We start from the raw sequence: 72,089 nt of genomic DNA, 5'->3' as shown, positions 1-72,089 counted from the left end.
GGCATGGCGAGAATATTTCTAGAACTTTCTGGCATCCATTTTCTCTTTACGTTATGACACATTTGGTTTTTCTTTTGTCTTGCAAACCGTCACAGTGGTTTTCTTTTCTGCAGCCTTTGCTCATTTTTCCTATGGCTGGACACGTCTTCATGGGGATATGAAAACCCATATTGAAAACACATCTTTTTTTCTTTAAAGACATTAACTTGCAGGCTTCTGCTTGCTCTTGTACTTGCTCCTCATGACCAGTGCTAATTCATTTATCGCTGTTCCAGCTTCCATATCAGCAGATTTTAATTCTGCTCTTTCATCAGCTCTTGCAGCTATGAGTATTTTGTCTAGGCTAAGCATCTCTCTCAACATACATCTTCTGAAAGAGTCTGACAGACAGTAATCAATGACTCTCAGGCGTATGTTGAGTCTTTCAACAAACTCATCCATTGTTTCTCTATTTTTTCCCATGGACCACTGCCTGCTCTGAAAAAAATGAAAAGAAACCTTTTATTTTTTATTTTTAGATGCATCCCGTTTTCCTGTGAGGAAAATGGGCTGCATTTGAAAAATATATAAAAACACTTCTTTATTTAAAAAGCAGTCACAGAAATGGCGGTCTGCTGTACCAATGGGATCGCAAATTGTGACCTACCTCATGAATATTTATGAGGTAGGTCATTTGCGACCCAATTTGGAATTGTAAACAGTGTCAATGACTGTCTGAAAAACTTTTTTGCTAATCGCAAAACCTGATATTTGTACATGTAGCCCTAAATGAAACATTCATTATTTCCACTCCAATCTAAACCAATTTGGAGGAAAGTGTTGGCCAATAAAGTGTTGATATTTACTATTCCCAAAGCAATCTAACCATACTGGAGGAAGGTATCGGACACTAAATAGATGAAATTTACAAGATTGACATCAAAATAATAATTTTTGCATGACATATTACAAAATACAAAATATTACATACACAATCAATACTCAATATTCTCATTTAATTTGTTTTATACAAAATTGACTAAAATGTTATTTAAAAACACAATGATCTACCAATAAATAATTATCTACATATTTATATTGTGAATTATTAAATTATTGTTTTAAATGCTATTAAAATTAATATATTGTTCAGAATACCTGCAACCATTCATACACCCTAATCACTACAATAAAAATAAATTCAGAATATAAAATCAACAAACTTAAATTAGAAAAACATAGTTTTTATACATTTATTAGTTTAAAAGATGAAAACATTTAACTAAAAATAAAAAATAAAATTATAACAGAATAACATTTTCATACAATTGTAAATATTTTTCAAAAATAATACAGAATTGTTACATTTTAAATTTACCATTACAATGTTTTTAAACATTCTAATTTATTAAAATGTTTTATATAGTTGTAATATTTTATATTTATTTTGCCTATTACACTATTGATTACCTTTAATATATATCTTAACTAACATCAAAGAAAAACATTTTAGCATACTAATACGATAAAATGCATTAAAAAAACTAAAATTGTTAATTTGCATATCTTTGAAGTTTATTACCTATCAATTTAAATTTAAAATATATATTTTTTAATCTCCCCTAAAACCCAATTTCCCATTATATAAAAATGATCAATTAATACAACTAAAATACCACTTCCTAAAATGTATTCATAAAGAAAACCTATTAAAAACACAAATAAAGAAATGAACACACAATCAAACACACTACAATACATTACATATCAATTAACACTTATAAACAGTATTAAATGTAACAATATTTTCTATATCGATATTTTTACAACAATATTGAAAACAATACTAAAAAAAAAAAAATCTTTGATATTCCTATCAACGATATTTTTGATGTCCTGATGTTCTTGACACAATACTTATGTATCACAATATTTTTTTCAAAACCCTAATTTATAGTTTTTGGTGCAAAACTGTATTAAAGCAGTTTTGCACCAAAACGTTTAGCACCGGCTTGCACCATTTCTGTGCACCAGCCGGGCACCATATTTATGGAATGGTGCAAGCCGGTGCAAAGGATAGGCTAGAGTAAAAAAAAATTACTTTAGTCGGTGGGGCTGGCGGTATAGAAGAAGGGGGTTTAGCACCAAAAATTGACTTTAGGCAGGATAGAGTAAAAAAATATGACTCTAACCAGATTACCGTCATTTTATGGTGCTAAACCTACCATGCCACATGACTCCTGCCTTAGAAAAGGCAGGAGTCATGCCCACCACCCCAGTATCCCCCATCCTCCACAGTTCCTCTGGTGTGGGTGGGGTGCCCCTGGGGTCTGGGGAGGGCACCTGAGGGCTTATTCCATGGTGTTCCACCATGGAAATAGGCCCACAGGTCCCCTAATGCCTGCCCTGACCCAGGTGTTAAAAAAACAGTGCAAAGCAAGCTTTGCACCATTTTGTGACCCCTCCTCCCTGCCCATGCACCATTTTTGCACTGGTGTATAAATATGGCGTTAAGGCCGTAGAGTGATTTTTTGCACGGGAACACCTACCTTGCATCTCTTTAAAGCAAGGTAGGTTTCCAGTTACAAAAAATGACTTTAACGCCATAATTTTGGTGGTAGAGGGGTCTAGCACCAAAGTATAAATATGGAGATAGTTTTGCACCGAATTAGAGTAAAAAGAAATGACTGTAATTTGGTGCAAACAGAGTATAAATATGCCCCCAAATGTTTTCCTTCATCAGCCTCTAGCTAAGGTTGCTAGGTAAAGGGCACTGCTGTAAGGAGGGAGGGGATTTATGGGTAAATCCCCATTCTAGGAAGGTGGTGAGCAGTAAGTAGCGCATGGGGACATTCACTTTTTAAGGAAGTAATGGGAAGAGTAGGGAGTAATCATAGTAATCAAGATTATCATTAAGTGATCTGAGCAATATGTACAGTGTATCACTTTCTGCCTTCTTCAACACTTCATCTCTTTATTGCTTTATATATATATATTTACATGAGGCTTAGGCTGCAATAGCAGACAAGCCTAGTTCCTGACAAACTTTTCTTTGGGAAGGCGGAACATACAATGCTCTCCCTTGCCAAAACTATTCTTCCCTTTCTCTCTAGCCTCCCATTTGCCCCTCCCTTCAGTCCAGGCAGACAGGAAAGCCACTGTTCCAACTAAAAGCATGTGGTAAACGGGGAGCGTTAAATCCCTTGGAATAGGGAATGGTGTATTCCGCATTTCTGCCCACCTAGGATTTTCCATTGCAGGTGTCCAAATTGAAACAGCAGAATGTACTTAACAATCGGTAACAGTAATTCTGGCTCTTGGGAATTTCTGCTTGGAATTCTGTCGAATTTGTAATCGGGGGCAAGTCTGTCTCAAATGCAGGATTTCTTGAAAAGTTGTTTTCCTTTTTTGTAAATTTGCGCAAAGCTGTTCCTCTATGACGCATAATAACGGGAAAAAATCTCGCATGTCCATGAAAATAGTTTAATATAGAAAAAGTGTAAAAGTTATATGATAAATAAATCAGCATCCCAAGTGCACGAACCTCCGTTTATCCGAATGGTTTGTGCTTCAACAAGGGTGACTTTATTAGAATAGAATGTGTGTTGAAGTTTCTAACGTGATAGCTCATTTTGTGCCAGTTAGTTGTTCAATGTCATCAATTGAAATCTGAGATGTTTGCTACGGCAATTTAATTAGTATTTTCTTAGACACCGATAAGATTTTAATATCTTCGCTGATTGAGGCTCATAATTACTTTAACTAGTAATTATGTAAAATCCATATCGCAGTCTTCTAAGAATATCTATCTGTCAGGGATCGTGTAGCCAACATAGTAAAAGTTAATTAAATGAGGTGTTTATCTTCGTTGTGTACTGTTGATAGGTTATTGTATAACATTAATGTTCACCGTAGCAGTGAGCTGTAATTATGGAATGGTATTCTTATGTTTGTTATATGCCTGGCCTCCCTTGAGCCTGTGTTAAATGAGCGTTTTAAAAAGGTTTCTGATGTGTTTTTGTGCAAAATAAAAGGTACTACAACTACTGATGGATACTTCGGACCATGTGTGTGGAAACGTTACATAAATTAGTACAATTAACACTAAAAATAATTGCTTTGTTTCATAAACATACCTTGCATGAATGAGTAGGTGATATATCTGGGAAAGGGATAGATTATTTTTTTCAATTAAGCTTCCACGTAACACAAAGTGTGACACATTAAATCACAATAACAGAAGTAAAATCACCAGCCCTCCCCCGTACATGTGCGCCCAGCGTATAAGGAATAGTAAAATCGCATTCGAGCCCCCACAACAAACTCACATTTGTCACAATAAATATACAGTCTCAGCACCTCAACATTAGCTTCAGCTCTTAGGATTCGTCAGGTGCCAAATGGAGGTTTGCCACTAAATGGCCCCATATGTCTTTGGGCCTAGTAGGTCCTGGCAGTACCTCCGCATAAAGTTCCAGTTGGGATCTGCAGTGCGCCATGTCCAATAGCCTGTTCTTTTTGGTGGGTTTAACCCCACTACCCCAGTAGCGAGCTAACCTTCTTTTTGCCAACAACAGGGCCGCTAACACACATCTCTGAATTAGAAGGCTGAAGATCTTTGACCAACCCCAGTAAGCAGGCTTCTCTACCATATCTGTTAAAGATGCAGTGACTTGAGACCAATATTGCAAAACGCAGGGACATTTCTAAGCCAGGTGTAAAAACTCCATCTGTGGAAAACCCGCTACATACACAGTTTGCATCATCCAGTACCTCAAATTTGCAGAGTTTGATAGAAGTGTAATTTGTTTAGTGAATGAGGGTGTGTAGTTGTGCACAGCAGAACTTCCACTTTGTTTTCTCTATAGGCTGAGGAGGTATTACATTCCAGCTTTCTAGGGCCTTACCTGTGGTTGCCTGCCTATCCTCTAGCAATGTGTCATGCAGCTTAGTGATCAAGAGTTGCCATGTGGGGCTTGTGAGGAGAACCTGTAATGCAGTTAGAGTAGGGGGGTGCCTCTGGGAACTGAGGGTAGAGCTGTGCAAAGCTGATAATAGATGAGCGTCAACAGTGAAGTGTGGACCTGTTCACACATGAGTGCCTCAATGGTGACAAAGGTGTCCCCCATAGTGTGCAGGCCCACAAGAGTAAGTATTAGAAGTGTTGTTTCTTCTTGTTTGACCGAATTAGCAGGGTGGTTTCACAGTGAAAAAGTGGAGAGTATAATGGAAATGTCCCAGTTAGTTCTCCCAGTCGCTGCCAAGCCATAGATGTGGCTTGTATTGTGTTAATCTCCATGCGTGGAATCCCCTTATGTGTATCTGTTATGAAAGCAGTGAGCGGCATGGGGTAAACATCATCAGGTTCTACTGCAATGTGTGGTGTGTAGTTGTGCTACGTACTAATAAAGAGCCAAAGTTGCTTGCAAGCAGGGATAAAAGAAATAAAAATCAGGGGCATTGACCCGCCCACTCCCACATCGTATGGTAGGGTGAGTATATCATAACTAATCTTGGTTGCTTGCCAGTCCATTGTGACCATCGTAAGCAAGTGTGTCCTTAATTTCTGGAAAAAATATGCAAGCAGAACAATGGATATGTTTAAAAATAGTACAGAAAGATAGGTAATATCACCATTTTAAGGATGGCTATCCTATCTGCCAGTGACAACACGAGCTTTGTCCATCTAGCAACTTGACCTTCCAGTTTAGAGATAGGTCTACCATATTTAGAATGGACTACCTGTTCGGGATCTCCATGCATCCACACTCCTAAGTATTTAACAGGATCAGTCATATTAGTGGTAAGTCAAGGGAGCACTGGTTAGTGTCAGGTGTGAGTGGTAATATAACGTAATTTGACCAGTTAATACATAGGCCAGAATAATAATCAAAATATGTTCGCGGATCACAGGAGATAAGAGCACATAGGGATGCCAGACATAATCACCATGTCATCCTCATAGAGTGAGATATTTAGACGGCACAACCAAAACTGCAAGGCAGACGTTGCATGTTGTTGCCTTATGACACATGCCAGAGTTTCCAATGTTATTGCAAGAAAATAATGGTGACAGAGGCAACTATGCCTTGTGCCTCTGCATATAGAAAATCCATCAGACGTCACCAGATATCTATATAGAAGGCGTATCCAGCAGAGTAATGACCCAGGCCTCCCCATGTGGGACGTAAAGGCAAACATGTATTCCCATACTATCAAATCGAAAGCCTTGGTGGCATCTAATATGACTACCACTGCTTGTAGAGGAGGGTCCAGCTGATGGAATAAAGCAAATATAGGAGGTCATTATGAACATGGCGGAAAAGACCGCCGACTGCCGTATAATGATTTAAAAACTCAACCCTGGCAAAAATTCCCAGACCACCACTCCCCGCCAGGACCCTGTCGGCGGGAATCCCGGCCCACTCCACCCTGCCACCGCCAAGCACACCCACATACCGCCCTCCAAATAATGATGCACAAATCACCTCGGCAGACAGTGGAGGCCGGACGACCATTGGCGGCTGCGACCGCCACGGGCGGCAAGTGGACACAACAGCAACAAGTGCACACATTGGTTAGGCTTATCACCCACACACCTGACACATAAAACACCCCCAGACATACCCCATAATCCCTTGCAATGAAATCAGGACCAGAAGACGGAGAGCACCAGAGCCAGCCAGCGAACGCCAGCATACAGGACACGCATATCGACCCACACAGGAGCACCCATACCCTGTCCCAAGTACCGACGCTATCCACCACACTCACCATGTTCCCCCCATAAATCCACACTTCACCGAAAGGGAGCTAAGGACCATAGTGGATGAGACCCTGAAGGTGGAGCCACAAATATTCGGGTCTGAGGTGCAGCACACACCCATTGTGTGGAAATTGGAGCTGTGGCAGACCACGGTGAACAGGGTGAATGCAGTGGGACACCATCCACACACCAGGGATGACATCCGGAAGAGTTGGAACGACCTGCAGGGGAAGGTCAGAGCCATGGCATCTAGGCACCACATTGCAGTGCAGGAGACTGGGGGAGGACCACCACCAACACCACCCGACTACACTGACTGGGAGGAGAAGGTCCTCGCCATCCTGCACCCAGAGGGACTCACTGGACTCACTGGAGGAATGGACTTGGGTAAGTCATCTACAATTACCCCACATACAACACATCTTTAAGGCATGCACCACCCCATCCACAACCACCTCGACCTACTCCCCACCCAGCCATTACCCACCACATCCACCACCGCCATCACCTACAACCCAGTAACAGGCCCACATCACTCCCGCTGTGCACAGCCACCCAACCCTGCACGTACCCACAATGGAATAATACCCCGCACCACAATGCAACCCCACCACTGCCACTAAATGCAATGTCCGCCTCACAAAGGCACCCTGGAAGGCCACTGAGTGTAACAATAGCACAAAATAGCCCAGTTCTGTACACCTCAAACCTTCAGGCATATGTAACAGACATGTCTATATCCCCCAACAGGCACCACCACCCATGCAACCCTAATGGAGGGGACAAGGAGTGCCACAGAACTCCAGGGAGACAGAGGCACATCACAAGACCGTGGCGAGGGATCCCTGGACACCGATGAGCAGGCAGGCCCCTCACACAGTCCTGGATTCACACCATGCAGCAACGCCACCCAGGAAATCTGTCACCCCTAACACCCAGTCAAGACAAGCAGGCCAGGTGAGGCGTCCCCACACCAGTGTACCAAGGGCACAGACTGGTGGAACACAGCTACAGAGGCCACAGTCTTCCACTCCCAACATGCAAGAAGGCGAGGGCCCCAGTACAAGTGGCACGTCAAGACCTGCACAGGGGACACAGTCACAGGGGGCTAGGACAAGGTCAAGTGTCCCAGTGGGTCAGGGGGTAGGGCACTGGATGGATGCAGCAGCCCAGGATGTTATTGCAGAGGTATTGGGGGCCTACCAACATACCCAAAACAGGTTGGCACAGATTGTGTCCACCCTGGAGCAATGTCAGAGGATGCAGCTGGAACAACACCAACAGGCCATGGAGCAGTGGAAAGAGCACAATGCCACAATGGCCACCATTGCTGGAGCACTGCTGCAGTTGGTAAACAAACAGTCTGACACAGGACAAGAAGCCCCCACAACAGCCTTGGAAAATCAGCAACAGATGAGCCAAGCAGCAGAAAAAGCACAGGAAATTTCCTCCCAGGAATCACAAGGGCCAACCATGCCACCCCAAGAAGCTCCACAGCAGGCGCCCAAACGTAGTCTTAGGCCAAGGTATGGCACTGGAAACCCAGCTAAGAACAAGCCCCCCTCCAACAATTGACGCTGCTACTAATGCAAAGCAACCATCCTACCCATTCACCAACACTTAGCTGAGGGCAAATTGAAGTACAGTTCTACAAAATGGACCCATCTAAGACAACCAACATGGCTGCCACCAAGTAGGTTTTGAGGACACCCAACCTACCTGGCCTTTATTGGCAACTTATACACCACATAAGCAGTAGCTGAGGTTCGTCGCTTATACATTGAATCAATAGCAACATACAGACGATTAGTACAATTCGTGATGCAAACATTAAATACAAACCCAGCACGTGCTGCTCCAACACACCCACATGCAGTAACACCAGGTATAAATCCGGCGACTGTGCATTCGATCATGGGTAAAGTACCTGCCAAACGAGAGAAGACTCCGTTTTGGCTAGCACAAAAAATAAATACGCTGGAGGCAGTATTTCCCCATACGGGACCTCAGGATAAACATAGAATACTAACGATGTGCTTGCCCTTTGGGATGGTCCCTACAGTAGAAAACTGTAAGACATGGGGCACGGTATTCGCTGCACTCTATACAACCGCACACGGTACACCAACACTTGCCAACTTACCGGTGCTGAAACAAATTCAAGATGAATATGGGGCTGCCCCGGCCCTAGATTTGGGGATGCAACTGATGGGCCACTTTGCCACAGTATCTTCAATCATTTTAAGTAACCTTAAAGGGGAAGCAGTTGCACTCGCAGTGCGCATGCGGCTCCGTGATGTTCCGCAACAAGATCAAGAACGAGAGCTGCCTAAAATAATACCGGAAACGTATTCAAGCATCGGTTGAGATAGCCTAGGGGCCAGACCTCAAAAACCTCAATTTCAGGGTAAAATAAATAAAGATAACTCCAAACGGCAACCTGAGGGTAATAAGAAAAGCTAGGATAAAAAGCAACAAACGCCTAAAAAAGAAAGGGGAGAATCTCCACGTACGGAGACCCCACAGAATAGGTATAATCTCAGGAATAAAGATAATATTAAAATGCCTGATAGATACCAATATACTGATACAGGCTAATCACATTCCTTTTAGCACTCATCAGAAAAGAGAAATGAGAGAGGTAGGCGATCAGAGCGAAGAGCAGAGTATGTGAAACCGAGACAGGAATCACAACATTCTTCTGAGGTTTCTGTTAAAAAGGAAGAGAAACCTATCCAACAAAAACAACAATTTAAAAAGAAAAAGGTGGCAGCAGTCGTAGTCCGACATGCCACACAGGAAGAGGGTCCGCTTGAAGAACAAGAACTGGGCTCTAGCACTGCTAGACAGCGCGGCAGAGGTCACAATAGTTCACCGGAATCTTCTAGAGCATCCGGATGTGAAAGTAACTGATGACTTTATACAAGTAGAAACAACGGACATGCGTGTCTCGGAGCCTGATAGGGTGTACAAAGTAACACTGCAATTAGAAGGAGACATTGAACGCACAATACACGCAATCTTTTGGGATCGCATAGTCAAAGTGTATGACATCTTGTTGGCCGAACAAGATTGGCCACCTGACATTGTCCGTACCTGTCCATATGGAGAAGATGTCATTAAACCTTCTTTCTCGCCCCTTGTTCCAGAGGAACTTGCTGAATCCTATTCTATTGAATGGGCTCTAGCACAGGCACCCGCGTTACACAGAAATCACTTAGGGTGGGATAGGGACTCCCCCAACCATGTCATCCCCATTAAAAGTGAACCTCAGCCACAACCGCAGTATCCCATAAAACATGAAGCAAGGGCACCGGTGAGAAAAATACTAACGCAATTAGAGTACCAGGGTGTGATTGAAACCTGTGTCTCGCCGATGAAAAACCCCTTATTTCCTGTAGCTAAACCGGACCATTCATATAGAATAGTCTTAGACTACAGGCATTTAAACAGTCATACACGCACATATGCTATACAAAATTCACATAGCACTGCACTAATGAGCAAGATAGTGCGGAAAAAATACAAAACAACTTTAGCCATTTCAAATGGGTTCTTCTGCTAGAATATAGCACATGAAAGCAGCGACTTACAAGCTTTAGCACACTAGGCTCTCAGAAAATATTCTGTTGTTTGCCTCAGGGGTATAAGAACAGCCCAGGACTGTTTGCAGCTCGTGTGACTGCCATTTTCACACGAGATTGACTCTGAAGCATTGTCATATGTAGATGATATATATCTCACGGATGATGAGTTACTACAACATTTAAGACGGGTAGCCCACATTGTTGTATGTTTGCCGAACTTGGCTATAAATTTAACTTTAAAAAAACAAAAATTGCCTTCCTTAGCAACGGGTCCTGGGATATGAGCTGTCGAGTGAAGGGAAGAGCCTAGCGTCACAATTTATAGAAAAATGTGCACAATTACAACCACCGAATACGATTAAAAAACTCCAATCATTGTTGGGTTTCTTAAATTTTGGCAGAACCTACATTCACGATTATGCTACGTGCCTTTATATGACTTAATACGTCCCTATTTTTCAAGTAAATTCTGGACAGTTGAATATACACGCACTCTTCGAGAGTTGCAGACAGTCATGTTAGCAGCAAAACATTTACACACAAGGGACAACAAAACACATTTGGTCATCAGGGTAATAGCTGGGGCCATCGGTTTCACCTATGTGACATTTAATGAAGGTGAGACAATCCCGATTGCATACAAATCACATTTGTATTCAGCAGCTGAACAACGCTTTGCACCCACAGAGAAAATTCTCACTGCTGTACAGATGGCTGTTATTAAAGAAAATCCTCTTGCCCAAGGAAAACGCGTTATTGTCATTTCTCCAATTCCAGCCCTAGAGGCTGTTACAAAAGCTAGCGTTCCGAACGCAAAAGCACTACATCCACGTTGGATACAATGGGCTACGTCTTTAACAGCCACTGATATAGACTACTTTTTTGATCCAAAGTTACAAACTCAGGAATTTCTACAATATGAAGTAGAATATCCAGTTCCAGCAAATACCTTGCCCATCGATCAATATCATAGAGTCATGTACACCGATGGCTCTGCACAACTGGCGATTGGAACTAAACATTAATATTCTGCTGCTTGCACAGTCGTAAGTGGCTATATGGAAGGGGATAAATTATTTCCCCTACATACCTTTACACAGACCTTAGGGGATTGAACAGCACAATTGGCTGAGCTAAAAGCTCTGCTGATGGCACTAGAACATACGGATCCGGCACAGCCTACGCTGATTGTTTGTGATTCATATTACTGTGTCCAGTCCTTTAATGAATATGTGCATTATTGGCGCCAGAATGGGTTCAGAGATTCCAAAGGCAACACCATAAAACACAGACTTCTGTGGGGGAAGGTAACAGATCTGAAAGAGACGCTACCGAGAGTCCATGTTGTACATACACTTGAACACCAGCGCGTTGGAATATACGTTGCTGGAAATACTTTGGCTGATGAAGCCGCAAAGTCAGCAGTGGCAGTAGCCACTGTAGCTGCAGTGACTCGTTCGAGTTCCAAACCAGACGCAGACATTTTGGCTGCCATAAAGGCTACGGCTGATGGTATGCCCCATCCTAAAGGATTCCCTAACAAATATCAATACTATATGGGAAGTATGCTGAACGCTGAAGCTAAAATACCGGACGCAGGAGTACATGACATTCCTAACAAAGATATAAGACCACAATTGATCAAAGCAGCGCATGAGGGGGTGGCATCTGCACATGCTGGTGTGGCGGCTACAATTTCAATCTTACAGGACCGTTATGGGTGGCCCGGTCTCTACAAAGAGACTAAGCAGTATGTCCTTTGTTGTGACATATGTCAACAAATTAAAGTTTCTATGGCCAAGCGCCCGCCGCAGACACCCCTCTTGATTTCAAGCAAACAGTTACAGTGTGTGTACTTGGACCACTGCGGTCCGTTAACACCTGATGCATACAAGTACATATTAGTCGCTGTTGATTCATGCTCCCCATTTGTATGGGTGTGGCCGCAATGCTTGGCTGACGCTCGGACTGTTATTAAAGATCTGCGAGTCTTTATTGGTACATATGCAGTTGCAGCGTTCCACTCGGACCAGGGCCCTGTGTTCACCTCAAGGGCATTCAGGGACACCATGGCTTCATTGGGTGTCCAACTGCAGTACTCGTCTCCATTTCATCCTGAAGGAAATAGTGTTGTGGAGCAATTAAACCGCTATTTAAAGCAATCCTTAACAGCCAGAGTCTTAGGTACGGGTTGTAGTTGGCTTACCCACCTGTATGGAGTTCAGAGAGCACTAAATCACCTGCCTAGAAGGTCCCTGGGGGGTCGTACTTCATGTGAGTGCCTATTCGGAACTCAAATGTTTGTTCCAGATATTGATGGTCCTGGCATGGAGGCAGCAGAAACACCTTTTGACATAAATTAAGATATCACTGTTTTACAGGAATTACAACAGTTCTGTGAAGATAATTCTTCTAAAAGTGCTGCCTCCACAGGAATTAAGGATGTACCTGTAACATCTACCATCTGGATTCCCAGAGTTGGGGATCTTGTACGTGAAAAAGTCGCAGTGAAAAAGGAATTTGGTCATTCTTATCAGGCACAAGTCCCTGTACTGGGGATACACGGTACTAGAACTGTCATTCTACCACCTTTGGCAGGTGCCAAAGAAAATCGTTTTGTTTCAATTGACAATGTCAAATTACACCATGTGGTCAATCCTGCACAGCCGACCTAGAGGAACATCCAGTAGTCCCTGAATCCCTTTCATTACTGGAGAAGAAGTTCTGCTACAAGTTGTTTATACCAACACTGATACCTCTCCGAGCTTGGGGAGGGTGGATGATGATCATGCAGTAGTTACACTAACATCAAATAATTTAGAAACATTTGACCAAGTCAGCTCGAATACACCCCAAGCAGATGGTGCTGTCTACAGTGTGCCGCCACAGGAAACGCCCACTCCACTATTGACAACGGTTACGCCATTTGCACAAACTGCCACTGGGTATTTTGCAGAATTCAACGATGATTTCTCGGACTCGTTCACTTCTTCGACAGCTGATTTGTCAAGAGCACGTAAGCTAACAAAGTGGCTTAAAGAAACATACTTTATTTTTCCTTGGAACTATGTATGGCTGTCTTTGACTTTCCTAGCCTTTCTACTTTGGATTGGTTTTGTTATTACCTTTTTCTTATTAATACATGGTCATTTTCTTCCCGAGAGATCATCGGTTGAACAGGTGGAGGAGGTTTTGAAACCACATTTTTCATCACATAAGGTCCGAAGAGACTTATCCTTTGTGAACGTTTCCGCAGTACCAATACCTGATGGGATTGTTTGGGACAAAGTTATGTTTGAGATATATGGTCCCACGGAAATTATTCAAATACCGTTTGTGTTCAAATTATCAATGAATTATATAGTCATACCAGGCATTGTATCTGATGATTGGGATGTGAAAACAGTTGATTCTATGATGGCAGAATTACATTATTATACTGTCTTTGAAAACAAAGATGTTTGCTAATTCAAAGAAAATTATGGTGATATGTTTTGATATAATTATTATAGGCACCACTTCAGACATAGAGCGAGTAGTCCCAAAACGATATTTAGTTACACACAATGGGAACATTGTCCTACTCCACCGCAAGGGAGTTCTAAAACTTATACTGAAAGGTTTGCATATTTTTCTGGGCATCATCAAAGGAATGCTGAGTCATATAATTTTAAAGTAACTCCTACTAAAGATATACATATGTTATCGACCAATACGAAATGTGTATATTCAGAATCCTTTGTTTCCCGGTTATCAATAGAAGGTTATGAATAATGGTCCAAATCTATTGATTTGAAAAGTGTTTGGGGAACAAAAAATTGGCATATCAAGGGAAAGGAAACTTTGTTTAGAGCATGTCTCATCCCTGTTCAAATGAGCTTTTTAAATGAAACAGTGCAACAAACAAGTTGTTTAGGCTTAGACACAATCTGAATTAAACATGCCGAGTATACCTGCCCCTGCAAAATTTGACAACTGGCAAAAGTACACAAATGCATCCAAAGATGAGCTCAATGAGTGGGTCCAGAATGGTACGCTTAATGCTTCACTGACACATCCAGGCGGGTGGTTATTGTGGCCCATAGACACCAACAGGTGTCATCAACGATTTGTCACCTCCTCGGGGGGTTTTAGTACGAATAGGCCGGACCCTCGCTATATATCACCAGAACATGCAGATATCATTACAACATGTAGGGGGTCATTCTGACCCCGGCGGTCATGGACCGCCGGGGCAAAGGTTGGCGGGAGCACCGCCAACAGGCTGGCGGTGCCCCGCAGGGCATTCTGACCGCGGCGGTTCTGCCGCGGTCAGATGCGGAAAACCGGCGGTCTCCCGCCGGTTTTCCGCTGCCCTTTAGAATCCTCCATGGCGGCGCAGCTCGCTGCGCCGCCATGGGGATTCTGACAGCCCATACCGCCATCCTGTTCCTGGCGGTTCTCCCGCCAGGAACAGGATGGCGGTATGGGTTGTCGTGGGGCCCCTGGGGGCCACTGCAGTGCCCATGCCAATGGCATGGGCGCTGCAGGGGCCCCCGTAAGAGGGCCCCACTTTGTATTTCAGTGTCTGCTCTGCAGACACTGAAATACACGACGGGTGCCACTGCACCCGTCGCACCTTCCCACTCCGCCGGCTCAATTCTGAGCCGGCGTCCTCGTGGGAAGGCTCTTTTGCACTGGGCTGGCGGGCGGCCTTTTGGCGGCCGCCCCCCAGCCCAGTGCAAAAGCCAGAATACCCTCAGCGGTCTCTCGACCGCGGAGCGGTATTTTGGAGGGGGGAACTCTGGCGGGCAGCCTCCGCCGCCCGCCAGGGTGAGAATCACCCCCGTAGTGTAGGAAAAACTGTGCCAACAGTGGCTTAAATCATCCTCACTAAGGGGCATATTTATACTCTGTCTGCGCCGAATGTGCGTCAGAAATTTTGACGCACATTCAGCGCAAACCTTGCCCCATATTTAAACTTTGACGCCCGAGCCCGCGGACGACAAAATTCCGCTGTGTGCGTAATTTTTGGGATGCGACAACCCACCTTGCGTTAATTATATGCAAGGTAGGCGTTCCCGTCCAAAAAATGACTTAAAGGGCCGTGCATCGTATTTATGCTTTCGGGCAAAAATTACGCACGGCCGGGTGGCGGAGCCGGAAAATTACGCACAGCCCGATTTGCGTCAAAATTTAACGCCTGGGTCAGGGCAGGAGTTAAAATGGGGCAAACACACCTGTATTTAATCAGAACACACAGAAGCAACAGCAGAGCAGCAGAGCAGCAAAAGGGAGACATGGAGGTGCTTCTCATCCAGCGTGCACGCAGACGCAGAGCCCAGCAGCAACAACAGCAGCTACCACAACACCAGCAGGGACCCCAAAGGCAGCGCAGAAGGCAGGAGAGGATATTCAGCCCCAGAACAACCCTTCATGGCCTCAGGGAACATGACATCATCCAGAGGTACAGGTTGAACTGGCAGGCCATTCAGCAGCTGCGGCGAAACATAGAGCCACAGTTGGCACCCACCTTGCTGACATCCCGCACCATCCCAACAGAAACCAAGCTGCTTGCCGTACTTCACATGCTGGCAAGTGGCTCTTTTCAAACAACTGGTGCCCTGGTTGCCAGAATATCACAGCCGTCATTCTCTGCCTTTTTGCCCAAAGTACTGGTTGCCATCATTGGACTCACACCCCGCCACATCTGCTTCCCTAACACACTGCAGAAGCAGCAGGAAACAAAACAGGGGTTCTACCTCATTAGTGGCTTCCCCCACGTCTTTGGTGCAATCGACTGCACACATGTATGCCTTGTGCCACCTGCTGCAACTGAACACCTCTACCGCAACAGGAAGCACACACATTCCATCAATGTGCAGGCCATTGTCGATCATCAAGGATTGATCACCAACATCATGGCAAAATATCCTGAGAATATCCATGACTCATTCATCTTCCTTCACAGCACCATCAATCAGCACTTCCAGGATGGACGGTATGGCAATGGACTACTTGTTGGTAAGTACAAAAACCTACTTATATACACACTGCACAGCAACCCTCTAGGACACACAACACATACACCACAACAGCAACATGTCGACAGGAACACACTGAGGTTGTGACATTGCTAGCCATGTTTCTTAGGTCACCATTGAACCTGTCACACATCTGAAATTACTGTACAGCCCAATGTTAAGACGTCAATAATCACAACGTTTGGCATGTGTTGCCTAAATGTCACCTTGCAAATTGCAGGCGTCTCAATTATGTTTACATTAATCCATTGCATAAGTCTAAAGGTATGGGATGTCCAGGGTAAATTGATATGAATGTGTTACCACCACTGTCAATTTTAACCTGTGTATGGAACTATCATCTCACCCCCAGTGAAGACACAGGGACACCTGTATCACAAGTCACAATGCTAGGGAGGACACACTGTACTGCAAATCCCAAAACATACTGCTGACAACTGGTTAGCAGCCAAACACTCGTCCAGCCAAGGAAACAACACAATGTAGATGGTACATACTACAAGCCTAGGATGCGACGTAATAACACAAAAGAGTCACAGACAACACAAGACAACTAATGCCATGCAAGGTGATTTCAATGGGGCTAGCTACATCAACATGATCCCATTCATTTTCTCTTGCAGCTGATCAGGGGTATGGCATCCAGCCATGGATAATGACACCTATTGGCAACCCGAGTACTGCAGCAGAGCATGCCTACAATGACGCACATAGGAGGACACGCAGCATAGTCGAGAGGACCTTCGGCATCCTCAAGTCGAAATTCCGGTGCCTCAACATCACTGGTGGTAGCTTACTATATTCCCCGGAAATTGTCTGTAAGATCATTCTAACATGTGCCATTCTGCACAACATTTGCATAAAAAGGAACATTCCCCTCCTGGAACCAGAACAACACATGCCTGAAGAGGAGGAAGAGGATAATGGTGGCCTGCAACATGAGGGGGAACAACAAAACATGTCCGCTGGTTTACGTAGGCGGCAACATATCGTGAACAATTTATTTTAAATATAATCACCATCACCACTTTATGAACTAATTTAAATAAATACCTATAATAATCACCATATCATGGTTTGGCTATTCATTTTTGCACACCTTTATCTCTAACTATCAGAATAAGAGTGTTGCCTCATGGAGCTTTGCTGATATACTGATTAGGACATTGAAAATCCCAGAGCAAATCTGATGCGTACGATACAACGGTCACATACACACACACTGTAAATGACATACATCCTGTACATTTCACCTTTGAAGGACAATAGCAGAGGACCACACCTATTTCACACATACATGTTGGAAACATGGTTCATCGCAGCATATGGCTCACAACTAAGACACCATCACTCAATAAGGGCAAAACAAGCCTCATACATGAGGCAGTTGATGTGCTTTTGCATCAGTAACAGGAATGTATGACCAGACCCTTGACAGCAGTAAGTCCAACTGCATCCAATCTTTCCAAGGACTATCTGTGACTAGGGTTCCATATAAGCAGAACATAGACAGCACAAGTGCCACACATATGAGCAGCTTTGCGCACATGACATTCCATGTACATGTCAGCCCATTTCCTAACTCCTGACACACCCATGCACCTGGTCACAACCCACCTGTCTGAAGATGTCCCTGGAATAGTAAGATGTGTACCCGATATTCCCTCTTCTACACACACAGCTTGTCAATAGCAATCCAGTGAGCTACACCCTTCCCTATGGTATACCATTGTCATAGAACATCTGACTGCATGGACGTCAGGTCAATTAATACTCTGGCTTCTAGTTTCCAAGCCCTGTTAGCACCTGTAGATTGCTTCCCGTGTGAAAATGTCTGTTGGCCATTAGAATGCAAATCTCACCTACAGGACTTGTGAGAAACTGATGCAGCCCACACCTGTGATCACCTCCATGCACACCACCCATTTCAACAAGCACTGCGAGTGCTGATGCCTGGAACAGCACAGGAGTTTCCATTTTGTCAAATACACCGTTAAGCATTGATACTAATTAAGCCATGTACACAGCCCTTGGGTTTATGTGTCACCTTCAAAACACAGGACATACACAGTTTTACATGTCAACTGTCTAGTTGTCCTCCAAACAGTCTTAGTCAGACCACTGATTATGTAACTTGTAAAATTGCTGGATCCTGATTGACCCTGCATCCTGTCAGCCTGACTGGCATCTGTCTGTGCGTCACCCTAAAGTTTCCCTGTGGCTACATATGTACCACACTTGCTTTACCAAACCTCTTATTCCTCAGAGGGTATTTGGTCATGTGCTTCATCAATGCATACCCAAATACATTGTATAGCATCATCTGCCTTTTAATTGTACCATATGAGTTAAATACTCTGTGAATACCAAAATTCATGGCCCAACTATTGTCTGGGTCTCATTTATGCATGAACGACAAAGTGGGACAGTGTCCCAGGGCCGTATGCAGGGATTGGGTACAGGGCCTTCAGCAGAACCACAACCTCTGATAATGTCCATGAAAAGTCGACACATGTCAGGACCCTGACAGTTCACACACAGAATTACATTGCTCACAACATTTTGATGGGCCGTGTGTGGTTAAAAGCTGCGAGAATAATCAGCACAGAGGCTATGCTGTTCCCAGATGCAGCGGGAATTGCAGAGGCCAACCTGTGTACAAATGTTGTAATGACATCTGCCGGAACATGACACCTGAGACATTATCTCACTCAGCACACCAAGGTTGCCCTGTTGACAGTCTCATTACACGTTTTCAATGACAGGGTGGGACCATCCCCATAGAGGTTCACATGTCCTCATCCACTTTACTCACATTGATCAACAAAGGATACTCAGTAGAAACAGGAATAGCTGCCACTGACTCATGATGAGACCTGGACCTAACTGCGACAACATACACCCCTAAAATATACAGGATCAACATTGGGCCACACACATGAACAAGACACCTCTGTGCAATTGATCACTGGAAATATGTGGACACGTGCTGCCTCGTCTGCTGGTCCACCACAGCCACTGGAGAGTTGTGGCTCAGTTATATGACCTCAACTGTGGCATCATCATATATTTGTGGTTCACCTTTGACTGTCTGGGCCAACTACATGGTACCCACTTACTCAATGCATGTGTCTGACTCACTGTGGGATTCACCAACAAGTGCCTAGGAAGCTGTTACCAAAAATCTAGGAGATAGGATGGTGAAATTGTGGACCATTGACATGAACAAGCGTCTGCCATCTATCTGGTGCATGCTTTGTCATTTGTGGTGTCTACGTTACCCAAAATCCTGGAAGTGCACATAACAGATGTTGCTACATGTATGACTAACACATGTCCTCTCTCATTTCCACAATGACTTGCATCTAAGGTATGAACACATTAACTTTACATTCATACAAGCATATTTGCAATAATGCATCTTGTGATGCACACACACTCGGTCAACAACTACATTAGTTGCCACTGCACACACATTGAGCCATAGGCATTGAGTAATTGTACTTATGTGCGTCACCTTGCCATCCTCTCCTGATGTCAAACATGCCAAATTGTGCAATACATATATGTAGGCCACACATATGGCCATCTAGTGTGTCAGCCAACCGTAAAAATCCTGTTAAGGAAGTAGCGGGTCATGGTCCGCTGCAGTACGATGTCTCACATGTGAACATACACCATCAACACCATAGTGGGGCAATCAGCCTATCTCTGATGTGTCCCAAATGTAACATAACATAAAAACAGAAAAAATGCCCAAAACCAGTTCATGCACTGAAATTTTGACGTTGCTAGCGTTATGCGTAATTTTTTTACCACCAATATAGATTGTGTGTCATATTTATTGACGCACAAGAGTGAAAATAAGGCCGCATCCGAATAATTGTACAGACTATTTACTATTATTTGGATGCGGCCTAATTTTCACTCCTGTGCGTCGAAACATGACACACAAACTGTATGTGTGAAAAAACCTGACGCATAACATGAAAAACGGCAGACATTTTATGCAGGAAGAGATGTAATAGGATATCCTGTTTACAGATTATGTACAGTGGGTGTACTTTCATTTTCACTAGACTGTGTGGCTGTTTTCAGAGTGGTGTCCAGTGATTTTGTGCTTTTGTGTCCTATGTGCTATCTCAATTGTCATTTTGTGAAATAAATACTGTTGTTGTATAGTGTCCTACTGTGTTTTGCTTACATTTGTACAGTATGCTAGTGTTTTGGTTGTTTGTGGGAGTCTGTTGTGGGTAGTGCTAGTTTGGGGATAGTTGGGCTCTTTTAGTGGTTAAGTTTACTTTTCATCTTTTTTTGTACCCCTACTTTCCCCCTTTCTACTTCTTTATCCCCTATTCCCCTTTTCATTGGCAAGATGTCTGGTAGGCCACGTCTTGGCAGGATGGGTGAGGAGGAGTTGGTGGACTTTATATGGCTTGTGTGCCATTTCCTACCTCTCATGAGTGAGGCAGGGGGCAGGGTGATACAGGGGTATCACACTGAGGCACGCAGAATCTGGTGGGGAAAGGTGCTGCATCACCTGCAGCGTGTGTATGCCAGCCAGAGGAGTGACCACCAGCTGAAGCACCTGTAGGCTGACCTCATCACCAGGGAGCAAGATCTCTTGGACCACCTGGTGGCCCTGTTGGTGAGTACTAATCATATAAATGTGCATGATTAAATGCTCTGTAGTGACATCAGATGATTTGCACAATATCTGCCAGCTAAGTTGCTGACTGTGTGTAATGTTGCAGAAACATACAAGGTAATTGATGCACTATGTGAAGGATCACAATTGCTAGCTGTCAGGAAGCATGTGCTCTGCAAACTTACAGGATACTTTTCCGTTAAGTAAATTGGTGCTGCTTTTGTGTCAGACAACCAAACAAAAAAGGAGCCAATCATGTCTATATAGGTCACATTTGCCAGAGAAGTAAAGATGTACTAATATATTGGCAAACTTTGTTGACACAATAGCTAGGCTGACTTTAGAAACACTACATGATGCAGGAAATGGGTCCTGGCTTCACGTCAATTGATGATAGCAAAGTGGCCCAGACATATGTCTCATGTGAGTCTGGTGAGTGTGGAAGGAAAGCATTCACGGAAGTTCTATGAATGTTAGGGATGATTGTGGTCCTTCATCTTTTTGGATGCATGTCAGATCTGGATTTGAAAACATCGTAAAAAGTTGTAAGGTGCCCTCAGCTAACATCTTAGACTGGTATTTGGAGTTAGTGTGCCACATTCCAATTATGGATGGCAGTCCAAATGTATGCACATGGGTTCACATCTCCATGGTTGGTGCAAATCACCATAGCTGGGCCACATCAAATGAAGAAACTGTAACAACAGGAGGGCTTACAAAAGTCCCTGCCCGTCTGTGCATTGTACCTATGTGTAATAAATGTGTCATGGCCACATGGGCTGTTTCACTGGTATTGCAGTCCTCACGTAACCAGGCTTTGGATGTCTCTCTTGGATGCACATGATGAGACAATTACACTCCGTTATTATTTCTGATCACTAAGGACGGGGGGGTTTGCCACCAAATGATAGTTAGGGCCAATGCATGTGTGCAGATATGTGTGTAATTGTCACAGGAGACCCATGCAATGTACATGTTGGCCGTGATATATCAGATGCAGTATCATCATGTCTGAATGGCTGTCATTTCCTTATTCAGCTTACACATTGTATATGTCTTTAAAATTGTTGGTAAGTGCACAGATTTTGAGCACATTTCTTCCTTCCATGCCTTACAGGTGGACCGGCACCCTACACTGTGGGAGAGGTGGCTACATTTGAGGACCCCGACCACTCCAGTGAGTGTTGATATGTCTGTTATGTGTTGTGTTTGCTGGTGATGTGTGATGGACTCGGGTGTGGTGAACACATAGCAAGGAGTGATGAGCTGGCCAATCATTTGTCTAGTTCCATGAGTGGGATTTCAGTTTCTCAAAAGTTTTGAGTTGGCCAATGCTTATCCTTTTGTATTATCTAGGGATTGTAGGTCATTCCTGTAGGCCCCACAATGAGTACTGGGGTGAGTCATGTGGATAACACTTGTATTAACAAGAGTCGCACTGGAAGTCAGCTCAGATTTAGACAGCCTGTCAGACCCACATTCTCCCAGATTGGTACTGCAAATCGCTTTCCAACAGACTTCTGCTTCCCTATTCACCAAAGTACTTATTAAACTGTAGGTAGAACTTCCTAGCAGCATGTACTTCCACATGTAGTGCTACAAGTATGTGGAACTTGAGTGCAATGGCCTAGGTGTGCATGCTAATCATGATCATGGGTGTTCTTGCAACTCTGTGTCTGGTGTAAGTCATGCCTTACTTGAAGTATATGTTGTGTACCAAGCTCTGCATTTCCTGACATGTGTGGCACTATGATTGTTCAAGGGTTTGCAGACTCCTAATTGTTGATAGACCTTACCTGTGGTGTGTGTGTAGAGCCAAACACGTGTGGAGTTTTCTACACACTCCTGGGTGTCCATGTTGTTTAGAATTGTTAGTTGTTTCTCCACCCCCCCCCCCCGAAACACAGGCATGGGTTTGTGAATAGGGTACCTAGGACTGATGCTACCAGTATGTTACACATACATGTGAATAAGTGACTGTTTGGCCGGAACCTAGTATACACACTCAGGTATGGCACATGGGTACTATACTGGCAAGTCCAGTTACAACTTGCAGACCATGTGGCTTTAGTTTTGCATTCCATACACTGACATTTGTAGCCCAGGTATTGGTGGAGGATATGCAACATGATTGTTAGCTGATAACTGGCAGAACTCAGATGGCAAGTCAATGCCAGTTGTTACCCATCTCGTCGGTTTTGGATGTGCTATGTGTGATGTGACCTTTGTAGGCTGGCCTGCGATGTACTTCCTCAGGGACATTCAATGATCTGTATGGTGATATGAGCTGTTACAAGTACAGTAGATGTATTGTCTGATTTACTTCTTGTGCCATTTCACACAATGCAGTTCCTAATGTAAATTATTTGTCTTCACAGCTGCAAACATGACTCCCATCCAGGTCCGTGAGTTCCAGCGGCGGGCCATGAGATATCAACATAACCTGCTGGTAGAGTCGGGGTTCAGGACGATGGCCCGTCGATACCACCATGAACGGGCCTCTAGGGCATGGAGGGCTTTCCCACAGGGTGGCCCTACTTTGCCCACCACAGCGACCACCAGCACAACCACCAGTTCTACCCAAGTGGCACCACCCACAGCTGGGACTGTTGACCCAATGTCTGCTGTAGTTCCAGGCCCCAGCATTGCAACAGCTTCAGGACAGCCCACTGGCCTTGGCTCTACACGCCCACAAACCTCCTCTGCTGGTACCCAGACTGCCCCAGCTCCATCAGTGGACCCTGCCGCATTCCACGAAATGGAACGTAAGATGGACCGTGTCTTGAGGAAGATAAGTAATCTGAGTCGGGATGTTTGCCATATTAACAGGCGTGTGAAGTCCATAAAGCGGACCCTCCGGAGGGCCAACCTCTAGACTTTGGTGATAATGGACATGATTCCCTCCCCTCCTTCCTCTTTCCTTGTTCTCATACTTAGTGGGCTTAGGGGGCTTTGTGTTAGGTTTGTATAGTCTGTTAGTTTAGTTAGTGTAAGTGGGTGGGGGGTCCTGATTTTTTCTATTTTTACTTATTAAGTGTGTGGGGGGGCTATGTTGGGGTTCTTGTGTGTTTAATAAAAAAAAATATATATATATTAAATACAAAAAAAAAAAAAATTATATATTTGTTTAGGATAGTATAGTATGTGTTTAGGTTAGTATGTGTTGTCCTCCATGTGTCCCGTCTCATAAGGGGGGCTGGGGGGTTGATCTTTAGAACATTTTGTTACATGTGATAAGTAAGTTTAGGTTAGGTTAGTTAGGGACAGTTGTGGGTAATGAGTAGTCAGGGTAGATTAGGGTAGATAAGACTTCTCCCTCAGTTTCCTCTTCTGAGTTTACCATTTAATAAATATATAGTTAACCCTTTACAGTATGTGTTAAATGCTACTTGATCATGGCCTTGGCATTAGTGTACCTGAATTTTGTTCTATTACATTGGTGTCCTATGCTACGAACAAATCCCAACTGAACTGTAAGATTGGCAGCTACCCCAGAGCTACCTTGCAAAGATTCCACCATTCGTTGCAACCACCAATCACAGTTAATATGGATCCCAACGTGTTTTTGTCGGTAAGTATGTTTTGTAAGTCACAAACGGTGCTTCCAGACTTGGTATTGGGGGAACAGTTTTAGTTCTGACTGCAGTGTGATGTTCAAGGACACCCTTATAAGATGAGTTGTCGTAAGCACTCTTGTAGTATCGTCTTCATGACTCACATAGATCATTTGTGACATTGTTCCGCATGATTACCTATTTGGATGTAAACTCAGACACCTTCATTCATGCAGTTTTTGTAGTGTTAGCTTAGATTTGTGTGCACTGTTATATGTGTTAGTATTGCATGATGACAACATTTTGCTGCCACTATTTTATGACTTAGATATCCCTTGAGGAAGCATTATTCTGTCCAACACAGCATGATGGTGTATGGTTTCTCACTTCATCAAATATTACCCTCAGGAAGGGCAGAGTATGATGCAATCCTGGCCAACGTGCACATTTATCTGACTACATAATATCAGGACAGTTGTATTGACAAGCTACGTTATTTGACAGTAGGCACATTCCAGTTATCTACTGCACAGTTGATGTGTCACATTACCCAGAGACAGATTTGTTGTGTAAGTGTGATTTATTGAAAAGTGCTGTAGTGCTATATGTACATTGTCCATGATTGTCCATTATAGTGACATCTTACATTGTTATCCTACACAAGGGGTTAAGGAAATGCTTTTGACATGCTGGGGTGATGTTTCAGACAATGCAGAGGGACAGGATTTGCCAATGGGTAAGAGAGAGACAAGCACTGGGCAGGCTGACAAGATATACAGTGGTTAGCAGAACAGTCATTGAGTAGAGTTGTTGTAAGACTGGCATATTACAAAACGCAGGACCTTGGTAAAAGTTGGCCATGTGGCAGGGACTAGTGCTTCCGGGTACTTTTCCGTGTGAATGTGATCTGTTCCATGTCTTCTTCTTCTGATGTGTGTGTTGCCTCCTCTGTCCCTGGTGGTGGCAGTTGTGAAGGGGCAACACACACCTCAGTGTTAGAAGACGTGGAGTCAGACATCCAGGTCACTGCTACCAGTGGGGGTCTTAAAAGCAGAACTGCAGCAAGGAGGATCTGCTGATTCTTAAGAATAGCAGCCACATCATGATGGTAGGCAGCCAAGTCGGCCCTGAGGGGTTCAATGTTGCATTCATGCACGCGTTGACAGGATTGCTGTTGTAGGTGTTGGGTCAACTGTATTACTGCTGTGCTGATTTCCTTCAGGCTTTTTTGCTGTTCCTGCAAGATAGATGTTAGCCCTTGCATAGCAGCTGCCTGATCTGCAGATGACATCATGCACGAACGCACCCCCTCTAGGCTGGCTGCCATAGTTTACATCCCTACCTGCACCTCATTGGCCAGCTCCCGCTGTACCCCAACTACAGTTCTCTCAAAGCTGGTGCCTGTGTTGTCTGAGTCCTCAGCTGTATTGGAGCTGGCAGGTCTTACAATTGGGGTGGTGGGTGGATCCTCTGCGATGGCTGCTTGTTCTGTGCTCCTCCTTGTGACTGAAGGTGGGGTCTGGAGGGTTCCAAGGACCTCTTGGATGGTCTGCTGGGGAATGTTTGTCAGCTCGTCATCCATGTCATCAGGGTATTCTGGGACAGACATATCCGCAGGAGATCCATCTTCTTCTGCAATGAAATGGGGTACAATTAGTGTGTGTGTGCTGTGGCATTAGTGATGTGACATGCGTGCCTTGTGATGAATTTACATTGTGATCTTGTTTCGTGTTCATTGCTCCAGTCTTTCAACCTGCATGTCACATGTATTGTGGTAAGTTATTTGACTTGTCGGCATCATCTCCTCTAGGTGTTTGTTATGGCTAAATTGTGAATTGCCACCTTCTTGTCCTACTCAACCCTCCGTCTACATCCATTCTCATGGTGAGGCCTTTCACTGGCTGTGGGTGCTCTTATGGCACTAGCAGCACACTTGACAATCTAGACATGCCCCAGTCTCTGATCTTTTCCATCCACTTAAATGTAGTTGAAATGTAGCGTATCCTATGCATAGCATTGTTATGGCACGATATGGATGTTGACATCGGTAATGTGTACAGTTGATGTTGGGGAATGTGTGGTACATTGGCTTGCCCTGATAGTCGTAGCAGTGTTCTATTTCCTCCTCTGACTGTGCAGGTGTATTTCAGTGACCAGTTACATGTGTCCTCCCCCTCAATGCTGTTGTCTGAGCAATATGACATTTGGGATGTTGCATTGTGACCCAGGCACAGGATGGACCCTGACATATGGAGCATGGTTGTGTCCTTAGTGCTGTGTAGCTCCTATTGTTGTTGACATTGGTTGATATTTGCGACAACTATGGGCATTGACATTTGACAGGACTGGGGCCTTTGTCTTGTTTGAGGGGATTACAGGAGTTGTCATCCTCAACCCACTAATTTTGGTGTGTATGATCCATGGGGACGTTACTGCCATTGGCTACTTGAGCAGAGGTGGTAGTGGCAACTGTTGTCGCAGTTACATTCCAGTTGTCGGTATGGCTAGAGGGTGTTAATATGGCCCTAGTTAGGGGGTATAGTGGCTGATGTGTGCCGGGATGTCTATTTGACGTTGTGCTCTACCCTCCTGGCGTGGCTTTACCTTTGCTCCATCGTTGGCATGGCAGCATGCCCCCATGGGACTGTTTTTGGTGTAGTGTAATGTTGTGCCCCAGCTTCTGTCTGTGCAGGCCATCTCGCCAGGCCATACCCCTTTACCCATGCCACTCCATGTATATGATGACTTCCATGCATTTTGTGGTCAGTATCCCCCCCCTGCTTACGGTTGACATTAGTGCATTTTAATTCCCGATGCGACTTACACTGCATGTGTGTTGTCTCCTGGTAGTCTGCGCTGTCCTGTCTTTGAATCCCTGTGACGATCTCCTCAGGGCTCAGGGATCTCCTCCATGTGGTCCAGGGCCTCCTGGTGTGCTGGACTCCCACCTCCAGTCTGCAGTGCTGCCTTCCTGTTCCTGGCCATCTTTTCCTAGGTCCTGCGCTTGCAGTCATGCCAGCGTTTCTTGCACTCAATGACTGTTCTGCGTACTTCTGCCACATTGTTGACTCTGTCGACAGTTTGTTGCCATATAGCCTCTTTCCTACTGATTGGCAATTTTGAGGTGACAAACAGTTGGTGCTGGTGTTCCGTCACCTCTTTAACCAGAATTTCCTGTTCCTCTGCACTGAAGCAACACTTTCTTTTCTTCATAAAAGTGTCCTGGTTCTTGTGTGGATCCTCCTGACTGGTTCCTGGTCTGTTGTCATCTTCCTGGGGTCTGTAGAGGCATCTGGGATCCATTTTGGCTCTCCTCTGCTGAGATGGCTGTGTTCACAGGGAATTTTGACGCTATTGCATCAAAAAACGCTGCATATCCGGTTTGCGGGGTCGTAAATCGACCCACAGTCATTTCCGCCGCGTTAACGTTGTTTTGCTTTACGACTTGACGCTGCGGTGTGCGTAAAAAAAATGACTCACACCTGTGGTTTGCGCCGGTGCAGTTTTGCGTCAAAAAGTATAAATATGGCCCTAAATGTGGTTTAAGTACACCTCAATATCTTGTCTAACACCACTGACTTACAAGATTTCCCAAAATACCACGTAGGAAGTGTTTCTTGTATGCAGTATACAATGAAATATGGAAACTTTCCCAACAAGATGCTGCAGCCCGGTTAAGGCAAATAGATAGATAGATTCTTCTGCTGTAGACATTATACGATGTGAAATGTCTTCTTTATACCATGGACAGAGTCCATTATGTAGTTGGGTTGGACGCTTCAAACATTGAAAGCGGGTCGCGTTCCGTGGCAGCACGTCAGTGCCAGAGATATCGTTTTCTCTTTTAATCTAACGCGGCAACAACAACTAATGGCTAAGAAAGAAGCAACTTATGTTATGCTTATCATAGAGAAAATAGAAAGGTTGCCTTTCACCGTGGCAGAAATACCATTGGCAGAGTGGTTAATACAAGTGGTTATTAATCTGCCTATTTCAAAACTACAATTCACCTCCTGTTTGAAACACATTCCAGTAGGCAGATATGAAAAATTGGGAGATAGTTATATACATGAGGTGAGGGAGCTTCCCTTTGTACAAATGCTTCAATGGCATGAAAGAGGTCTTTCTTAGCGGTAGTGAATGCAAGATTTCAGTCAGCCGTTCGATGATTTGTAAACAGCTGACTTTGCATGGGGCCTGTAACACCTCGGCTGCAAACTTCGGCTTATTATCTGAAGGGAGTTCCAGTGCTCTTGATTAGACCTACATTTCAGGTGCTTTTAAACGGCAGCTACGTCCTTCTTAATAGTGAAGACTGTTGTGGCATGCGGGCTGGTATAGTTTACGTTGTTTTGGTCTCTAAGGTCGTTACATGCTGCTGGAACGTGCTGTTTCCCTCCATAAATAAAGAGAGGTAGCTGGTTTCTGGCCTCATATTGCTACTTCAAAGGTGAATTTTGACAAGTTGAATAGACTCAAGGCTTTATTGTTTCAGAAGCATGTGGCCCTTACATCTGCACTCAAGACCTACACACTGCAAGTGGCAAGGTCGTCGGCAGAAATACAGTCCCTGTTAAATACAAATTTTCCGAGACACTTTGGTGAACTAGTGGGATGTATATTTAATGCGTCCAGCACGGCTGGATTAGCACATTTCTTCAAAGCTGTAGGTTTTGGTTTTGTTCACACCTTCTCCTCCATATTCGGTTTGATACCTTCAGCTATCCACTCAATTTTCGGTAGTATTGTTAGGGGATTTCCGATAACTTTGGCTTTATTAGCAGGCATTTTGCTGTTGCTGTTGTTTTTCTGCAATGGCTGTCCCACCGCAACAAGGACAAATGAAGGCGCTCCCATCAGCGCAGCTGTGTCGTGAACGTATGATGCAGCAATTTGGAGCAACACTCCTGGAACATTTGGGGTGTGACTGGTCTTTGTCATTCAGACCAGTTTTGGATTGTGTGCAGCCCGTGTTTTGGTGCCTTTGGTGCTCTTTTGAATATGCACTGGAAGTTTGTCTTTCACAGCAATGCTCCCCAGCAATTGATGCTGATCTGTTGATGTTCTCGTTGAGGGTTTATCACCAGACATGTGCACTGAGGTTGCGTTTGCTACGTGAAGCTGATTATGAGCTACCCTTCCTGGAGGAAGTTGCCATCAACTCGTCAATGGGTACTGCACGGGATGCCGCCTTGGTTGATACTGGGGCTATGGAACACACCTGCTCTTTGGTCGTTTTTGGCGTGGACTTTCTGGTTTTGTCATCTGCCGAAGTGGAAGATCTCTTGCTTTGCATGACTCGTGCTTGATTCGGAACGACTCTAAATTGACATTTTTTTTTTTTTTTTTTTTCTTTCATTGAATTCGGTTCTAAGCCGCATGCTAATTTTTTTAATTGTCAAGTAGTATGCTTGTGTGCCCTCTTAACTTGTCAAAATTGAGTAGGGTTTTAAATATATCTTAGGTTGAGACATTTTAGTTTTGGCTTGAACCACTTTCTACCGACAAGGGGAGGGTGTTGTGTAGACATTTTAAGTATAGCTCCATGCACGTTAGTTTAATACACTAGGCTGCTGTGCACATTGACCTAGATATATTTTATTCAGCTTCTCATTGTTATTTTTCCAATAACCAGTTTTGTGTAATTTCTTCCTTCAAACTGTTTTGCTTAGTTCAGCACTGTGTTCACAAACAACGCATTCTTGATCACCCTGTGCTTTAGTCAAGGCTACAGTAAGGTACATTGCTGGTAAAAGTGGTAGAAGTTTAGTCTCCAACATTCATAGAAAATACACATCGTTACGTAGGGACATTTTCATAGAACATCTGCAGTGTTAATTATCAAAACACTTTCTAGTCCTAGTACACGTCAAGAGGGAGATTCCAGCCAGGGAACCACAACTGTATGCTGAATGCTCCGCTGCAGATGCTGACGTAGATCAGAGGCCTTTGCTCAGGTATGAGGGTTGATGTCCTCCCAGTGGAACCTGAAAGGCAGGATTAGAGCTTAACATGCTGTGCTCGAAATACGATTTAGATAGGGAATAATCCATCGACTTTAGTGGCACTATGATAGCATTAATCTTATGCTTCATTCTCATCATCACTATTTTAATATTGTTGTGTTGGGTAGTTCTGGGGATCACAGCTCATGCTTTGCTATCCAAAATGCAGTTGTTTTATTAAACCAATCTTTAAAACTTATACTGCTTCTATTGTCATTTATATATGAGACCGCATTGTGTATGAGAGAACCGGTTGTAACCTGAGTGACCATGACTTCCCTGAGAAGTACTAATAAGTCATGCACTCGGCTGCCCAATTGTCTCTACCGCTTGGGAGAGATGACGCACTGCTAGTTAGTCGGAGCAAAGTCTGGATTTGGAGCGACAAGTGTCATCCACCATGGGTCAGACTCTGTGTCCCACACTGTAGACGATCTTGCTGCTCAAAATCCAGTAGTCTCATTAGAATAATGAGAGCCTACGCGACAAGAGTAATTCATGTGTGCTACTATACGGAATTAATAGAGGCCTAGGTGCTTCATGTGGCTAGTAGGCCCTGCATTGTAAGTAGTATGAATTTCAAGATGCGTAGGTGATGGCAAAATGTCTGCCCACTGTAGCTCTGTCCTTCGTTGTGGAAGTGACCTAATACCGCTAGCGGCTGACGTCACAGCATACAGCGGTGTTGACCGCTGTTCGCACCCTCATTGGCTAACATGGATGCCAATGGGGAATCCTGGCATATCATGATCACCGCCGGTGGTGACGTTGCATACCGCCGGGGAACATACACGCGTTCGACATTGTTTGATCACTGCACTCCCTAATCTCGTGCGGACAGGTACTCCACTCTGTGCACTGCTGTGGCCTGCCTCTGGCTATGTATTTTCCACGTGGTGCAGGGGAAAGGGCCTCGGCCTTCACCCAAGAAGAACTGGAGAAGCTAGTGGAAGGGGTCCTGCCCCTGTACGGCAGACTCTATGGACAGCCAGAGGTACAGGTGAGTCTGGGTTTGGGGGGCACTGTGTGAGTAATGGATGGTGTGGATTGCACCTATGTGTGCTTCTCTGAGCCTGGATGGGCCATGGTGCATGGAATGCTGTGTGCCACTGTCCTGCATGTCTGAGAGTAATGTCAGTCCTATGTTGGACATTCTGCAAGCTGTTCCTATTGTGAAAGTGCCTGACCTCTGTGTTCCATTTCTGTGTCACCCTTCTAGGTCAGCGCCCACCAGAAGAGGGCACATTGGCATGCCATCGCCATGGAGGTATGGACCCCGGGAGTCTACAACCGGCAGAGCACCCACTGTCGAAAGAGGTGGGAGGACCTGCGGTGCTGGGCGCAAAAGATCACTAAGGCCCAGCTGGGGAAGTCCTCCCAATGTGGAAGGGGTGCCCATCGGGCACTGACACACCTCGTGCAACATGTCCTGGCGGTGGCGTACCCAGATCTGGATGGGCACTTGAAGGCTGCACAGCAGTCACAAGGGGGTGAATACTCACTGACCATACTTCAGTCTGGAAGGATGACTGTGTGTGCGATAGGGCTCATGCTGCTTAGAGCAGGGAATTTGACTGGTGTCCATCTACAGTATGTTCCCCAAAGGGTGTAGTGGTGTCCCTGTCAGGTTTCACCTACCTCAGCTCCAAAAGTATTTCATGGGATGGTTGTAGATCAGTATTCTGGTCAGTAGTCAGGGGCATGGCCATGGGCATAGTGCACGGTGCTGCCTGTTGGGTGTGTTTTCTGGGTGGGTCTGGCCATTGTGTATCAGCATTCAGCTATTTACAAGTGTCTCTCCTGTTTTGTCTCCCCATCCCTGTTCTCTTGTGTTGGTTTGGCACAGCATCAATATCAGGCGAGGGGGCAGAGGCATCGGCAAGTGGGGAGGCAGCAGCCCACGGATCCTTCGAGGTAGAAACAACGGGCACCCAGGGGACCAGTGGATGGGAGGGTAAGGGGACTTACATGGGGGAGGCTACTACCACAGGAGGTAGTGACTCTGAGACCTTTTCTGATGGGGGTCCTCCGGTGCTGGTGGACCCTAGTGCACACACCACTACCGTGAGATCTTCTGCTACCACCCATACCATCACCCCCTTCCCTTCTGCTCCCCACCGAGTTGCCCATGCCCGCCCACCCCGAAAGGTGGGCGTCTCCTTTGCCCCAGGCACCTCCTCCCCTGCCCCAGTCAGCCCTGCTGCCCTCACAGAGGAGGCTATTGACCTTCTGAGAACCATCTCTCTAGGGCAGACAACCATTGTCAATGCCATCCAGGGTCTTGCATCAGAGGTGCAGCACACCAATGCCGATCTGGATGGCATTCATGGTGCCGTGTCTGCCCTACAGAGATCTTTTCAGGCTCTGGCCTCCTCTCGGACAGCAGCCAGTTTCCCTGGCCATTCTGTCCCCCCTCCAACCTCCTCTACCCCTTCCAGCACCCCACTCCCTTCACCCATCCAAAGCACACAATCAGACCCGCTTACAGGCACATCAACACAGAAGAAGCACACTTCAAAACACAAGCACCACACCTCCCACCACAAGCATTCACACAGCCAACAGACACCTGCACACACAACAACGTCCACTTCCCCCAGTGTGCCCACCTCCTCCGCCTCCCTGTCTGTCACCTCTACATCCACACCCTCATGCACTGCACCTTCACTCACTGTTACTGCTCCTCTTCCTGCACTCACCACAATAGCAGACAGCCATACATGCACCCCATACACCACACCTGCACTCACCACCTCTACTGTAGTTGACACATGCAGCACACTCACCAGACTTGCAGGCACCCACCCAACATACATCCACACTAGCTGTCTGTCTTCTCCCACTGTGTCCACCCCCCACCTCCTAAGACACATAAACGCACCAAGACACCCACCCATCAGACATCCACCACACCACAGCATACTGAGCAGTCACCTGCACCCACTACACACACACCTACACCCCATACATCAACTCCCTCTGCCTCCAATCCCACGCCCTCATTCATGCCCACCCCAGTTGCTCCCAAAAACGTATCCTCTCCAGTGCTGACCTCTTCCAACCCACTGGCCCACCCCATCCCCAAATGTGCTCACCTCCTTGCCCTTTCCGCTCCTTCCACATCACAGCCCACCCCAGTCCAGACTTCCCATTCCCGTGCACCTTCCCCAGTGAAGAAGAAGGGCCGGTCTGAACCTAGGCCATCCAGCACCACCCAAGCCAAACAGCCCCCACCCCTTCAAGGGAGAAGCCCACCCCCCCTCCAACCTCCACAAGGAAGTCAAAGTCCCATCCCGTTGAAGAAGCCCACCCCCCGCCCCCCTTCCGTGAGGTGGCTGGATCCCCATGTGGTGCTGCGTTCTGTGGAGTACCCAGCACTTGTGGGAGTCAGGTGTGGCCATTTGTGTCCCAGGACAATGTACATTTTATGGACTGGCCATTGGCCCTGCTAGCACTGTTTGGCTCAGTGAGCTAATAATTAACGTTTTTGTGTGGCAGGTGTTTGGGCTGCACGCAGTTACACCCTGGTGTTTATTTTACTTTTTTATGGGTGTGGGGCTATTGTATATACTATGGTCAAGTTGCAGTGGCCATTGGTCGGGTACATACCTCTTGGTGTGGGGTGTCTGACTTGTGCTGCTGGGAAGGGTTGTGGGGCATTGCAGTGTGGGTGGGGTGGGTGGGTATGTAACTGTGCCCTTTCCTCCCTTGTGTCGTAGGTTGTGGTACTTACCGTTGTCGTCTTCGTCAGCGGCCTCGGTCGTGTAGGTATATAACAAGGAGCAGGGCTGGCATGATCAGCAGCTCTCTGTCCATGGCTGCCGCTGAACGTTCTGTGGAACTCCGGTGAGTGTTTCCTTATATTTGGTTAATTTCCGTCTGGCTTTGTGTGGCAGTGGTTCCCGCCCCGGAACTGGCAGCAGAATGGTGGTTCATAATTTGATGAGCGGGTTGGGCCTTTCCGATGGCCTGTGGGCAGACTCTTCCGTCGTTGGCAGGACTCCTTTCCTGGCGGTGTGTGGTTCGCGGGATGCGTGTCTTTCGTTTGGATCATTATTTGGAGGTCCGGACCGCTCCTCTGTTGGCGGTTTCTACCACCACCGCCGGAAAGGCGGAACGGACCGCTATATTCATAATGAGGGCCATAGTAGGCAGGTTATGCACAGTGGATCTGGATGGTATAAAGCAGGACCGATTTGGTAAAACCAGCTTGGGGAGTAGGGGCTGAAGCCGCATTGCCAGGATTTTGGCCAGAATTTGTGTATCTAAATTTATTAGAGACAATAGCTGGTAGGTCTCTTTTTTTTTTTTCTGTATGGTTTCAGCAGGTTGACTATTAATGCCGCCTTCAAGGAGTGGATCAGTATACTTTTCTGATAGGCCTCTTCATATACAGCATGAAGATGTTGAGCCAGGAGCTCACATAATTCCTTATGGAATTCTCCTGTCAGGCCTTCGAGCCAATATGCTTTGCCATTCCAAAGTGCCCCTATTGATGTCCTACCATTTTCAACTGTGATGGGTTGCATGAGATATTCTTGCTGGCCTGGAGACAGCTGGACCAGTGCCAAGTCCTCTAGATATAGTTTAATATCAGCTGCTGGAGTGGTCCGGTGGTTACTGTATATGCCTCTGTAGAAGTGCTTAATTGTGGTCTGCATAAACTATCTTAACTATATCTTCAGCTCCCCTCAGTGTTCTGAGTCATTCGGCTAAGCTGCGACGGATCATCTCCCTTTCCCTTATGCATGTGTCACGTCATTTGGAGAGAAACTGGGACTCCTATGCTGCAAGGTAATGAAACTCTTTCAGATGCTCTCAGATAGCCACCAGGGTAGCCTGACAGGGCTGACATTCATAGTCACATTCAAAGTAGTGTAGTGTGTTTTCCATTTTGTGTAATTCAATGTGTATTACTTTTAACACTCCTGCGTGGGTGCTCTTACAGATCCTCCTAATTGAGGGTATCCCTCCCAGCCACAGTCCCCACATTATTCTCAAAGTATTCAATGACTGCAACAAGGACACCTTCTTTAAACATAGCATCTAACAGTGCCTTTGCAGAAAATCTCCATGTGAAGGGGTGAAGGCAGGTAGCATCAAGTGCAACAAAACATGTGAATGGTCTGAAAGTGTATTAGACAGTTGTTTCATCTCTGAAACCCATGGGCAGTTCTCCTTAAATATCAACCAACAGTCCAGTCTGGGCCACATCCCATGCACTGATGACACAAATGTGCCCTCCCTCTTCAGTGGATGCTGATGCCACCAGGCATCAACAAACCCACTCTTCACCCTCTCATATGATATGTGCAGATTGTTCACAATGCCAGTCCATCAGCGCTGATCTGTCTAGTGTAGTTCCCAAGTATGTGTTCAAGTCACCTCCCAATAGTACAGTGGACAGTGGCAGTGTGCATATTTCTCCATGCGGACACGAAGAAGGCAGGATCATCTATATTAGGAGAGTATGTATGAACCAGGGTGATGCATGTGCCATATAGGATCCCCTGCGCTATCGTGAGCCGACCCAGGTGATCCACCAAGAAGTGCATAACCACGAAGGGGACTCCCTCTTTCACTAACAGCAAAACTAATTTGGCTTAAGAGAAATAGGATGTCCAAGATGGTAGGCTGCCCAGTGAGAGCCTATTGTTGTGTAATGTGACAGATTTGTCTCCTGCAATAGGGCAACCTGAATATCATGTCAGTGTAAAAATCATGGGGACTAAGCAGATTTTTTTGGGGGTATTCAACCCACGGATATTCCAGATTACAAAACTCACTTAACCCCCTGATCTGGCCCTTGTGTGTATTTATATTCAATGCCTGCATGTGAGGGGCAATCTCATGTTGTACACATGGTCTGGCAATGCAGTTAACCCTGGGTGATGTATGCACACTGTGATCAATAACCACTCCCCTCCCACTTCAGCAATCCCAACCTGCTAAACTTACAACATAGAAATAAAATAACACAACAAGCAAAATTATGATAACAAGTGTACCTTTCTGTGTCAAACCCATTTGGGGTGCTCCCTCTTGAGGTGACAACAAGTTCCCAGTTGGGTGGATGTGGCTGGGCTAGGCTGGATTCTGCCATCATGCCACCCAATCCTAGAGGACAGCAAATTGACACCCATTCAACTGAGGAGTATGGGCCTCATTCTGAGGCTGGCGGGTGGCGGTAGCCGCCCGCCTGGCGGGAACCGCCATATGGCCGCTGAGGCCATTCTGGCTTTCCCGCTGGGCTGGCGGGCGACCGCCAGAAGGCCGCCAGCCAGCCCAGCGGGAAACCCCTTCCCACGAGGAAGCCGGCTCCGAATGGAGCCGGCGCAGTGGGAAGGTGCGACGGGTGCAGTTGCACCCATCGCGAATTTCAGTGTCTGCTAAGCAGACACTGAAATTCTTTGTGGGGCCCTCTTACGGGGGCCCCTGCAGTGCCCATGTCATTGGCATGGGCACTGCAGGGGCCCCCAGGGGCCCCACGACACCCCATACCGCCATCCTCTTCATGGCGGGCGAACCGCCAGGAACAGGATGGCGGTATGGGGTGTCGGAATCCCCATGGCGCGCAGCAAGCTGCGCCGCCATGGAGGATCCCTGAGGGCAGCGGAAAACCGGCGGGAGACCGCCGGTTTTCCTGTTCTGACCGCGGCCAAACCGCCGCGGTCAGAATGCCCTGCGGGGCACCGCCAGCCTGTTGGCGGTGCTCCCGCCGACCACCCCCTATGTCTTCTCTACCACTGCGTGCATGTGCTTTGACATAGGGTAGGTAAATTCAAATTGTGTCATGTACGTGTGTCCTATGGATCTTCTTCCTCATCAGTGTTATCGAGATGCTGGTCTCGTTTCGGCAGTGAAAGTGACTTGATATGTCTTTGGTCGCCTTGGAGTCATAAACATGCTTTGTGGTCAAACCAAAGTTGTACTGGATATAGCATTGTGAATGAGATGCCTACATTTTGTAGCTGTTTTTTAACAGTCATGAACTCCCGGTGGGCCACCTAGACCACCATTGTGAAATTAGGATAAAATGCAATCTGAACACCCTGGTAGTTAATGTCTTGTTTCTCATGTGCCAAACTGAGGACTGTATCGCTGTCTCTGTAATTTAATAGGTTTGCAATTATTGGTCACAGAGGTACACCAGGTGGCAGCTGTGCTATGTGCAAATAATGCGCTCTATCCACAATCAGTTGAGGGGACCGGTTTTTGGCTCCAAAAACTAGGGTCAGCATCATTTCCACAAAAAGTTCCATCTTTCCAGTGTTGGTAGACTCAGGGACCCCAGGAATTTGCAGATTGTTGTGGTGCAAATGCTCCTTGAAGTCCTCATTCCTTGCTTGAATGACCACCAAAACGTTTTCTGTATTGAGGCATTACATGTTGATGGATTGCAAGTCATCATGCGCTGTCGAGATCCTCTGCTCCGCCACCATGATTCCCGCTGATTGTTTGTTCAGCTTGGCAGACGTGATCTATGCAAAGATTGAGGCTATTGATTTTCCCATCAATGGAATCTAAGCAGTTTTACATTACCAGCAGTATGGATTCAAATAATGGAACACTTTGGGAGCCTGAGGCCTGTACATTAGCATTCACTGGATCTTGCGATTATTTTGTGCATTGTCTAGTATCAAAATTAAGGCATGGCGAACTTCTATCTGCCTTTCCCATGTTGTGAAAGACGTGCCGCGGCTGAGGCTTCCCAGCTGTACTTGACACAATTGTCATGCTCAGGCTGCGCAGATGTACTGCTTGCAAAGACTCTGGGGTCGGGTCATGTTATATCTTAGAGGGCTTTAGAGGTCATGCCCAGTGTCTATCCCTGTCTCAGCCTTACTCACCAATTTCACCAAGCAACTCCCCGATGACTTGTCATGTATGCCCAATCAGTGGTAGTAGCAAATTACCAACAATTGTGTCATACAATAGTACCTTGCAGCAACAAGCACCTTCTGCACCTTTGCTACTGATTGTCTCGAGGTCCACGAAGCTAGGTCCATCGGCAGAGTTCTATCTGTGTAATCTATAAGAGGGCAATCAGGTGAAGCGTGCCCTCACAACCTCAGTGAGCACCTTGTCACCAGGTGCAGCCAGTATTCTGCGCCAGTTCCTTTCACTGTCAGGAGTGAGCAGCCTCAGTATTGGCAGCAACGCAATCAGTCCTCTGGTCCACCCATCCATTAGCACTGTATATAAATTGCTTATAGAACAGCCCGCATGCTGCCTAGACCGGGTGCCGCATTAAGACCATGTGAGCCTACTGGTGGTGCCAAAGCAGTAGGTCCGACAAACGAATGCTCAGCAGGGAGCCTGGACTACCTCAGGACAGTATGTGCAGTAGCTGCTGTGAACACACCCCAGGAATCCTCCACCATGAAATTTGTGCTGTTTACTTTCCCAGAGTGCCTCGCTGACAGACGCACTGAGTCCACACCCATGGCCTGGGCGCAGGAACTTCAACCATCAAACCACTGGCTCTCCTCTATACCTTAGGCATGCAGCAGAATGTTGTGGTCGGAGGCCAAGTATGCCTCAGAGCACTGAGTCAATGGACGATATTTGCTGTGATCTCCTTCAGCCCTTTCTGATGCAGGTAGTCTGTTTGATGTTGTTTGCATCCACGGGCAGATCGTCCCACCATTAAGCCTGGGACACTCTTCTCATAGCTTGTACACCACTCCAATCCCCGGTGTCCAGCAGACCACTTCATCATCTAGGCCCCCGGCAAAAACCAAGCAAGATCTCCGGCATCCAAAGAGCTTCAATGTTGCCACGAGATCCAGGCGGCACTGTCACTACTGGTGATTCAAGAAAAAAGGTTCTAATGGCCCAACTCTCTCATCCAAAAAAACACCCTTTTCAGTTTGTGGGTTATCAAATGGGATATGGACCAATTTGCCCCGAATCAAAATCTTGAAACAGTAGAAGATTTAGAAATCCACATTTTATTCAAATAGAAGATTACTAATAATACTTTATGATGATTTGCAAAATAGAAAAAAACATGTTGGGTTGAGATGGTGAGTCCAAAGCTATTTATTGATGTCCATTCAAACAGAAATCATATTGCTTTGAGCAATGAGTCAAGGTCCAAACTGAAGGTCATCCAGGTTTGAGCCAAGAACCAAAAGCTGACACATGAGTGAGAAAGTAGCCTCTTTCGAGGATGGTTACCCCACATTTTTTGCCTGTTTGTGAGTGTTAGTCAGTGTGTTTTTACTGTCTCACTGGGATCCTGCTAGCCAGGAACCCAGTGCTCATAGTTAAAACCTTATTTGTCAGTGTGTTCTGCCTTTCTCACTGGGATCCTGCTAGCCAGGACCCAGGTACTCATAGTTTGTGGCCTATGTGTGCTGTCAGTATGCTTAACTGTGTAACCAGAACTCCAGTGCTTATGCCCTCTCTACTCACCAAAATAGTCACTATACTTTAGTTACTCCATATTCCAATTCTGATTGGCACACTGGACCCCCCTTGTAAGTCCCTAGTATATGGTACCTAGGTACCCAGGGCATTGGGGTTCCAGGAGATCCTTATGGGCTGCAGCATTTCTTTTGTCACCCACAAGGAGCTCAGACAAACCTTTCTTCAGCAGGACTGCCATTGCAGCCTGAGTGTAGGAAGCTGGTCTGGTTTGTAGTGGGTACCTAAGGTACTTACACCTTATACCAGGTCCAGTTATCCCTTATTAGTAAAAGGTAGGCAGTGTTATAGCAACTTAGGCTGCCTAGAGGTAGCTGTGGTAGAGAAGCTTAGGCTGAACTAGGAGACATGCAAAGCTCCTGCAATAACACTATAGTTACACAGTACTTATACACAAAAAAAGACAATACTCAGTGTTACCAAAAATAAAGGTACTTTATTTTAGTGACACAAGGCCAAAAATATCTTAGAGGCAGTACTCCTTCTGGAGGTAAGTATTATACACAATATATACACAAGAGACCCACATCAAGTAAGTAAATAGTCATAGAATGGTGCAAACAGTAGAAAATACAATAGAATGCAATAGACCTAGGGGCAACACAAACCATACACTAAGAAAGTGGAATGCGAATGACAAATTCCCCCCTAGGCAAATGTAGTGTGCAGAGGGGTGGTGGGCAATGTTCCCTGAAAGGTGCATCCTTCCTTCCCCCACCGCGCAGGCCCCTTTGACCAGCGTGCACGTTGTTTTCAACGTCACGTCGCTTCCTGCATCATGCAGGAGAGAGGACATCAGCACTGCGTTTTAAAAATAAAAGCAGCGTGAAAGCAGGTCACTGTTTGCGGCCGAGCAGGAAGAAAAACAACAGTGTGGCCATCCGAGGACAGATCACTGCAGACAAAGGAAGCACCTGATTAAAGCAGGTAAGTGTATTTGCATTCGTGGTCAACCTGGCAGTAGCACCTGCCTGCTTACCTGTGCCCAGTACTCCACACAGGCATAGCCCTTTTGGGCCCAGTTCCAGTGTTGTTCAAGGCTCCCCACTCGGATCGCCCCTCTCTCTGCACCGTTAGAGCTCCTGTTTTTACAGCTATTCTAGGCTTTTTCATCTTTTTCTCTCCACAGTCCCCATACACTTCCTTCTAGCACCCGGCTTTTTCTCTCTCTGCCACTTTCTGCACTGTCATTCTTGCTTTTCTGTATTTCCAAGCCTCTATTCGAGCATTTCTGCTGCTTTCGGTTGCCTTTTACGCACTCACTCTCATGTATTCTTTGATGTCCCTTGAGCGCTTCACATTAATTCCCTGCCACTTTCTGAGCAATCTCTCACTCCTCTCATGAATTCCTGTCTTCCTCTGTTCTGTGCCTCTTTTTGCTCTTTTTTTAGTCTCTTTCCACGAGATTTCGATGGACTTTTTTTTGCCATATTTGGCCTCTTCACTGCTCTCCTCTTTCCTGCTGTCTTCTCTCCCTTGTGCCCTTTTATCTTCCGTGGGGGCCTTTCCCATCGCCTTCCCTGTGCTACACTCCTCTCAGGCTTTCCACTACCTGCTAAGCCTGCCCACCTCTAGCAAAGCTCCATCTACCGCCCCTGTTTAATGGTAGACATGCTGCTGGCGTGCGAAAGGCAAAGCCCTCTGCACCCATCCACGCCCCACACAGGCCAGGACCCTTGGTATACAGCCCCCCCACCCCCTCATGGCTGCTACTTTTCAGTCTCTCTGTGCTCTCGAGCCGATTGCTCTGCCCCACATTGTGGCCAAGCCTTGCCCGCCAACATCGAAGGGGTGTTCTCCTGCACCTCTAGCACCTTCTCTGACCACCCTCACCTCAACCCCATCACTCTCTGAACTCACCCCTCCCTATCTTTCCTCCTTCCCAACACTTGCTCACTCACCAGACATGCCACCAAAATCTTGCAAACCAGATTCTCACCAAAGCAGATCTCTACATTGGTAACATTTTTCACATTCCTACATTTAGATTTTAAGTGTTATCGGCACTTATTGAGAGAATAAAGCAATGAATTACAGGGCACATATTTTCATCTAATTTTATTCAATAGTTTTTTATTGCTATGTATGGACTATTGTTTTCTATTTAAAGTAAAAAGATGTGTTTTAACAAAAACGATGCACTGAAGTTGATTTTTCTGTGGCCTCATTGACTTGTACAGGGTGGCAATGTAAACACTTCCTCGGGTTTCTTCCTCTCCAGACAGATTTCTTTTTATTACAAATGTGTTTTTATTTGCAAGCATTGGAAAAAATAAATATTCTCAGTGCCTTGTGCTTAAAGAAAAGTCTGTCTCAGTAGCAGCCTGGACTTGGTAAAATAATTAATTATATCATTAATATTTTGTATTAAAAAAGGCAAGCATGTAAAATAATCTTTACTTTGCGCTCCAGTGCAAGAGGTGCTAAGGTGTGCATTTTCTGCCATCTTCAGCCCAGCCTCTATTCTTGACTCATCAGATTTACCCATAGAATGGTCCCCAGATTCTATGAACTTTTTCATTCAGTCCTGCCTCCTTTCAGGAAAAAATGTTTGAATTAATTTGCTTTCATGTACGTCGAGTTTCATTTACCATCTGCATTTTACAACAATATTACAACGTCACCACAAAGTATTATTACAAATTGAATGTTCCCTGTAAGGTGCTTGTGCGCACCCTTCCTTCTTCCACCGCCCAGGCCCCTTTGTCAAGCGTGCACGTTTTTGCAGCGTCACGTTGCTGCCTGCATCATGCGGGAGAGAGGATGTCAGCGCTGCGTTTAAAAAATAGAAACATTGCGTTGCTGCAAAATGCAGTGTCATTAGGTAACAAAGGCCACTACAACATCATAACACCCACACAGAAAGCTGTAAAGTACCCATAATTATGTTTATCAAATGTTCAAACAGCGTGTTCAATAAAAGGGAGCAATAGCTGACATCACAATTAGAAAATAAATCCTTGGTGCAGTGGATGAGAACATTCAGCCTGGCTTTGGGGATGGATTCAATAAGTAAGTATTAGCAATATTTAAATGTAATGTTTTTTTTAAAGATTATTTACATATTTGTTGGTCAGTTTAAAAACAAGTGGGTGTTTATATTTGAACTTGACAAACAGCCCGAAATGTAATAATATTAACATTTGTAGGAACAAAACATTAAACACTCAGGCCCAGGGTTGCTAGTGTTTCATGCAATGCAGTGCAGCATCCACATGCCGTGTTGTGCAAAGGGAAAAACACAATGAAGCTCCATATCTACAAAGAATGTTCACCTGCTCATATTTCTGCACAGATTTCCCCTTGTTTGCTCCTACTTCAAAAAAAACCTTAGCTTTTTTGTTTGGAAAATCATCCTATCTCAGTAGATCATGATTGGCATCAAACCTATTGGTGTTAATGGTAATCTGCCTCAGTGTCATCTCAGTAAGCACTCCCTCGACACACCGCAAAAAAAAAATGTTTTTTTTTCTGTTATGAAAAGTTCACTGTGAATTCATCTATAAGCAGATCATCACTGACTTTCATCTATGACAACCTGTCAGGCAAACAGGTCCATCAGTGCTCATTCATATGCTTTCATGTGACACATTTTAAAACTGTCTCTCCAAACATGGCTCATTCACCTAAGCAACAATTTATCCTAGCTCCATAGTGTCAAAATCAGGCGACAAGAAGTCCAGATCTAACGTCCTCTTAGTGCATCCAGCGATCCTAATCGTGGTTATAGATCTAATTTTCTATGCACCTAACATAGGCGCATGGCTAACAACTGTACAACATACATAACTCTCACCCCCATGTTTAAAATCCCTGGTGGGAGTACAATTGCTTCTCCCCACTGAATGCTTCACTCTTCACATAACATTTAAACAATGGAAAAGTAATGATCAAATTAACCAACCTAATCGACCAGATTCTTCCGCCTTAGTGCTGAGAGCTCCCAGAGGGCTTGGTAGCTCTCCCCACTTTCAGCTGGGGGAGGGGAAAAGACACAAGTTATACCGGACAGCCTTAGGGTGGTCATCCCACAACTTTTTGCCTGCCTCACTCCACTTTTTTTACACTGTTTGTGCTGGTATTAGTACTTTGTGAACAGTACCAGTGCTAACGTTCATATGCTCTCTCCCTTGATCAGGGTATCTTTGGTTCATTCCCAATTGGCATATTTTATTTACCTATATGTCCCTAGTGAAGTGCACTACATGTGCCCAGGGACTGTAAATTAAAAAAGTAAAAGGCAGGACTTTGTTTGCGCCAAATGAGTGTGATTCTTTTTACGCAAATTCGTCACAAACTGAACTCCACAGCACACTTTATTAAATCCTCTAACTTTTCAGTCAGAGCAGAAAAGTAACCATTAATCCACAGGGTAAAATAAGCAATAAATTGTAAGAGGACATGAGCTGTCACTGGACTTCTGTCGTTGAACCCACAGCAAATGTGACAAGACAACAACAAGGCTTGAAGGCACCTTCATTGCTCATTCACTGTCTAAATGAACAGAACACTTTTTTTTTGTCAGCTTGCCAGAACGAGCCAGTAGACCTAAAAATGACTCACCATTATAAATCCGATTAGTCTTAGAGAGTGGCCGAGCAGATAACTTGAGGCCTGTAAAGGCTGCATCATCTAATGTCTAACACGTGATGTAGGTTTCCAAATGGATGATAATACCGAACCAGAGTTCATCTAAACTGAAAGCCCAGGTAACTACTCAATTGCTCTGGAACTGGCATGCATAATGTTTTTGTAACTTCTATAACTTATGCAAAATATCTTCTTTCCAATTACAGCCGGTCAACATTTGGATTTGCACGGGCAGGCGAGAGAACCACGGAAGACCAGGTAATTCTGTAGACGTTCCAGGTGGGATTGAGGGTCTCTACATAAATCACGTTCATGATCCACACCTTTGCTTCTATTACAGGTTTGTTGGACCGAGCAAGTTATAGATTTGAGTGAATGGACCGACATGTGTAGAAGCATAAGGACCAGGCAATTATTTGATAGGTACTCCATCTGGATCACCTGGCACATTATAATATGACAACATGCTGTAACCAACTGTTAACCATCTTTTCTTTTGCTACAGACATCTCAGACAGTACTGGTCATAGATGAGGACGGGCAGACTGGAGTAGCAGCAGAAAGAGCAGGTTATTATTCGCTAGTTTTTCCTTATGGTGCAACTGAGACATTGAAACGTTCAGGTGCTTTGATAATTTTTTCCTCTTGTACAGGCATCTTAGACCCTGCTACATAAAATTGAACAGGCACACGTGAGTAGAGGCAGAAAGACAAGGTAATAATGTAGCAGATTTTCATTGTGGTGCGCCTAGTACAGTGGAATATGATAACCTACTTTAACCACCTTACCCACCTTTTTTTCTGTTGCAGGCATCGCCAACAGCGCTACTCATATATTACAAAAAGGCGCATGTGAGTGGAAGCAGAAAAACAAGTCAATTATTTGGTAGATTTCACTTGTGATGCACCTTGTACATTATCAAATTACAACATTCTTCAACCCTTTTTTAAATTCTTTTGCAAGCTTCTTATACAGTGCTAACATTGGCTAGAAAAGGCAGACGTGACTGCAGATAACGTGGACTTCCACTCCGCAGTACACGTTTGTCAGTGGCAGATACACTGCTGATAGTGGACCCCTCCTCACTGTCCTGAGGGGTCTCACCCGTGCCCCTTGCCACCTGCCTGGCCTCCAACATGTATATAGCGTGGCTAATGCGGCCCAGTCCCTGTGCCACATCCCCTGCAAAGTGGCCCAGTTCCACCTGCAGACTCACGGTCCGTCTTGACAGGCCTGTAGTGTTCATGGCAAGACGGCCAATGGACGCTGCCATGCGGTCAAATCTTTGAACTAGGTGGCGCTCACGGCACCTTGCGCTGTGTCTCTCAGCCACCAGTTCCGTCACCAGTTGGCGGATTGAATGTGTAAGTTCGCTGACGTTGCTGACGTTGTCATTTAGTCTTGTGAACTGTGTTTTCACATCAGCCAGGCCATGTGTGATATTGTTTTCCATTCTCTGCATTGCACCTGATATAATCCGTAATTGCCTTGTTTGCAGGCGCTGACCGGAAAGGAGGGATGCCTCGACTGCAGACATTGATGCCTCCCCTATATCCTCCAGGGCCACCGCCTGGACTTGGACTCTGCATCTGTGATGCAGTGGTGCTGCTGGCTCTGGATGTCTCACTGTGTGGCTGGGGCCAGGTGTTGTGTTTCCTTCCTCCATGTCCTGTACTTCTTCTGGAGGGGATTGTGGTGGTGTCGTGCTGGGCCCTGTAATGGCTGCTGCAGCCTCCTGTACTGCCTGTGGCCTGCTGTCTTCACCCTAGATGGTGTGGCTGGTGGGGGTGTCTTGTGGGAGACCTGTGGGACATAGGGAACACACTGTCAGTCTATAACATCTGTTGTATGCCTCATAATAAACATTTGCCTATATGCTGACTACTGTACTACATTGCCCATAATGCACCATTCTGGTGGTTGCTAGTCTGGAATGGAGCTAGTCTGGTTGTGCATGCTGCTGTGTACAAGGAGAGTGTGGATATAGCATTTGTAGGTGTACATGGATGTTTCATGGTACCCACTTTTGAATGTCCCTTGCGCTGAAGTGTCCAATGCTCCCATTCCTGACACAGCCTCAGGCTCCAGTGTCTGCTCCACCAATTCCTCCATGGCTGTGGGTGGTGGGATGGTGGATGGGCCGCCTCCTGTGCCCCTCATTTCCCTGAGGCCCTCTGCCTCCCTCTCCTTTGTCCTGGAGCGCAGGTCATACCACATTTTTTTTATTTCATCAATGCTTCAGTGGCTCACCCCAATGGCATTGATCCTCTCCTGGATTTGCTGCCAGATCCTCCTCTTCTCAGTGTCTGGGACAGTCAGGGCTGCCTTGCCAAAAAGCTGGTCATTTTGCTGGCAGCATTCTTCTGTCAGCACCTCAAGTTCTTTTTCTGAGAATTTTAGTTTCCTTTTCCTTCCTGCACTGCCTGTGTCTTCCATGGTAGCAGCAGTTCCTCTCTCCAGGTAGTTGCATAGCACTTTGAAAAGGGCAACTCCCAGGTGTATTTGATGACTTCCTGGTTCTGATGTCATCAGCAAGAGCCAGGAAGTGTTTTTCCAACTGTTTTGCTGCTCCTGCATGCAATTTGTGGCCCAGTCGCAATTTGCGACACACGACTCGCAAATTGCGAGTTCGCTTTTAGCGAGGTCGGAAAAAGTGACCTCGCGAACAGCGGACTCGCATTCTGCGATGCAACATCATTTGCGAGTCGCAAATTGATGTTGCTTTTTTTTCTTGGATCCCATTTTGCAAGTCGGAAATTGCGATTCACAATGACTCGCAATTTATGACTCGCAAAATATTTCCTTCCTACATCGGACCCTAAGTCCTGATTTCCTTGGCATAAGTCTAATAATTCATGATCTGCTGACAATGTTACAGTTCTACGATCAAAAACTCGCTCAAACTCACGAACAAAATTTCTCCAGTTGTACAACAGGGGACTGTCTTTACGCACAAGAGGAATAGCCCAGGTAGATGCATCTCCAGACAGATATGATAACAAGAAAGCTACTTTGGACTGGGCATCGTGGAAAGTATGTGGTCTGCAGGTGAAGTGTAATTCCACTTGAACCAGGAAAGATTGCACTTTCAAGGGGTCACCTGAGAATCGTTATGGGGGAGCTAAAGGAATGGCTGAAGGAACATTGAGGGAAATGTTTGTCGGATTACCTCCAGAAGTCTGAGAAGAGGAACCTGGCCAAGACACACCTGGAGGATTTTTTTCCTTCTTTTCTAACTTATCCTGTAACTGACTCACTCTCTCAGCTAGGCAAGTTACCAAATCTTTTGATGATACCACCTCTGCTTGGAGCTGAGTGATAGCCTTGACTAGCTCGTCCAGTGTGGCCATGTTGAGAACATACACAAACCAGGAGCATAATAATTTGTGGGCTCACTATTCTGTCAGAGTCACCAGATCCTGGGGGTTTGTGCACGTTCCCAACACTTCCACCACAAGACAGCTCCAATACTCTGATTAGAATTGTCACAGAGTCTAAGAGAGTCCAAGTGGGGAAAAGGGGATTAGGAAGGGAACAGCTGGGAAGAAGACCTGTAGGAAGCAAAAAGGTTAAAACACACAATATCAAAATTACATCATATGAATCAATACTAGGCTATGACTCTAAGCATTGTCATTCTGAAAACATGGACAACCTAAGCATAGACTTAAATGACTAGGCTTCAAGATTACTGGATACCTGTGAGGGTATCAAGAAAGGTTAAATGCAATTTTCAAATTCAAGAATGATCCTTTGCATGAGGATCAGGAAACGATCTGAATGATTTCTAAAACATCATATGAATCGTGTTTGAGAAACATATTAGGAACACACAACATTACATCTAGAACCCTGGCTCTTTGTTCTCTCAAATTGCTGGAACATGAATTGCGCACATTGCAGATTTTTACATAGGTAGTAAAAATACCATAGGATGATTGTGCACCATGAATAACACAAATTAGACTCGAGAAATAAATCACGCCACTTGCCAACTCAAAAGCTACCAAGTAAATGCCTTAAAATGGTAGCGCATAATGAACACCATGATTTTAAGCACAGGAAATGAATTGTGCATCTTGCCGATTCGAGTACCACCATGTAACTGTCTAGGAATGATAGCACACAATGAACATCATGAATTAAGCACGAGAAACAAATTGCGCGTCTTGCCGATTCGAATGCGACCATGTAACTGCCAAGGAATGGTAGCGCACAATGAATATCATTGGTTAAAAGCACAAGACAATTGAATCGTGCATCTTGCCGATTCAAATGCCACCATGTAACTGCCAAGGAATGGTAGCGCACAATGAATATCAAGGGTTAAAGCAGAAGAGAACGAATTGCGCATCTTGCCGATTTGAATGCCACCATGTAACTGCCAAGGAATGGTAGCGCACAATGAATAACATGAATTAAGCACTAGGAAAGAATTGCGCGTCTTGCCGATTCGAATGCCAACATGTAACTGCCAAGGAATGGTAGCGCACACTGAATAATATGAATTAAGCACGAGGAAAGAATTGCGCGTCTTGCCGATTCGAATGCCACCATGTAACTGTCAAGGAATGGTAGCGCACAATGAATATCAAGGGTTAAAACACCAGAAAATGAATTGCGCGTCTTGCCGATTAGAATGCCACCATGTCACTGTCAAGGAATGGTAGGGCACAATGAATATCAAGAATTAAGCATGAGAAAAGAATTGCGCGTCTTGCCGATTCGAATGCTACCTTTGTAAATGCCATAAAATGGTAGCGCACAATGAATATCAAGAGTTAACACACAAGAAAACAAATTGCGCGTCTTGCCGATTCAAGTATCAGCATGCAAATGCCACGAAACAACCAAGCGCACATTCACACGCACAAGAATACTATAGATTATCATGCAAAGGTTAGGCCCAAGAATTCAAGAGGCTTTGATAATGGGGTCGGGGGCTCAGCCCGACCTCCGTCTTACCGCCCTGATCTAGGATCACCAATGAAAGTGAGAAAGGGCAAGGCCTGGAGAATCAAAGTAGGCCGCCGGAACAGGAGCTCAGGAATTTGCTGCTGCTCTGCTCCGGGACCTGTGAATAGTGAGCACGTGGAGCTGGGCTGGCTCACTATTATAGAGTCTTAGCCCAGCCCACCAACCACACCCAGGCATGCTGCAGGGAAAGCTTCTAGAAGGCCCTGGAAAGGGACCACACCCTGACACAGTCTGAAAGCCTGCAGCAGTACATTACATGTGAACAGTATTTATGTGCATGCTGAACATAAGTCCTCAGGATTAAACTCTGCAATGCAAAAGGTTAAACAACATCATATCAGCATAATGCATAAATTATGTTAGCTTGAAATTATTAGGTTTTTGCATTTTAGTCACCCGTAGAGCGCTCACTGCCCTGATGTTGACAGCTTCACATTCAGTGACCAAAGCAATTTCATCCAGCTTGGACTTCATTAACGGAGAGCGGGAGAACACAGTGTAGACAGTTGTCAGTAATTTTTCCATTTCCCTGATCATCAGCACTTTTTTCCAGGTACCGTCAACTCCCAAATCTTCTCTGTGCAAAACACAGTGCTGCTCAACTAGATGGGGAATGGATTGTTTGAGACGGGAAGCAACACCATTGTTCTTTCCCAGCATCACTGATACACTATCTGGTGTGAACATGACCTTTTTCATAAGATCCAGCTTATTGGCAGTGTAGAAGTCTTTTACAGCTAAAGTGATAGCCTCTGCATTGCATGCACTCAGAGTTACAATTCCCCCAAATACTGTTTTGTGCTCTGTTGATGTTACAGATCGGAACTTGAAGAAGAGGATGAGCATTTTTGTAACTGAAATATCTGTGCTCTCATCAATTATCAATGTGTGATACCGAGCACTGCGAAGTTCTGCCATGAAGTCAGAGCGTATCATGCTGTTGATGGCCTCCAAAAACTCAAAGGCATGGTTCATGCTCCTCCAGCTGTCTGGTATCTTCACATACAATGCGACGTGGTCATGGATGTCTTGAACAGATAACATTGACATGTTCAGTTTGACTGCTGGCAACACATTGTTGATGAGAATCTTTATCTCCTTAGGCAGAGATCTTTGCCGTTTAACCACTTCTAGTCTGTTTGTTCTGTCAATGGTGGTTTCCGTTAGCATGGTGCGCACTCCAAAAATCAGCCTGGCAGCAGCACTTTTATTTCTCAGTGTCACCAACGCAGATTCATGAACTTTGCTACATAGATGGTGTTTCAAGTAGTCCAGTTTCCAGCCATCACTCCATTTATTCCCTGTAGAAATGTCCCCTGCAATCTTTGCTTCTGCACATACTATGCAAACCAGGCCTACTTCTGGATTGTATAGAAATAGCTCTCCCAGTTGTACGCAAACCTTGCTCCGGGACTTCTGTGTCTCAGTCTCCACAATTTGTTTCAGCCATTCTTCTTTTAACACAAGACAGCATTTCTTCCTTTGTGGTGAAGCACTGCTCTCTGCAGAAGTCACAGCTTTGCGCTTGAACATTTTGGTGGCAATCAGTCTGACCCTACTGTGCCGCAAAGCCTGCAAAAAAAAGAGGGACATTATTTAAAGTGAGGAACATTATTTAAAGTTGTTTTTTATGCTATTGAATGCAATCTTCAAGAGAAGACTGAGCTATCTCTTGGAAAATGTAGCGACTAGCAAGTAATTACCTGGGCCTTTCTGTTTGATCTCACACCTGCCTGTATATGTATCCCTGTCTAAGATCTCTGCAATAGAAGAAAAAAATGGTAACAGAACATGCTTGTGTTCCAGTATTTCAGATGTACTACAAAGAAAAACTACTAAATAATTACCTGGTCTTTCTGCTTGTCTCCTTTCTGCTTATCTCCAGGCTGCCGATGTGGTAGCTCTTGCTCGTCATCCTCCGAATCTGGGTATGCAGGGGTGAGATGTAGCCCACGTCTGGTGGCAATGTTGTGTAGTATTGCGCATGCACCAACTATCTTGAATGCTGTTATTGGGGCATACTGGAGCGCACCTCCACTTCTGTGGAGGCATCAGAATCTTGCCTTTAACAGTCCAAAGGTCCTCTCTATGACATTTCTGGTCCGCCTATGTACACTGTTATATCGCCTCTCATTCTCATTGCTGGGTGTTAGGTACGGGGTTAGTATCCATGGTCGTAGCGCATATGCACTGTCACCTGTTTGGCATAAATAAGCAATGTTAGCAGGGCATGGATGGTTTCTACAGTGACCTGTGTGTATGGCTTCAGGGTGTATTCAGCAATACCTAAGAGATATCTGTCTCCAAACTCCCCACGTTCTAGGCGTTGGTGTATCCCACTGTGCCTGAAAATGGGAGTCATGTGTACTCCCTGGAAATTTGGCTACCATGTCAGTGATGACATAATGGGTGGCACATACCACCTGGATGTTCAATGAGTGGGTATTGCAGAACAGATATTCCAGATTTGCAGGAGGGCAAATGTGCATATGTGTCCCGTCCACACACCCTATTACATGAGGGAAGTTGGCAATTCTGTAGAATTCCAACTTGGTGCTGTTAATTTCTGCCTCATTCCTGGGTAGGTATATTTATCTGGACATGTGTGCGAGTATGGCATCTAGGAAACATCTGAAGAACCGTGAGAGTGCACTTTGGGATACCCCACCTGCCTCTGCAATCTCCCCCTGATAGCTACCCGAAGCCAAGAGGTGCAGTGAGCATAGCACTTGCACATGTATGGGGATGGTGCTGCCGCGCACAGCCTGGCGTTGAAGCTGCGGATTGAGTAGATCAATTATTTCTAATATTGCTGCACTGCTGAGTCTGTTTTTGTCATAAATATCTTCCTCAGTTTGTTGGAAAAGCGTCTGCCTAGTTCTGTATATCCTCTTCTGTCTCTGGCCCCTCCTTCTCCTCTGCTGTGCAGCGTGGACTCTCCTCCTCCTTGCTATCACATATATTTCAGCCATTTTGAGTAACCCAGATGCCTTCTGGGTCTCCTTTTATACTTTGGTTCTGGTTACCACCTGCTCTGACTTAGTGGTAATTTGGGTGTGCAAAATGGGCTTTTTGCGACTACTCGCAATTTGCAAGTGGCTTTTTCATGTGGTTTGCGACTTGCAAATTGCAACTTCCTATTTGCAGGTCACAAAATCAGGTCGCAAAATGTGTGAGTCGGTAACGTCTTGCATCGCAATTTGCATTACGGAAATGGGATTTTTGCATCCCATTTCCGATTTTGCAGGGTCGCAAATTGCGATTCGGGCCATTTGCGATTCGCAAAATTTTGCTACATCTGGCCCTTAGTGTCATATTTAGCCAACTTTAATCAGCTGGTCTCTGAGACATCCTGGCCAGAAGAAAAACAAGCAGCCTTGTTCTACAAGGGACTCAAAGAGGAGCTAAAAGATATCCTAGCTCAAATCGCCCCTCAACCTACAGACTGTCAAGAATTGATAAACCTTGTCTTGAGGCTTGATCATCGTTTAACAGAACGAAAAGGAACATGCAAAAAGACTGAAAAATATTCCTGGCGTGGTCATGATAATAGAGACTCAAGAAAGAAAGAATGCCAGAACCGATGGAAATTGGAACCATCAGGAGACCTTTAACCAAAGATGAAAAGGACCTACGTAGAAAGAATGGACAATGTCCTATTGTGGGCACAAGGGTCATTTTGCCAAAGATTTTCCAATCAAACCAAAGAGCAAACGAGGTCCAGTTCAGAAGGTTGCACCCAATGCACAAGTCGAGTCGGAAAACTAAAGCACCCAAGATGCAGAGAAGGGCTGCTCTTGGGTGTCACTGTGGACCCTTCACAATATAGACATCTCAAACTGGGAATAAGAGTTCAGGTTAAGAAAAAGACTGTATGACATGTATTGAAAAGACTGGAGGTCAAGTAACTCTTCAGACTGTCCCCTTGTTGGTGATTTGTGAGGAGTAGAATCAAAGAAAGAAACATAAAGAGAAACTCATCCTTGGCGTGATCCATGCTCTCCAGTATGGGATTATCCTTTCTTCCCATGGTTAACTCATCACAATCCAGAGATTAATTGGGCTGAACGAAAGGTCGTATTCTCATCTGCACTATGTAAAGAACAATGCCTCCAAAAGATTCAAGTATCAAAAGTTTGCAACTCTTACATAGCTACTGCCGCGGAGAAAGAAGTTCAATTGCCCAAACAGTATTCATCTTACGAAGATGTATTTGATGAGAAGGAAGCAGAGAACTTACCTCCTCATAGATCTTATGGCTGTCAAATTGATCTAGTCCCAGGTGCGATACTTCCCAACTGTCGTGTGTATGCCCTGTCAGAACATGAAAATCAACATTTACGAAAATATCTAAATCAGTTCTTGGAAAATGGTTTAATTCGCCCTTCTAAGTCTCCTGCAGCTTCTCCTTTGTTTTTTGTTCCAAAGGCGAATGGAGAACTTTGAACTTGTATCGACTATAGGGGATTGAACAAAGTCACCATCAAGAATAAATATCCATTGCCCCTAAATCCGGTTTTACTGGAGCAAGTAAAGAAAGCAAAAATCTACATGAAGCTTGATCTTCGAGGTGCTTATCATTTGGTCAGAATAAGAGAGGGTGACGAATGGAAAACAGCGTTCAAGACAAGATATGGCCTTTTTGAATACACCGTCATGCCTTTTGGTCTGTGTAATGCTCCAGCAGCATTTAAATTTTTCTTGAATGACGTTCTAAGAGAGTACCTCGACATATTTTCCATAGTCTACATGAATTACATTTTGATCTACTCAGACAATGAAAATGAACATGTCTAAAATGTCAAGAAAATTCTTGCAGCCCTTCAAAAGCACCATTTATATTGCAAACTAACCAAGTGTGAGTTTCATGTTACCACAGTTGAGTTTTTGGGGGTTATCCTTACCCCTCAAGGAATGGTGATGGCAGAAAAGAAAGTAAAGGCCATATCTGATTGGCCCACCCCAAAGACTGTTCTTGATGTACAATGTTTACTGGGGTTTGCAAATTTTTACCGGAGGTTCATAAATCATTTCTCCCAGACAGTGGCTCCAATCACTAAGTTATTAAGAAAGAAGGATAAATTTGTATGGTCTCCAGAAGACGACCAAGCCCCAGTCTTGACTCATTGTGACGCGGATCGACCCTTCATAGTGGAAGCTGATGCTTCAGATGTGGCAATAGGATCCGTCTTGTCGCAACAAAACAAGGACACTGGTCAACTTCATCCTGTAGCTTACATGTCTCAGAAGTTGAATGAAGCCGAACAAAACTATGTCATTGCTGAAAAAGAGCTTCTGGCGATTCGTGACGCCTTTAAAGAATGGGGACATAATTTGTTGGGTGCCAAATACACTGTCACAGTATATACTGATCATCGCAATCTTCAGTTCATGAGTTCCGCCAGAATTTTGACTCCTCGGCAATTACGCTGGATGCTGTTTTTTGCCGAATTTGATTTTGTGGTAACCTTCTGGCCTGGTAAAGACAATCGCAAAGCTGACGCCTTGTCCCGCCAATAGTCTACCATGTTGCCTGCAGTTCAAACCTCCAGAGCTACCATTGCTCCCGACAAAGTCCTATGTATCACAAAAACTGAAGATTTCTTTGAAGACATCCGCCATTCTTTTACTGTTGAGAAATGGCAGACATGGGCCCAAGCAGATCCAAAAAGGTCAGTCAAGCAAGGATTACCTTTTCATGACGCTCGTTTGTTCGTGCCCACTACCAAACTTCACAAGATAGTGTTTCACTGGTTGCATGTTATACCTACGGCAGGTCATCCAGGTACTCCCAAAACTCTTGAGTTAATCCAACGCTATTTTTGGTGGCCTACACTAACAAAAGATGTAAAAGCGATGGTAAACAACTGCGAAGTCTGTGCTCACACTAAAACGAGCCATTCAAAACTGAAAGGGTTGTTACATCCACTCCCAACCTCAAGTCGTCCATGGGAGCACATTTCTTTAGACTTTATTACCGGTCTACCAGTGGTTCAACAACATTCAGTAATTCTGGTGGTAGTAGATAGTCTCACGAAATATGGAGATTTCATTGTCTGTAAGAAATTGCCCACCAGGAACTGAGGGTCAGTAAGAGCCCTCCTTCCTGCTGGGACCGTAAGTTAGCGGTCTAGTGGTTGGGAGCTTACTTGAGCTGGGCCTCGTTCCTTTCAGGCATAAATGTGCCGGAACGAGCGACTGCGTCGGAGAGGAGAGCGCGTTTTTCAGATCGCTACTCCTAAGGTTCGTCTGGGACTATATTTAATCCTTTTTTTTCTCATTGTTCATTGTGTTTGTTTATGTTTATAAATCCTAGGTTTTTAAAACAAAAAGAGAAATATAACGTCTTTTAAAAAAAAATAATGCTCTTTTAAATTTGCACAATCAACTTTTACTGATCTGTTGAAACGGGGAGAGGAGTATTTTTATAAAAAGATCGTGGAGGGAGGGGACATTGGCATTTCCTTTATTAAACGGATAACAGGATGTGAGGGTCAGTAAGAGCCCTCCTTCCTGCTGGGACCGTAAGTTAGCTGTCTAGTGGTTGGAAGCTAACTTGGGCTGGGCCTCGTTCCTTTCAGGCATAAATGTGCCGGAACGAGCGACCGCGCGCAGCGGACGCGCACAGCGGGCTAAAGGCAAGCCCGTCTGCACCTGTCCGCGCCAGATGGGGCCCAGGGGCCAGAAATTATGCCCTTTTTCACAGGTGTGAAGCATTTTTGGGAGAGGAAGAATATAGAAAACCATTGCCTAAACCTACTGATAATGAAGATCTAAATCCTCAAGTAAGGGTGGAACCTCTTGGACCTGTGAGACATGCAATTGGTCTATTCAAGTCCCTACTGAGGCAACAAAGGTAAGAAGTCAAAACATTAGGTATGCAGGGTTAGGGGAAATAAAAATGAAACAGAAGGTGGTTTATAATCATACTATTCAGTATGCCTTAATAAATGCCTGGTCCCTTCCCAAACATAAACTGGAAATCTGCGAAATGATTGATAATTGGCAGATTGATTGTTTATTTATTACTGAAATCTGGGGTAAAGCAGACTCTGACCCAGATTTTATTGTCGCCTCCCCATTAGGATTTACCTATTACAGACTTGATAGACCTCAGATTAGGGGGGATGGTCTGGCCATTATCTGTAGATCTACTTTTGCGTGCACATGTACTAGTTCCTCTACCGAAACATGCGAGGCAATGGCTTTTAAAATTTCTCAAAATAGTGGGGTACTACTGGAGGGCCTGTTGATATATCGCCCACCAGGATCACCTAAAAATGTCCTACAGTCTTGGCCCAAGTTGATAGAACCTATGGTTCTGTCTCCAAAAGCTGTTATACTGGGCGATTTTAATATTCACTTTGATGAGACATACACTCCTAAGATCCGTGAATTCATAAACTTTATGGAGGCCCTGGATTGGACCTCCGGAGTATCGTCAGCAACCCATATTGCAGGACATATTTTGGATGGGGTGTTTGCACGAGCCATTCAACAAGTTGAGATAACCATGGTACAGTTGAGTTGGACGGATCATTACCTGTTGAAATTTAAACTTGCTTTGAAGATTGTTTGTGACTTTAACTTAGAAATGAATAAGGTGGTTAGGCTATGGAAACAGGTTAAAGTATAGGAACTAGACCCAGCTTTAGAAGTTGGCTGGGATGAGGCGAAGACCTTAGCCTTACCCCTGATTGATAGCTTTCATAAAGGAGTGGAAATGACAATGGAAGTACTGGTACCCCCTATAACTAGAAGACCCAATAGTCAGAAGAAACTAGGTCATCCTTGGTTCACAAAGGACCTTAAACTCCTTCAAAGAAAGTACCAACAGCAGGAACGCCGGTGGAAACTTAATCCAGCACCTGAGGAAAGGGTGGCCCTTAAGTCCACTCTAAAAGCTTATAAAGCAGCACAATTCATGGCCAAATCTAATTTCTACACTACCAAAGTAAAGGAGGCAATTAATGCCCCCAGGGAACTTTTCAAGACTATTAAGGCTCTAACTGTGCCTATGAAGCCTGCTGGTTTAGAAAACTCTCAAGAATTCTGTGACAAAGTTGCTCTTCATTTTGAAGACAAGATATTGCAAATACATGGCAACTTGGATCCTCCGTTTATTCCTGAAGTATTACCCTCCACGATACCTGAGAGTTCTACAGCAGATGGCCAGTCACTGTTGTTACATTTCCAACCCCCCTCTATGGATATGATTAAAAAGAGGATTCTGGAAATTAAATCTGGCTCTCCTCTTGATCCGTGTCCTCCTTTTATCTTTTATTTGGTTCCTGATTTAATGGCACAGATGTTAGTTACAATTTATCAAGAGGTAGTAATGTCCGGGGTGTACCCCTCTATCTGGAAAGAAACAATAGTGGTACCCCTTAAGAAAAAAACAGATGGTGATAGTCAGGACTTGAGTAATCTGTGGCCAATAGCGCATCTCCCATATTTGGCAAAGATTTTAGAAAAAAGTTTGAATTCCGAATTGACTGAGTTTTTAGCAGAAGCAGAGGTTCTTGATGTCTCCCAACATGGTTTCCGAAAAAGGCATAGCACTGAAACAGCCCTGATCTCTTCCTCTGATGCAATTCGGAGGATAGTTGATGAAGGACAGGGGGCTGTTTTTTTTTTTTTAGATCTATCTGCAGCCCACATTATTGACGTCTCGTCTGCATCAAGTGGGATTGAGGGACCAGGCGCTTAAACTCTTGGAGTCCTTTCTTACAAATAGATGGACCACAGTTAGCTGTGGGGATTTTAAATCTACACCTTATATTCTGCCTTGTGGGATCCCTCAGGGATCTTCCCTCAGCCCCATCTTGTTTAATGTGTATGTAGCACCATTGGGCAGCTTAATTTGCACATTTGGTTTTACTCCATCTTCCTATGCTGATGACTCCCAGCTTATTATTCCTATTAATCAGCCATGGGAGGAGGTTGCAGATCGTTTTAGTAACTGTATGCTGGCAGTGAGTAAATGGATGAATACCAATTGGCTTAAAATGAATGCCACCAAAACGGAAATTTAATGTTTTGGACTTGAAAAAAATGTGTGGAACTCACGGTGGTGGCCCTCTGAATGTGGCAACTGTCCCATGCCCACTACTGTTTGCAGAAATCTGGGCATCTTGTTTGATGAATATTTGTCTTTTAAAAAACAGATTAACCATACTATAAACATCAGTCTAAGGTCCATTAAAATGCTCAGACTTATTTTTCCTTATCTGGCACATGAATGGAGAGTATCTGCTATTCTGGCACTAGTGATGTCCAAGACAGACTATTGCAATGCCCTGTTCCTTAATTTGGACAAGGGGCTGATTAATAGACTCCAATTAGTTCAGAATTCCGCTGTCAGAGCGGTTCGCAATCTCCCACAATGCATATCAGCTAGAGAGAGTCTTAAGAAATTACATTGGCTGCCGGTGGCGCAGCGTATTCAGTTCAAATCGCTAAGTCTTACTTTTAAGGCAGCTCATGGAATAGGACCACAGTATTTGACTTCTAGACTCCACTGGTATGTACCCAAAAGAAACCTGAGGTTGTCCCAAGACTATTGGATACAGGTCCCTCGCACATATAAAGCTAAATGGGGAGATAAAGCTTTTACAGTGGCTGCTGCCAGAGGATGGAACTCGCTCCCTCTGAACATTAGGCAAGAACCCTGTTATATGAAATTTAGGAAAATGGTAAAAACTTGGCTTTTTCCTCGTTAACTTTCTGGTATATTATGATCAGGGCTTTTAACTTTCTTGTTTTTGACTCTCATTAAATGTTTTCTTCTCTACTTTATTCTTGTCCTTCTTCTTTATTTTTTCCACTACGTGCTCTCCTTTTCTAGCGCTTCGATGCTCTTTTGAGTAGGAACGCGCTTTATAAATCAAATTACAAATTACCTCCAGTGAACTGGCAACTATTTTACTGAACAGAGTGGTTCGTTATCATGGACTGCCAAAAATGATCCTCTCCGATCGGGGGTCGCAATTTGCCCCCAATTTCTGGAAGACATGGTGTAAAACACTCCAAGTGACCTCTACACTATCTACTAGCCACCATCCTCAAACAGATGGTCAAACGGAGAGACTAAATCAGACTTTGAAGCAATACCTACGTGCTTACGCTGAAAAAGCACTTCATTCTTGGACATCAATGCTCTGGTTAGCTGAGTTAGCCTACAATAACTCATTCCACACTTCTACTGGCGTTACACCTTTTTTTGGCTTGTTTGGCTATCATCCTGACACCTTGCCCATCACAATCCCTCAAGAAAGTTCTCTTACTCCAGCTGTGTCAGAAACCATTCAACATTTGCATCGAACCCAGAAATTGATTCAACAGCATTGAGAAAAGGCCAAACAAAAATACAAAAAGCATTATGACAAGAAACATTGTGAGGGATCGCAGTATCAACCAGGTGACAAAGTGTGGCTTTCCACAAAACATATAGACTTCAAGAAGAAGCACATGTTCAACCCCAAATTTGTAGGTCCTTACACTGTCCTTCAGCAAATCAATCCTGTGACCTATAAACTGCAATTGCCAAGATCATTATGGATTCATCCAGTGTTCCACACTTCCCTCTTGAAAAAAGCAGTCAAGAAGGTCCGCTCTCATCCAGATCCAGTTCTAGTACAGGGGGAAGTAGAATATGAAGTCAAGAAAGTGTTGGATTCTAAACTGAGAGGGCGTAACCTATGGTACTTAATCTCATGGAAAGGTTATGGCCCTGAAAGTAACTCATAGGTTTCTGCATCTGATGTCCATGCTCCAGTACTTGTGAGGCGCTTTCATCGTCTCAATCCAGACAAACCAGGACCTAGAGCACGTTTGGGAGAGGGGAGTACTGTCAACATCAGGGCAGTGCGCGCTTTACGGGCGACTAAAATGCAAAAAACTAATCATTTCAAGCTAACATAATTTATGCATTATGCTGATATGATGTTGTTTAACCTTTTGAAATTGCAGAGTTGAATCATGAGGACTTATGTTCAGCATGCACATAAATACTGTTCACATGTAATGTACTGCTGCAGGTTTTCAGACTGTGTCAGGGTGTGGTCCCTTTCCAGGGCCTTCTAGAAGCTTTCCCTGCAGCATGCCTGGGTGTGGTTGGTGGGCTGGGCTAAGACTCTATAAAAGGGAGCCAACCCAGCTCCACGTGCTCACTATTCAGAGGTCCCGGTGCAGAGCAGCAGCAACTTCCTGAGCTCCTGTTCCGGAAGCCTACTTTGATTCTCCAGGCCTTGCCCTTTTTCACTTTCATTGGTGAGCCTAGATCAGGGTGGTAAGACGGAGGTCGGGCTGGGCCCCGACCCCGTTATCGAAGACTCTCGAGTTCTTGGTCCTAATCTTTGCATGATATACTGTAGTATTCTTATGCATGTGAATGTGTGCTTGGTTGTTTCGTTGCATTTGCATGCTGATACTCGAATCGGCAAGACGCGCGATTCGTTTTCTTGTGTGTTAACTCTTGATATTCATTATGCGCTACCATTTTATGGCATTTACAAAGGTAGCATTCGAATCGGCAGGACGCGCAATTCTTTTCTCGTGCTTAATTCTTGATATTCATTGTGCGCTATCATTCCTTGACAGTTACATGGTGGCATTCGAATCGGCAAGACGCGCAATTCATTTTCTCGTGTTTTAACCCTTGATATTCAGTGTGCGCTACCATTCCTTGGCAGTTACATGGTGGCATTCGAATAGGCAAGACGCGCAATTCTTTCCTCGTGCTCAATTCATGTTATTCATTGTGCGCTACCATTCATTGGCAGTTACATGGTGGCATTCGAATTGGCAAGACGCACGATTCGTTCTCTTGTGCTTTAACTCTTGATATTCATTGTGCGCTACCATTCCTTGGCAGTTACATGGTGGCATTCAAATCGGCAAGAAGCGCGATTCGTTTTCTTGTGCTTTTAACCCATGATATTCATTGTGCGCTACCATTCTTTGGCAGTTACATGGTAGCATTCGAATCAGAAAGACGTACAATTCGTTTCTCGTGCTTAATTCATGATGTTTATTGTGCTCTATCATTCCTAGACAGTTACATGGTGGTACTCGAATCTGCAAGACGCGCAATTAATTTCCTGTGCTTAAAATCACGGTGTTCATTACGCGCTACCATTTTAAGCCATTTACTTGGTGGCTTTTGAGTTGGCAAGTTGCGTGATTTATTTCTCAAGTCTAATTTGTGTTATTCATGGTGCACAATCATCCTATGGTATTTTTACTACCTATGTAAAAATCTGCAATGTGCGTAATTCTTGTTCCAGCAATTTGAGAGAACAAAGAGCCAGGGTTCTAGATGTAATGTTGTGTGTTCCTAATATGTTTCTCAAACACGATTCATATGGTGTTTTAGAAATCATTCAGATTGTTTCCTGATCCTCATACAAAGGATAAGTCTTGAATTTGAAAATTGCATTTAACCTTTCTTGATTCCCTCACAGGTATCCGGTCATCTTGAAGCCTAGTCAAGTTAAGTCTATGCTTAGGCTGTCCATATTTTCAGAAAGACAATACTTAGAGTCATAGCCTAGTATTGATTTATATGATGTAATTTTGATATTGTGTGTTTTAACCTTTTTGCTTCCTACAGGTCTCATTCCCAGCTGTTCCCTTCCTAATCCCCTTTTCCCCACTTGGACTCTCTTAGACTCTGTGACAATTCTAATCAGAGTATTGGAGCTGTCTTGTGGTGGAAGTGTTGGGAATGTGCACAGACCCCGAGGATCTGGTGACTCGGACAGAAGCGGTCTCCTTTCGGCCATTCAATGAGGTGCGGTGGCTTTCAAGGCATTTTGCTCTTGGTGCACTCTTGCGTAATTACGAGGTTGCTCTCAAATACTTTGATCATGAAAGAGTTGAGGAGAATGACCCAATTGCTAAATATTGCTACAAAAAACTATCTGACTCAAACTTCCACATTTCCTTTGTAGCACTAAATGACATTCTGGGTGAACTTGCATCTTTGTGCAAGTTGTTTCAGAAAAGCTCTTTGACCACTGTTGAAGCTGTACAGTATGCAAGAGCGACACTGCCTTTTGGAGCAACACAGTAAGAGATCTGATGGCTTTGTGCAGAGAGGACCGAGAGTATGATAGTGAGCTGATGTTATCTTTCATTAAACTTTTTTGTGAGCACATGGAAAGAAGGCTCCCAGAAGATAAATTGAAGGAATGGACAAGCTTTGATTTCCATACAGTAACAACACAATCACAGTTTGATTTTGGGACTCAGAATGTACAAAGGCTTGTTAAAAAGTATAAGAAGGTCTTGGTCCTGGGTGATTGTGACACCCCTGATGATGTTGTTCGGCAGTACAGAGGATATAAATATGTGGTGGCAGCGCATATAAAAAGCGGATTGTTTAGGACCATTCAAGAGATGGTGAATTTCACTCTGCGGAATGCTGCACAGTATAGTGTTGTATCTCAGCTTGTTAATGTCTGCGCAACTTTCCAGGCTTCAAGTGCAGACTGCGAACGAGGATTCAGCCTCATGAACTCAATCAAGTCCAAATTAAGAAACAGACTCAAGGAGAGTCACCTAGATATGCTGATGAGGACAAAGGCTTACCTCTGAAATGGGAAAGTTGACTTAGACCGAGTTTATCAGCAGTGGAAGAATGACAAGGACCGGCGAGAAAAACAAACATGTCACACATCTAATGTTGACACCTGACTTGTCTAAGCTATGATGCGGCTCCTCCTACCGTCCATGTGTGGGTGGGGTAGGAACATTTCTCAGCCTGAATCGTGGCAGGGGCAGCATGGCATTTAGCAGCAGTGTGTTCATCAAATTGTAAATGTTAATTAATTACACAACTGGCTGTATTTGATGTGCAGGGCCCTCTCCAGCACTCTGAGAGTTTTCATTAAAGTTTCATAATGGTTCAACTTCCTGATTTCTCTTTTCTCCAACTGGGGTGTAGGTGGCACTTAACAGGTCATGTCCTTGGGATGTGCAACCGGGTCACAAAACTGCCTTAATGCCCTATTGCATGGACTAATGTTTATACAAATATCTCTTTTTTGCTTTAGTAGTATGGAGAGGCTAATGCCAAAGATTTTGGTAGTTATGTGCTGCGTTCGCGTGAATGGTCAACTTCTTGACGCACGTATCCTTGGCTGCAGCGCAAAGAGACCTCACACTGCCGCACACAGTGGAAAAAAATTAGAGGGAACATTGGAAGTGGGAGTGCAAAAAAGCACCAAAAGTAAGTAAAATACCCCACCCCAGAGCCCAGGAACAAGGGAGTAAAGTACTTCAAGTTTCCTCAGGACACACTGCAAGTTGTGATAAGAGATGTTGCAAGAACCAAGTAAGACTGTAATCAACAAATGGTGTATTCCTGGACCTGAAGACCTGTGAAGAGAGGAGACCAATTCGCAGAAGATTCCAGGAAGGACAGGAGCCCCTGCCATCCTAGAAGTTGGTGCAAAAGTGGCTTCTCCGGCTAGAAGAAATGTGAAGAAGAGCACCAAAGAAGATAGCTGTGGGTTCCTACATGATGCAAGAGATGTCCCACGTTGAGTTGTTGGATGCAGGCTGTTTGCATCGCTAGATTAATTCAACAAGCCTTGGATCAAGCAAGGTCGTGGTTTGAGTGGTTTGATTCAAAATGGTACTGCCTGGACCAGGAAGGACCTGGGGGTCTCAACTCGGACTGAGGAGACATAGGGGGCTATCCGCACTGGAGAGAGCCCACAGAAGACCAGGCTGCACCCATGGGAGTCCCAGAACATGGGGACAAAGAAGATGCAAATTTAGGTTGGTGCAGCACAACAAAAGAAGGTCTCACACACTGGAAAACAACTCAACAAGTTGTACATCGCAGAATGGAGTGCTGGGGACGTGGGCTACACTGTGCATAAAGGATTCTTGGAAGAAGTGCACATGAGCCCAAGGAGCTGGAGATGACATGGTGCACAGGGGTACTGTTGAAAACGGGAAGGCAAGCTCTTACCTCCTCCAAATTTGGACATCTGGAACTTAGGACAGTCTTTGTCACATCAGTCCACCACCTGAGAACTGGAAAGTGACTCCTTCACTCCACGAGAGATTCCTTTGTTTTTTCTGGTGCAGGGTGAAGACAGGGAGTACTCAGAGCATGCACATATTGGACACTGTTGCAAATGCTGGTTAGAGCTGAAGTTTCAAGTCACAGGAGTTGTCCTGGATACTTTGTTCCAGTTACTGCGGTTCCTGGAGCAGTTTGCGGTTGATCCGACTGTCAGAAGCTGAAGCAGAGGATGCAGAGGATTCCTGGAGGAGTGTTGCAAGCTGAATCTGAGGAAACAACCAGAGGAGAGACCCTAAATAGCCCTGAGAGAGGGATTGGCTACGTACCCAGGTATGCACCTATCAGGAGGGGTTTCTGATGTCACCTGCTAGCACTGGCCACTCAGAGGTCTCCAGAGTGTTCCCACACCTTGGAATCTATTGGTGCTATATAATAACATACTAGCCTGTGATATTACACCTATAACAAACATTGTCGCTAACTATACTTCGCCAGCACCTGTCCTACTAACTGATTGCACGTCTTCCGGTGCATGACTTACCTATACTTAGCAAAGGATTCACTAATTGACTGTGCACCTTACCGTGCATGACCTATTGATAACACTAGTTGGCAACTCGGTCACAAGCACTTTCCTTGGATATCTCTATCTCTACACACACTTACACTTGTGGTGTAATTCAGAATATCTTTCCTTTTCAATAACAGCACTGAATTTACAGGGTATTCCATGGTACTTTCTCTATCTCAATTATACAAAAGCACCATATGTACTAAACCAGCTTTCCTCACAACAGCCTCCTTAACACTGAACTTACCATTACACTTACCTTACAGCCTAGAAAAAGCATCAGTTAAACCTACCATAGGGGCAAAACACATGTCGGCTTTTAGTTCAGGCTCAAACCTGAATTACCTTCAGTTTGGACCTTGATTCATTGCTCAAACCAATAATATTTCAGTTTGAATGTACATCAATAAATATCTTTGGACTCACCATCTCAACCCAATGCGTTTTTTCTATATTGCAAATCATCATAAAATATTAGTTGGAATCTTATATTTGAATACAATGTGGGCACTAGCAGATCCACAATGTCAAAACATCCATTCCCAATGGTCCATCCACCACATCTCATAGTACCCAACTAAAGCTGATTTCCACTGTCAATATTAGTTAACTACCATATCTGTCCTTTGTGTACAGTAAGGACAAGTTGCAATACTGCTGAAACAACCTTGGTTGCCAGTCCCTTAGCAGTTTACACTGCATTACTGGGACCATACAGCATGGCCATTTCCATGCAGATGTTGTGGCAACCACAGGACAGTATACATGGCACTGACATATGGACAGCGACACCATTCCCTGATGGCCAATATGTCATTGCCACAAACTCACACAGACTTATAGCTACTCTTAACACCTCTACTGATGCCACGCACCAAGATGAGCTATGTCACAAGGCAAACAGGAGTATATTTCACATACAAGACACTTGACGCATACCTGTAGATCATTGGAATGATTGTTAGATCATGTCTGCCCTAGAGTCAGCTGCATCCTCATCATCTGCTTCATTCTTCAGTGTATATGTCACCATCCTAAGCCACAGGGCCAGCTATCACCTCCTCAACATCCAGTAAAGGTATGTGGCATCTCCAAGCCAGATTGTGTAGCATGCACAGGCAATTACGATCTGACACTCCTTCAGTGATCTGTAGAAAAGGGCATGCCCTGAGTTGTGTAGACACTGAAATCTGTCCATTAGCAGTCCAAAGGTCCTCTTGATGACACACCTTGTCCTGCCGTGGGCCTCAAGAAATAGTTTTGACATCTGTTGTTGGATATCTCACTGGGGTCAGCAGCCACGGAAGGTTAGGATAGCCAGATTCACCTGTGTGCACAAATGTTGGACCTATCACAATACCAGTTGTGACACAGGGTAGAATGTGAAGAGAGGTGACATAACAGTTGCACACATACTATTCTATAAATACCAATGAGCCAGGCCCTCCCTCTCTGTAGTTGTACCATCATGTGTGGCACATTGCTGTTCCTCAGGATGTAGGAGTCACGCACAGATCCAGGAATTTTGGCCGTCATTTGTAAGATGTACTGGTCAGCGAGACACACCACCTAGGCATTGAGGGAGTAAACATTTTCCCTTTTCCTGTACACTTGTTCATTCACCCTGGGAGGTACCAAACCAATTTGGGTGCCATATATGGCCCCTATCACATGAGGGACATGTGCCATAGCACATGTGGTCAGATTTAACAGTGGCCAAATCCGCACATTGGGGGAATCTGATTTAGCTGTCCAGGTGTTTCAGTGAAACACACAGTACATCGTTCAGCACTATTTTGAACATAGGCTGTGACATCCCTGCGCCAACCCCACTGTCAACTGGAATGAGCCTGAGGCAAGGAAGATCAGAACAGATATGACCTGTACTGTGGGAGGGATGCCATAGGGATTACGGATGGCTTGCAAGAGATCTGGTTCCAACTGGGTATACAGTTCCATCATGGTCTTATGGTTCAGACGATAGGTCTGAATGATGTGTCTCTCTTCCAGGGTAGCAAGGTCGACTAGGAGTTGGTACACCGGTGCATGTCTCATTCTCCCCATTGCACGGTTTCTAGAAATAAGAGAGAGGAAAAGCCACACATTGATGTCGACAGTTCACATGCCACCTAACCCTATACATGTGACTTGGTAACACACACATTTGGTTAGGCCATCTACGATGCAGCAAGTGACTGCACATATCGTATCTTAGTTTTCAGTACACACACTTGACTATTCCTGAATGCCACACACGTGAACCTTGCTTTTATGTCTGAATATGAATAATGCATGCACATGTCACTATCAGTCATACACGACATACATTTAATTTACCTACAATACATGTAAAATGGCAGCCCCCTGTCCTGCAAGCACAGAACAGAAAGAAGTGACCTAATTCCACCAGTGTTAGTTGTACTAGTGATAGGTGGTCGGAACTGTTGTGCAACTTATCATTGGCTATGGGAGATTGGGGCCAATGAGGATCAGCGCCTGTGGTGACGGTCATGTACACAGCGGGTGTGACCGCCATTTTCTATTGCATAGCTCACTTGACTCCTGACACTCGTGCAAGCAAGACCGCCACTGCGTATGCAGCTGTGTTCTGTCTCTAGGAGCCATTATGCCATGTTCTGCAGGAGATGGGGCCCCTGTTTTCACCCAGGAGAACTGGAGAAGGTTGTGGACAGGGTCCTAGCCATTAATGGACAGTTCTAGGGGCACCAGCGCAGCAGATGAGTCAAATGTTCCTGTCCTGTCTGATGTTGATATGTGTGGGGTTGAAAGACATGTAGATGATGCACACAGAGTGGATGCATGCTGATGGCAAAGGAGTAGGTGGGGATGTGCCATTAAGACACATTTTTGTGGTCATGAGATATGTTGGATGTGTGAAGTTCACTGCTTTTGGTGTGATGCCACTCCTTGAAGGCATTCACAGTGCCCTTACTGGCCTGCAGAGATCCTCTCAGGCTCTGGCCACCTTATTGATTGCAGCTAGTGTCCCTTCATCATCAGTCCCCCTTCCAACTTCCCATGTCCTACCCACACCCCTCTCCCATCCAGAGTACACAGTCAGACCAGTATTCATCCACCTCAACAGACACTATTCACAAAGACAAACACAGGCACCACATGTCCCACCACCGCCATGCACACGGCCAACATTCACATGCACACACAACATCTTCTCCCTACACAGACTCCCACACCTCTTCCCTCACAGACATAAAACCACTCACACCTTCTTTCACCACATCAACAATCCCAGATCCATCCACAAGTCCCATCATGCCCGCCGTCACCACAATAGCAGACCCCCATACATCCATCTCATTCACCACATGTGCACTCACCACAACTACCCACACCCCCACATGCAGCACATCCATCTTACCTGCAGGCACCACCCCAACAGACACTCACACATCCACCCTGTTGTCGCCCTGCTTCTCCCCTCCTCCTCCCAAGACACCTAAATGCCCACACTCACGCACCTAACAGACATCCAGAACACACATGGCTTGCACCCACGCATCTGCACCCAAGGCACCTATCAAGACACACCTCACAACCACTCCTTCTCCCTCCCCTCTCATCCATATTTTCTATGACAGTCCTTGTGTTCCTAAATTTTTTTTTGTCTATGCGTTTGCCCTGTTCCTTCCCATTGACCCTGTCTCTGCTTCCCCAAAGCACCCTCATTCCCTCCCCATTTCCAGTCCTTCCACCTCCCAGCCCTTCCATGGCCCCCCTGGTAGTGCCCATTCCCCTCCCCCTACGGGGACTACCACCACACCAAAGGGCAAAGGCCCTCCTCCTAAGGGCCACACAAAGGGGAAAGTCCCCTCCCTCAAAATCTAAATCAAAAGCCCCCCAAACCTAAGCATCCCCCCAAACCCAAACCCCCACCTCAGCCCCCCATTGCCCCTGAGGTGCCTGCATGCCCCGTTGATCCCCCTGCCATGTGGGGGCCACTTTGCAGTCAGCAGTCAAGTTGGGGCCAAGAACTCTGCCCAGTGTGTCTGGGGCAATAGACCAGTCATCCGTTGGTGTTAAGGTTTACATACTTGTCCTGCCTTTCCTTCCAGATGTATATGTTGTATATGTGCGATTTGGTGTGTGTCTTCAATGTATGTGATGTGTTTGTGTAGCACCATGAGTTATGTGGGTGAGTTGTGCAATGGACTTGTGATGTTTTGTCTGGTGTTGTGTGGCATTGTGTGGTAGTGGTGTGTGTGTTGTGATGCATCTGTGATGTACTTTGTGCGTTGGGTGGACGTGGCAAGTGATGTGACATGTTGTTTTGCAGTGTTATTGTTTGTATTGGTTGTGTGGTGTTGTTACGTGTTGCTGGCAGTATGTGTGTTCTTGTGGAGGTGTGCGCTGTGCCTCTCTGCCAATGCATTTGTGTGGCTATGATGGTGATGTGGTTGTGTGACTGGGTGGTGTTGTGTGTGGATGTGTCTGACAGTGGTGGTGTTGTGTGTGTGTGTGGTGTGTGCTGTCTATATGACATGTGTATATAACATGTGTATATTGGACATGGTGTGTGTTGTTTGTGTATGTGTGTATGCAAATGTGTTTGTGTGTTGGTACGGTTGTATGTTTGTGTGTGTGCATATTTGAGCGTGGCTAGCTGTGGTGGGGTTGTGTGTGGGTGGGTACTAATGGCCTTCCCTTCAGTGTGTGCTGGGTGGGTGTACTTATGGGTGTTGTCTTTGTCGCTGGTTCTGGAGTGGTATGGCCAGCAGGAGCAGTGGGAAGATTTCCAGTTGGGGTTCCTTGGAGGCTGCAGACGTGTCTGTGTTCCTGAAAGTGAGTGTCTCCTTTTATGTTGGTCGTTTCTGCCAGCATTTCTGTGGCAGTGAGACCACCCCGGATATCCTGGCAGTGTGCTGGGTCATAATATGGTCGGTGGTAACATAGTCCCTGGCGGCTTGGAGATGTCTACTACCAGCCGTGGCGGTCTACCCGCACTAGAAGTACTGGAGGCGTTTTGGCTGTGTTCTGTTGGGAACACCACCATGATCATAATGTGGCAGTCTTCACCACCGGTCCGGTGGTAGTGAGACTGCCATCGCCACTACAGAAGTCCTCTGACTGCTGAAGCCATAATGAGGGCCTTAATCTGCTAGTTTTATTGTAATTGTTTTGAGAGATAAGAATTGATACTTCACCTACTACAATGGAGAAAGAGGCCAAAAAAAGCTAATGAGCAGAGGGTTCTATTCTTTGTAAGATGTAGTCATCCATTACCCTTGTTAATAGATTTCGGTCCAGGACCAAAGTAATGTTACCTCTCTTGGAATAAGTTCCATGTAGTTGAGTATTTCTTGTGAGGCACTGTTCTTCCGCGGAAATCTGTTTCATAGCTAGCACTGGAGGCTGACATAAGAGGACATATAAACAGCTGACTGGGTACATCCAGTCACTTCAATAAATGTTGGCACACCAGTAAGCAAGAGACCTCCAAGCAGCAATATCTGACCATGGGACTGCCCATTAACTCCTGCTGTGGATCTATAGAGTAAGCCAATATGGGTCTCAGGACTGAACTCTGCTCAGGATTTTCGGACACCCTTGCAAGCCGAAAAAAATAGGACTTACATTCTTCAATGTAAGGTGTGTTAAACTATAAGTAATTCAAAGAAGCAGATGTTTATTTGACCAAAGTAATGAATTTACTCAGAAAGGTGAAGAATGGGTAATATTTATTTAAGCGAAATTCCTGGTATTCAATTGGCTTTAATCAAGCTATCCTTTTGATGTGTCTTTGGAAAGGACAAGAGCGATGATAAGACATCTCTGTACAGAGCAGGTGTTGAAAAATGACTGTAACAGCGTTTTTCGATTTTTTTATAAATGACCCCTACATATCTGCCTCTGCTTCTATAGCTGTCATTGGCCTCGCCCAGAAATAACAATACTCTTCCTGCTCACAGTACCCCAACTGAGAAAGCCAATCCCTCAGGAACTGCAGGTGACTTTACTGTAAGCAAGAACCTTACAATGGGCAGGCAGATTGAGCCATAAATAGAATTGAATGCTAGTTGATATCATGAATAGTAATGCTAAATGAAACCCATAGAAACGATTGCATGACAACCAAAAATATGCATTTTTGCCTTTCCATTTTAACTGATTACGAATTAATTTCTAGGTCATCCTTACCCTGAATAGGATAGAGCAATGTGAGCTGATGGCTGGCTTGCGTCTATACTGCTAAAAAAAATGAGCTGGGACATGATAAATTAGGGGCAATAGAGATGGAAAGAATTTCGGGGGAGATCACAGAGCTGCATTGTTAACAATGAAGAAGTCCTTCAATTCTGTCAAGGTTCAGCTGAAGTTGCATTGGTCAACCGACTTCTTAGAAGTTCCTCTTACAGCAGCAAGCAAAGGCAACATATAACTTAAATTGCAGCTTTAGGAATTCGCCATTCCTGCAAATAAGGGAATGGCTTATTTTTATATTAGTATTCCTTGTCACAAAACGGGCATTTGCGCCACAACACACGATACAAAGTGCAGTTTATCCAAGAGCTACGTCATCTGCTAACTAGCCCTAGATCATGTATTCTCTTAGGTTTTTCTTGGCACAGGTGATATAAAAAATATCTATCTTCTTTCAGTGCATTGATCACTTTAGCATAGTGGGACGCAGAACTAGTTATTTCCTTTTCTGTAACAGCAAGAGTCAGGCTACAAAACATTCCTTTCTTTAGAAGGCGCCAGTGCCTACTGTTAATCATTCCTTATAAACATAATTTTACGATTCGTGTTTTACTTTTCAAAATAAATATATAGTTATACTGTTTCCAACAACAAACTACCGAAACCTTTGATTATTGAACATGAATCCATATACAAAAATAAACATGAATGGAAAATATCTTAAGTGATATCACTT

This window comes from Pleurodeles waltl, chromosome 9, assembly GCF_031143425.1.
Source record: "Pleurodeles waltl isolate 20211129_DDA chromosome 9, aPleWal1.hap1.20221129, whole genome shotgun sequence".
Lineage (NCBI taxonomy): Eukaryota > Metazoa > Chordata > Amphibia > Caudata > Salamandridae > Pleurodeles > Pleurodeles waltl.
The sequence above is the reverse complement of the archived record's forward strand: the minus strand, read 5'-3'. Positions refer to the sequence as shown.